Here is a 72,089-nt window from a genome sequence, read left to right as displayed (position 1 = left end):
CCATTTTTGCCAGCCTCTCGTGCGTCGTCTTGTACTGTATGTTTGGCATGTTTCCTTTCATATAAAACCTAAATTATAGTGGCTTTTAATGTCCCCAATGCATCCTGTCCATCACACAAGAAGCCATCGAGTAACTCTTGAAATCAGGGACATGGGTTATTAGGAATGGTGCGAGCCTTGAAGATTAACACATTTGAAAATGATGCATCAGGTGTGGGAAAGTGCAAGTCATGCTTGTCCTGAGCTTCTCAGAGAATTTGCTAAACATGGCATGAATGTCCTCATTTGTATTACCCACCATAAGAAATCCCAGCTGTATCATCTTGAAGGTCCCTCTTGCCATGAAAAGCAATAAAAATGCAAACAAGTAGCGAATTTTATTCTCTAATCCACAATTGTGAAGTTGTAGTTATAAGTTTTTAGGCAATTGTTTGAACTCCATTTGACCATCCGATGCTATCATCTTATCCACACACATGTTTTTATTGATATTACCTTGGTGATGATCCAGTTCCTTTCATGAATTTAGTGGATTTAGAAGTGTATTTCTTGATCTCAGCATACCATCCTCTGCCAGATCACCCTTCTCATGTCTCTCCAACCTCTCTAAGTTTTGCAAACACATGGACAATGATGCAATAGTGAATTTTGGGTCATGAGGCCATAATCCCAAACTGAAGTGACCATATTGCCTTTCCATGAGTTAGTGAAACTAGCAATTGAGGGCATTTGTCTGTCTCTTTCAATCGTACCCTCAATATTGGTATTGCTATCTTTTGTTGATCCATCTTGTCATGTATGATACAAAAGTTTTTTTTGGATTCAATTGCGATGCCAAGCACCATGAATAATAGAGGCTTCTATAGCTCTGTTGTCGTAACATGTGGCATCGATGTCGCCTCAAGAGTTTATCGCATTCTTGTTTACATTTTTTTGCCCCCAATTGTTCTTTGAGATTCTCCGAACAAGTGCTACACTTGGAGAGCTCACTCATCTTTGAAAGACTTACATCCTTGAACTCTATGGTCCATATTTGATTGAATGTGTACATAGACATATCCTTATAACCTAGTTGTCCCAAGGTGCTATTAACTTCGTTGAAGATGTCTACTTGCTTATTTCTTGACCCATCTTCTCCTATTTGTCTTTTGTGGGGCATTTTGTATGCATTCTTCTCCAGAAAGTATATCATAATTGCTCTTCCTATCTAAGTGTGATCCCAAGATTTCCTTAAGACTCCCTTGTTTCCATGGATGGCTTTATGCACACCCTACTCAAAATGCCCTCTGTACCTATAAAATGAGTCTTTGGGATGCCATATATCTTATACCATGGCATTGCCTTCCCATTAACCACAAAATTATATCTTCATGTACCCACACTATCAACACAATTTGTTGAGTCAAAAATGTCATACACATAGTTAGTGCGTGCTTCAGAGTTCAAGCTCCAAAAGTAGTTGTGCACTTATCTTTTATTGCTTCCCGACTAGTGAGTTTGGCAACATTTTTTAGCACAACATTCAGTTGTACCTACTTTTAAAATATTATCCATACATAACCTTAATGTAGAAGCCTTTTGAGTGACAACCCTAGCCTTCCGTTTCACCATACATTACATTCTCTTTTTAATGTAGATTGAATTCTTGCTTGGAATGAAATCCTCTCTAGAATCCTCTATTCCATCAACTCTATCAGGTTCATACATGTTATCACTCATGTGTTTGTCATCTTGCAATGGTCTTCCATCCTCAAATGAGAGTCTCTTGATAGGCCACCTCACCAAATTAACACAATTTAGATCATCATGTAGAGTTGACGATGCATCGGCATTGTATGTCCTATCCACCACTACTTCCACATCAAGGTCTCCTAGTAGTTCAACATCAATAGCCTCATATGGGTAAGCCAGAAGGATGACCCCAGTGCCAAGGTGCTATGTTTTTCCCTCTGACCATTGTACCACTTTCCTTTCTCTCCACAAATCATGTACACCAATACATTCATGAGACATTCATAATCCTCAAGCATCTCCTCACAATGTTGAATTAGTATCCCACCACCATTACATAGGTTAGATCCACCATTTTTAAGGTCCAAAGCATTGTGTTGTCTTCCATCCTATTTTTGTACCACCTTCATTATATTTTTGCGAGTCTGCTTGACAAAACTACCAACAACAACATCACAATCTTTGCATGCATCATCAGTTGGGAATGGTAAAAGTGCACTACTATTGAGACATTCCTCCACTCACACCGATAGGCACCCAACATCGAGAATTTTCCCATGGCATGTGTCAAATGGATTTATTGCATGTACCTTTCCTATAGCCACAACTTCTTGGTTAAGCATCAAGTTGACCAAATCTTTGCACTGGATTTCTTCACCCATGACTCCTAAAATATAAATGATAGCTCATAGTTAGTAAATTAATTTTGAAATAACAAACTCTACCACATGGTACTATCTCTCCCACTCCCCCATACCAATCTCTCTCTCTCTCTCTCTCTCTCTCTCTCTCTCTCTCTCTCTCTCTCTCTCTCTCTCTCTCTCTCTCTATGGTATATACACACTCACAAAGCTTAGGAAAGTTTTGATGCTGAAGTTGTTATGATGATTAGAAGGTGTCAACATGTTCATAAAGCATTATAGAAGTTTTGACCTTATGAGAGATAATCTTCATGAGTTTGTTTCCCTTGAAAGTTTTGGACACAAGGTCTAAACTTTCACACATTTGGTTCAAGATGTCATCCATATAAGTGTTTCTTTCTAAACAAGCTATGGAAAAGTTTTGACCTTGTGGCAAAATCTTTTCGAGTGATCACATATGTATGTGTGTGTGTGTGTGTGTGTGTGTGTGTGTGTGTGGGAATCTTTTGACCTTATGGCCAAATCTTATGAACAAGATGAGGAAAAGCTTTGACCTTCTGGCAAAATCGTCATGGGTCAAAATTTTGTTTGTGAGATACTCTTCATGAGCTTTTCCCCCTAGAGGCCACAGGGTCAAAAATTGATTTGGAAATGTTTTGACCTTGGGGCAAAATCTAATAAGCCAAGTCTCTATGGAGAATGTGGAAAACTTATAGGTGCTGCTTGCAAATGTTTTGACCTTGTGACCAAATCTTTTCAAGTGTCTACATATGTGTATATATGTGCCTATGAGTGTATGCGGGAAAGTTTTGACCTTATGGCCAAATCTAATGAACAAGATGAGGAAAAGCTCTATGGCCTTCTAGAAAAATCTTCATGGGTCAAGATTTTGCTTGTGAGATACTCTTCATGAGCTTGTTTCCCCTGGAAGTTTTGGCCACAAGGTCTAAGCTTTCAAACATCTGGTCCAAGATGTCATCCCTCTAGGGATGGTTTGGAAAGCATCAAAAAGCTGCATTCTTATGACTAAATCTTATTCTAGAGTGGTGGTTTTAAAAATATTTGGAACTGTTTTGATTTTGTAGCAAAATCTAATAAGCTAAATCTCTATGGAGAATGAGGAAAACGTTTAGGTGCTACTTGGAAAAGTTTTGACCTTACCGGCCAAATATTTTCAAGTGTCTACATATGTATATATATGTGCCTGTGAGCGTATGCGGGAAAGTTTTATCCTTACGGCCGAACCTTATGAAAAAGATGAGAAAAATCTTTGACCTTCTAGCAAAATCATCATGGGTCGAGATTTTGTGGGGTTAAAGGCCACTATACCTTAACCCCGGTTATGTACAATACTCAAACACATATATGTATGGATGAAATAGAAGATTAGGGTGTTTTGCACCCACCAAAAGCTTGTGTGACTCCTCTCTTCTGCCTCTCCCTCTCTCTCACCTTCTTCCATTCGACTTCTGTTGTTGAGATCTCTCAACTGGCATCAGAGTGCAGGTATTGAGCTCGGGTGTGAGCCTAGAGCCCAAACTCTGCTACTAAAGCTCTGTGGGAGGAACGAAAATCTCCATTGGGTGACTATACCTACATCCTAATGTGCAGAGACCTTGTAGAAACATTTGGAAAGTTCTCTAAGTGGTTTTTTGGCAAGCTAGTAGGTGGTTTCGGAGGTAAAAGAGAGTCTATTTTAGACTTGAGGGTATTATGATGAAGATATCTTTCTCTAGAAGTAGAATCTCACCCTGAGATCAAAAATAAAGTTGTAGAAGACTTTGAGTACTTCATTTTTTGTTTTCACATCTCTGTCATCCGAGTTTTCAGTGAAAAGTTACATCTCTTGTAAAAAGTGACAAAATTCAAGTTCTTGCGCGGATTTCGTGTGTTGGATCTCCATATCTAGGCCACCATTTGGAGTTCAGACACTCCCACTAGATTCAGAGCAGTCCAAAACTTCTATCTATGAAGCTGCTTCCGATTCCGTGAGGTTCTGGAACTGTGGTGAAGCTCTGTCTACTCCAACATCTTCATTCTATCATTTTCTGTGTGAGTGGAAACTCAACATCCAGGCCTCCATTGCTCATGGCCCGTCCATTTTACAAGTTTAAATCTTAATATCTTCTACAATCAATTCCATAGCTAGGCAATCTACCTCCTTCCAAGCATTTTCTACTAACATCATCCTCACTCGTGATTCTATGTCTTGGCCCTTCTACTAGTATAAAGGTTTTGTCTATTTCCTCATCTATGCCCATGGTGTATGGATAGCTCAAGAGACAAGAGAGAGTATAGATGTAAGAAATTCCCCATACATTTTATATTTAAATCCTTACCATCATCAAGTGTAGCCATTTTTTGTGAAGTTCAAGGAATATATTGCGTATGGATAACTTGCTTGATTCGCAACTTATGTATTAATATTGAATGGAATTCGATAAACTTGGTGTCTAAATTAATCTACACATTTTGAGCTTGAATGTGAGATTAAAACATTGGCATACATATCTTGGAATATTAATTTTAAAACATCAAATAATTATTCTACATATACATGGAAGCAAGTGTTCATTTAAAATTGCAATAGTCAACCTTCCCACAAACCAAAGGAGGCAATTCATTGAGAGCATTTGCTATGGTTTAGGGACTATATAATATTGCACTATAATTGTGTGCATACATTTGACGATACATAACAATTGTTTCTTATATGGTTGAAAAGAAAAAATTTATTGAACAATGCACTGTACACTTATCGAGCTACTGCATGGTGGTCTTAAAACATTTGACCCTTGGTGATATTTGCAGCCATTTTGCAATGGTTACTTTTACACTCAGTTCCTTGGAATAAGGCCCATAAGCATGTCAAAGGTGGCTCCATTTCTTAATCCATAGAACTAGCAAGCCATATTTTTCCTTTTGCCTTTTTAGCCATTTTGGGCCTCTTTGGGTCCACATGTTTAGAGGGCATAAGGCAATTCAATTTGGTGTTGTGTAAAGCCAGAGGTAAAGCATGGCAACCATGTTTTTCAAATATTTGGCATCTCAAAATGCATTGAAAATTTCACTTCTCCAACTGTGATCAATTCCAAATAAAGTATAGCACCATGTCCCATCCTTCTCCCATTTATCATGTGTTAGTTGTGACTTGTCCCTTTCAAGCTCCTTTCTTATTTTCAAAAGATATTTTTCACACCATATCTTGTCTTTGTATCTTGTCGTCGTCCCATCTATTTACTCTGTCTTTCATTCAAGTTTGTTCCCAATGCTCCCCAGTTGTTCTTTAGTTCTCTTTGAACATGCACTATGATTTGGATTTGCTGCAACCCACGAAGTTTTAGGCGAGTCCTTGTTTCGCTTCACAACATAGCTAGTCAAAGATAAATTAGGTTTTGTTTATTGTTTGTCTTTCTTTTGTTAAATAAGATACTAATGCGCAATGGAGTTTGTCATGGGCTATAAGAGAATAGAAAAGTTGATTAATTTGGTCAAGGTATAAGGAGGAGGTTGAAGGGAAGACAATACTACAATGAGACTACAATATTTAAAAAGAAATGGAAGACACTTTTGGAACATATTGAAAGGGATATAAAAACTCATCCTCGCGGGATCCTCATAGACCAACGAATCTTGGATTCATGCATTTGAGTAGATCCATCAAAATGAAGAACCTGGGCTTGGTGACTCACATGGGCTACCCTCAACATTAAAGGCATGTTGGTTGTATATTAGGGGCGTGGTTTGTTATTCTATTTGGCTGGTTAGGAACCAGTTAGTATTACGAAATACCAGAAAGTCGGCGTATGCTAAGGGTCTCATATTGGCTTGTATTAAATCCTCTCTAGTGGGCATCTCTAAGGTCCTTGAGACCACGCAGTCCTTAGAAGCCCAATGTTTGGCGGAACTAAAACGTGCCCTGACGTAGTCAATTGGGTGTGATTTGTCATCCTGGCGTAGGCCTAGGGCTGCCCTTCTTTGTTGGCTATGTTTTTATAATGGGTTGTTGGGGTTGCCCCCTCCTTTAGTAATATAAGCCCTTATGTTTCTTTTATATATATTTATTTATTTATTAAAAGTATACATGAATATGCATTGTTTTTAGGTGCATGCTTATTTTAAAGAGGACAAATACAAACGCCATATTTGTTGGATCCCTTCAAAGATAATTCCAAAACATTAAGTTTGATTGTTTATTTCCATTCTTGAAATGTGTTCTTTAGTGAAAGACCGAGGTGTCCTTAGAGAAAGATAATCTTGTACTATATTCACTAATTTGAACATGCTGGTAGCTATGTGCGTTGAGTTGACAATGCAGCAGAGTATATCAAACTATCGGCTTATGTAGTATAGGCAAAATAGGCTTATGTATTACACAGTCTGCAGTGCATACATGTCGACGGTAACGTCGGCCACGCCCACCGCATTCTTCTTGTTCTTCCAGCGATACTCGAGGTGCTCTCCATATTTGAACGACTCATAGGCTGCCTGTTTCCCCGCGCCTGTCGTGAACTTGGCGTATGGAGCAATCGTTGCTTCTAGCACTGGCGTGCTGCTGAACGATATGGAGTGCCGAGTCCTCCCCTTCTTGTTCATCACACGGTGGTTTACCGCTTTGTACTCGCCGTTGCTCCACACCTGCGCTTGCCCATGACGCCGTTTTAGCGACGATTAATCATTCAGAAAATCGTACTTCCGTCGTCTTACCATACATGAACATGGTCTAATGATCAGCCTGAATTACGTTGATTGTGAGGTCGCAAGCTTGACCAACAACACCATTTTAAATGAAATCGATCGAAAGGCACACCTGTAACACATCGCCAAGTAGCACTACAAAGGCTCCCTTAATTGGGGTAACCGGATACCACACGCCGTCTTTTTCAATCTGCAAGCCACCCACATCATCCTGTACTAGGATAGTGTTAATGCTAAAGTCTGTGTGCGGTGCGAATCCAACAATTTCATCTTCTTCCGACTCCATCGGCGGTGCAGGGTAGCGGAAGAACGAGTACATGCTCATTCTGTTGGGAAAGAAGTTATCCAGGCTGTCTTTCTGAACACCCAAGCTCTCGGATATCAGACCGAAAACGAGTTTCCCCACAGATTCGGTTTTGGAAGCATGTTCTTTGACGAGAGGCCTGTCGAAAACAAGGTGAAATGGGAGATCAATCCTCTCTCTCTCTCTCTCTCTCTCTCTCTCTCTCTCTCTCTCACACACACACACACACACACTTTTTATTTAGTGAAAGTCACACACACACACAGGCACAGTGAATCCAAGTGCTCAGCTCAACAAAGAAGTGGCCTTTCTACACAAAGGATATTACCGCAGAGTTTCTGGTTTCTCTGGCCAGACATTGAACTCATTGCCTTCTTCGCGAGTGCTATCCCCCTTCCAGGTGAAAAACAACCTCTCCTTGTGCTCCCTTTCACCCCTGGCGAAGAACTCGCTATCGTAGCCAATGGGGGCGGGCGCCTTCACCCCGGGCGCGAGCCGCGACCTCATCTTCTCCTCGTGGGGAAGCATGAAGAAGTCGTTGGAGATATTGAAGGTCTTGTCGGTGAGGTCCAAGGAGAGGCCATGGTTAACAATCTGAAAACACTGCCAGTCGCGAGCAGCGTCGCGAACAAGGGAGACGATGTAGGAGCGAGATTTCTCGGATCCATTTTGGAGGGGGGAGAGGTCGATGACGGGAACGGTTGGGGCGAGAGATCCCATGGCGGATTGGGTGGACGGAAGCTTGGGATTGATGAGCTAACGTGAGCAATGGCAAGCTCTTCCAAAGTCACATAAAATACAAAAGAACGAATGCATGCAAACAAGAGGGCGTCTTACGAGCCTAAACATTTGAGATGCTGCTTCCAGATAATTCCATTAGATCTTAGATGCTTGGATACCCTTTGCATCGGACAAAATTCTAAAGAAAGTCGTGGGAAAAGGGTTTTAACTCATCTCCATGTTAAATATCATAACTTTTTGTGTCACTTCAATCAATGGTTAAGGTCATGGAAGATACATCTCCCAAATGCCTTCGAGATCAAAGTAAAGATAAAAAGCCAACTAGAGCAAGGTCAAAACAAAATGGGAAAACACAAGAAATGCAAACTCCAAAGCATTGAGAGCAGTCTACTGTGCGAAAGACCGTGCAGAGCAGTTTGTTGTGTGACAGAGCAGACTGACATGGCAAACTCACGTGTAATTGCACCTATTGCATCAACACATGGCAAATGTAACTCGTCGCTGCTGAAATTACCACTCTAAGTACCAACAGTTCACCACGCCACCTCCTTCAAGCTCTTAACAATCGGGAAAAGGCCTAAGTCAATCCTTTTTAGTTGAAAAGCTGTTAAAAAAGGTGGCTCATGGCCTACTGATCGCTCGTCGCCTTCTTAGGGCTTCCCTACTGAGAAAGGGCTCCCCAGGCTCTTTCCCTCTAACCTTTCAATCCTCAAATCGTAAAGTTCCCACAAAACCATTGTCCTCAAGTTCATTTTGAGAGAGAAAATAGGGAAACACTAGATGTGGACATTTAGCTCTATATATCAAGATAGAAGATAGCATTGCTTCTAGGATTTGTACGATTGTTCTATTCACTTGAATGCACTTGAATTAAATATAGATGCTTGGATACATTTCGATGGTTTTGTGAACTCAAGTAGGCAACAGTATCACAACAACACAACACAACCATAGACGTGCTCGATAGATGCACAAAATAGCGAGCGCATCTATAAGCGCTGATAAACTTAATGAAAATATGGGCACATCTACTAGTGCGGTTATTGACACATCTATCAACACAGTTATACATGTGTTTATCAACACGGTTATACATGCGTTTAATAGCGCATCTACATTGTAAAATAGATGCGTTTATAAACGCGCAGCAGAGTTTAAAATTGTATTGCAGGATGCTAAATGTGATCACTACTTCCCAAACATTGCCCATGATTACCAAAGCACCTAATTTAATAAAAATATTAATTCTATGAATGTGTCACACACGATACTATGCTTTTTGCCAAACACACAAATACAAAAATCAAATGAGGTGAGGAGAATGAGACAATATATAAAATAGTTTTGCCAATATGATAGAAATTTGGATGATACAATGACGGGCTACGGCTCGATCTCATCCTCAATAAGATCAATCCTTGCCAAACGATCTACTTTAATATCCAAACCAATGTGAAAATCTATAAATACATTTAGCCCACTACTACTTGTGCTATTGTGCTCATTGAAATTAGCATCACCAATGGCAGGCTTGTCCTCATGGGTAATGGCCTGAATATCTGTATCTCCTATCTCATGATCCTTCTTCTCTCGTATGATGATCATCATCACCTCCATGGCCATGATCATCCTCCATATGCTCCATATTAGTAAATGTACTATACATCACTTTGGAACGTGGTGTAATAGGTATGATGTGCCACCACCTATTATTATCCACCATTGGTTGATAGAAAACCTCTTCAAACACAAATACAAACATGTTATTTTCCTTGCATTTAAGGTATCAAATATAAAGAAGTGAGTATTTTTATATATCTGTACAGTACATGTTCACATTGTTGTTGCGGTAATACTAGTGTGTCCTTCTTGCTTTGCCATAACTTTGTGGAGTCAATAGTTACAAAGCCACTTGTATGGCATTTGATTGTTGCATTAGGGCATCTCTCCACCACACCGTAAACCACTTGACATCCAAAACATACACAAAGAAGTGCCAAAATTCAAGCTTAATAATATCTTGGATTATGCCACAATAACCATCCATGGCTCTATTGGCTCCGTCAAAGCTAGCAACGACACTGCAATCTTGTTTGTGTCTCTTATCATCAATCTATTGTGTCCAAAAATGCTTGCCCTCACACCATATAGCATTGAACATAGTACACTACACCAAGACAAAATCAATCGAATAAGCAATTTAAATTACTGAAAGCTCATAACTTATGCATAACATTCTATATACTGACCTTTTTCATGCATCCTCTAGCATACTCCCATTCTTCCATTGTGATATGCATCCCCTCGTCTCTCTCTGCTCTCTCCATTTCGTCAAGTAGCCAATTGACATGAATATCCTTTGGAAGTGCTCCTAGATGTTTAGGGTATGGCACTGAGATCCATGGTGTGTATGGAAGAGGGCCCTAATTTCTCCTTGTCTTCTTGCCTTTGCATCCTCAGATCTTGTCACCCATCTTTTCATCACATCACTATTAAGCATGCAATAGAGGTTTAGATTATTAAGCAACTCCATGTCCATTACTTTGCTCCATCCTTTCCCTTAGAGGTCATCCTTAGGTCTTTTCATCTCTCCATAGTCGTGGAGAGAGCTATCCACATCAATAAGAAACTCAGAAATATATACAAGTGACTCTCGTACCAACCAACCCTCGGTCATGCTACCTTCGATCTTTGCATTTTGCCTCACAAAACCCTTCAAGATCTTCATGAAGCGCTCGAGGAAGAACAACCATCGTGCATGTACCATGCTGCATATAGCAATCTCATCCACCAAATGCACTGTGAGAAAACCTTGCATCACGCATTGATATGCTTCACATTTTGTATAGTGTGAAGTACCTCATAAGCTCATCCATCTTGTAAATACAATGTTTCACGTCCTTCGATGTACTATGAGAAATGCTAGTAGGTACTATGAACTGAACACATGAGTGATGGTTGATTAGTTACTTCTATACTCACAAATTTGGAAGCAAAAAGAGAGTATGCCAAGTCATACTTACTTGGAGCATCTTGTGCCAATCATGAGATTTCAAGCCGTATAATTGCTCTGCACCTCTTTTCTTGCTCTTTGTGAAGGCCCCCTTCAAACTTCTCATGCATCCAGTGGGAGTACAAATTGTAGAGTGATAGCTCACTTCACCACTACCATCTCTTTCTTTGATAACATCCATGGTGCAAGGGGTAAAAAGACATGCCCATTTGGCCTCTCTTATGGCCAAGCAGCATTTTCTATTGCATCCAATGGCTCGACTCTTACAGAGCCATTTTTGGAGAGGCTCCCCTATAGTTGATAAAACTTATAGCATCATATTTTATTGAGAAACAACATAAAGATCTTAGATTATTAAGTGTAAGAGTGAATAAAATCTTGGGCCAAATTCAAATGATAAGTCTTCTATCACAAACCATATCCAATAGTGTACTCAAAACTTTTGGACTTCAATAAAGTCCAATTTCATAATTGGACTACATAAAAGTCCAAATTTTTGAATATCATAGTCACATCGTTTTTTTCCTATCTTAGAAAAAAATAATTTTTAAACAAGCCAAAATAGTTAAGGCAAATATTTAATATACCCACTTAACATATAGAGAAATCATTGTACCATGAACAAATATTGTAGTAGTGCTTGAAACTAGAAATGACATGTGAGAATAAGTAAGCCGAATACTTTACACAACCACTTGCATCGAGTACTCTTGATCATTGGACACATGAGAAGATAAGTGTTCCCATGGTTATACAAAATCATTAAGCCATATACTTTACACACCCACTTGCATTATTTCGATCCTTGGACACATGAGAAGATAAGTGTTCTCGTAAAGAATTGGTGTACATATACATCATCTTGGTATTAGTATTCAATGGCATCATTAAAAATGAGTTAAAATATTTAAAATATATATTTAATGGTGGTGTACAATTAACCACATTGGGTAACAAAGGCATCATTTTGACATCATGACATTGTCAAGGATCTCATAAGGATCATTAGAATGTATAGGTGATTATGCCTTGGAGCCAAAAAGGCCCAAGTGATTTGTAAAAAGAGAGAATAGAGAGTGGAAGTGAGAGTATAGGGTTGGTGGCCCTCCTTTGAAAAGGTGAGATGTATATAAGACCAAAAGTTGACTTTAGTCTTCACAAGTTTGGAATAAAAGCTCTCTTTTCCCTCAATGAGTTATTTTGAGTGTTCTCTTTTTTCCATTGGAGTGCTCTTGAGATTGTCACTCCCTCTTTCTCTCTTCCCCCCTCAGCGTCCTCCTTCCCATCCCCTTTTTGCTCTCTCTCTCTCTCCCCACCTTCCCATCCCCTTTCTTCTTCATGGAAACACATTGCAATGGTCCGAAAGCTATTAGAGTGACATTAGTGATCGATAAGCTCTTTCATTGCTCCCAAATAGGAGTCGCGTGGAGTAGAGCCCATCGGCATATCGACAACATCCCATGACACATGAGTCACCATCAAGACCACAGCTTTGGCGTCATTACTAGGGATATCAAGGTAACTTGAAATTCCCCCAAAAAAATCATTTCACAACATTTGTCTTTATTTTTTATTGCACAAACACCTCAGCAATCACCTTACCTCTCTTCTACTCTAATTTAACAACATAAAATACTAAAAAACAACTCCCATCTCACTCCCATTCTCCTCAAATGTGTTTCTTGTTATTGTTTTTTGTTTGCAATAGGTAGAATAGTTAATATAGGGTGGCCTCTTGAAGCTCGCAAACCTACACAAAAACTTAAAATCATCAAACTCCCATCGACAGACTATGTGGGATAGGCATGTTACATTAACCTTAATGTGACACCACATTGTAATAATGCTAATGCAAGGCCACAACGTAGTGCAATGTACCATTATCTCACCTGACCCTGATAAATCTCACCAACTACCAATTGACATTTAATGCTATTGCTAATAGTCACCTACCCATGTTGCAATAAAAAGTCAACTCACATTGCAATAACCTTAACACAACTTCAATGCGTTAGCTAATGCAATGCTTGGTGTAATATTCATAATGCAATTTCAAGAAGTTACCGTAATGCTACACCTGTATCGATATCCATAACATAGCATTCTACTGGTAGCCTGTCACATTAATGCATTGCTTTATAATGCAATGTTGTTGCATTGTCCATAATGCAATGTTGTTGCATTATCCATAATGTAGCGCCTTATGTAGGCTACTAGTAGAGGCTACACAAAATCATTTGGCTTGTTCAGCTATCTAACTTACATACGTAAGGTTCATTGGGATCCTTGGGATAGAACCCAAACCCAAAGATAGCACTTCCAACAATGTCCAATCAAGTTATCTACCTAGTTTTGCAAATTCTGTACATTCTGGAGTCTCAATCCTTATTGCCTATTCTGTGCACATATCCGAAGAAATAAAAACTATGGAAATAGAAGAAACCAACTCAGCCTAGCATTTCGCCACCAAAAGTTGGCTTCATAGTATTTCTGACATCATTAAATATTCTACTTCTATATGATTTGTTCATCTCTGTGCTTGGAAGCATCATCTGGATTGTTAAAAGAAGCCATGGAAAGAGATTCTAATCTTCCATCTTGATGTGCGGCATGATGAACATAGAGTCATAAAAGAAGATTCAATCCTTCTTCAACTATGATCATGTGTGACCTTCATACTAAAGACTACCAATTTCAGCATGAAGGACATGCAACACCCCAATTATGCATGTTGCAAGCTCCCACTCCTTGTAATTGTATGGATACAAATATGTCAAAAACATGCAAGGATTGTCAATGTCTCTAGCTAAATGCAAATTTATTGAAGCGTGACCCTAATACAATGTGACGTACTTATGTTTGGACCTACGATAATAATAGGCCCTAGGCTACTTCAAAATGTGGAATTTGTCCATTACTCTATAGCTTAGCTGGAAAGTTAGTTGGTGGATTTTGGAGTGAGCCACAACATCTCACATAAGGTGTGGGAATAATTATCAAAGGTACTTCTGAAACTCAGTCTAGCCAAGAAAACAAAGGAAGAGGGTGGCCATCAAGGCTATGACAACCTTGCTAATGTAAAGGAGTTGAGCCTTGCATTGGAAGCTGTAGAGCCTCAACTGGTGTAAATCGCCAACGACCTCACTTGACCAAAGGAGGATGCTTTGATTATGCTCGTTCTAGAATAAGGATTGTTTTTCCTGGAAGTACATAAACATGTTCAAGGTGTGCCTCTTGAAGTCGCACAACACACCATCCCTATGATGGATGTCATGTCTGGGTTCCAAGGTCGGGGTCCACTTACCTGCCACCATCCAAACAAGCTAAGTGTTAGAACATCATAGTTACATTTGGGCAGATAGGTACTGTCTATATTCCCCAGCTTATTATCACTTTACCTAGGAATATAGACAACCATATGGATTCTTAGATAATTAAAAAAAAATTAAGTCACGTGGAGTAATGAGTGAATGAGTGCATGGATTGAGAAGGGATTAGAGGACATATGGGAGGATTAGTGGTCCTGGTGTATGGAGTGGTTAAAAAGAGAGTGTAAAGGGGAGATTTCATGGGGAGTACATAAAAGAATAATTTATAGTTGGGAAAGTGTGTGTATGTGTATGTGTGTGTGTAAAGAAATAAGTGTCTATGTGTGACATACATTTACTAATCAAAATTATTTTTTGTGTGAGAAAATTTTCGACTAGAGCATGGGGCCATTCAAAATTCAAAATCTCACCAAGGAACACATCTAGCACGGCCCCAAAATGGCCTCGAAAAAAGTTTCGCGATTGGCTACACCCAAGCAAATGTTGACCCTTCTACCTTGCAAATCCAATGGAGAGGTGGCCAACTCATCTGGCACCATCACAACAAGACAAAAGTTAGAATCATTCATCCATGTTGTAGAAGCCAGGCTTCAAAGCTAGCACACAATTGTTATCCATGTTGCACCATCTAGATAAACAAAATTCAAACCTTGGCATGTTTAATTAAAGGGCAGAGTATAGGAAGACCCAAAACGAAGCAGATGGTAATCAGTTTTACAAAGGACTCCTTTCTGAAGTAGTGATGGAAATTTGTGGACAGCCATATTGCAAGCTCCATATTTTCCAATACATAAGGAATCACATTCTAGCTTGAACTAAGAAGTTGTAGACCTTTGGAGAAGCTACAGCTTTGTTGAAGAAGTTAGTCTCAAAATTTGAGTGCAAAATTGTTGAAATTGCAAATTATAGAGACTAAAAATATAGGAATGACCATCTCTTGCCTGACATTGAGATCACAACTAGGGCCAAACCAAAAAGATTGCATAAGCTCCAAGCTATCTTAGAACGCAAAATCAAAGTCACGAAGAGATAAGAGTTACGAAGAGATAAGAAGTATGAAGAGATAAGAGTTATTCCGCAAGCTGGTCAAGTTTGATTCCCTCATTCATCTTCTAACATTGTTGAAAAGCCATGGTCTTACGAGAGCGTCGTATTTGTTTTTCTTCCCAAGATAAGGGATCTTTGGGGTGGAGCATGGGTGGTAGTAGTTGACAGTAAAATCAACTCCTCTACCATCAAACTATAAAAGGGTCCAAATCCAACTATATTTACCATGACTGAAAGTCTCAAACTATAATGTCCTAGACTCATACATGCAGAAGCAAAGGTTTCTTAGTGAAAAGTATCTAAAAGATTCTCCCTTTTGTGACCAATCCTGTCAACAGGGCATATATCTCAACCAACCCCCTCAAGCATCTGGAAAGAAAGATAGTACTCCCAAAAATAATTTCCAAAATAAATGGATGTCTTCATAGATTTCCAAGAGTCCAAAGTGTCTATTAGAGTCGTCTAAGACCAGTGATAGCCCCAACATAGGATTATCCTATTAGAAGTATATAAGAGACAATGTCAAGGGCTACTCCATCGTATGAAATCCGTAATGAGAGGAGTCGGATCCATGGACTTGGACTTGTTTCTTGGTTAGCTTACCTTAATAATGGCCCATAACATTTGCAAAGAGATCCTCCACCAAAAAGATAAAGGTTTTGAATGAAGGGAAAATGGCACGATCTAATGCAAAAACTAAGAAAAGGCTCTACATAGGAAATCTCAATCATGTAATTAGAGACTCATGGCCGTATAGAACGAGACTGCCACTTTGCAGCACCAAAACAAGTTGAGACCTCTCAAGGCAAGAGAGAAATGTATGGGAATATTGATTGAGTCACATGCACATCATAAAAATGACAGTGTCCTATAGTACTTATTCTACTTCAGTCCCAACATTGGCAATGTCCCAACAAGCACAAGGGCTCTTCCAAAAGTATTACCATGGACTCAAATCCTCAGGTTTAGCAAGGATGATGGAAGCATGGTGTAGATCTTTTACATCATAATGACTAGAGTCTGGAAGTTGTTCAAAAATAAATTAAGAGCTCTTGGAGTTTCAAGCAAATGGTAAAAACTTGCAACGGTTTGTTGTGGCTCTTCAAGCAGCTTCCCTGGCCCAAAAATGACAACCATTTAGAGTAGTTTTGGGGCAAAATGGGGCCACAGGTCCTGGGAAGAAACAAAGTTGACTAGAATAACAAACAAGCATAATTTTGGCATAGTAATCTACTGTAACTTTGGCCTTTGGAGGGCAAAATGAATATCATCTCTATATAGTCATGATGTGGAGTAGACAGAGGAATTTATAAGATTGCAACTTGTATAACTATCTTCCAAAGTAATATGTACAACTATGAAAACATTCCAAGATATAAGTTCAAGAGCATATCATGGGAATCCAATCTGGATAGAAGAGGCAACTTGGAAAAGGAATCATATGAAGTTAGATGTTTGAATGTATGTTTGTGTACTCTTTAATGAGAATTCACTGGCAAAAGTAATTTACAAAATCTCATAGAAATTCCCAAAAGGAATGTATAAAAACCCCAGAAGCTAGCAATGATTCATCATCATCTATGAATAGATCAGATAAATTGTTACGCAGATTATCAATTTTAAGATCAAGAAGGAAAGGCCATGAGCGTGACTATAGAGAACAACACTTTTGAGTCTGTGCACTCAATATATGTTATCGACCTGTTTCATTCATACTGGTGCTTCAAATTCTTCAATAAACACAAAACACTCAGTTTGTTTGATCGAGATTCACTCTCTTGCAATAATGTAATTAGACTGTCTGCTCAGAACTCTTGAAAGGGGACTCTTACCTGGTTGGGGTTCGAGAACCATGAACATTCCTACCATTTGCAAAGAGTCCTAGATCCTGCCTTGTGTGAGCTTGAGAGCTCAATAGGGATATCCTTAGTTGTTTGTAATTTGTGCTTCAAATGGTATGCTCCCAACAATAGTTGCTCAAGGGATCCCGATGCATTAACTAGTGAAAAATACGTCCAAAAAATATCGTGGAGTGTCAACAGGACAAATTTTAATGGAGTGAAAACCAACTCCAAGAACAAAACGATGAAAGATACCAACATCCACAAGAAATAATGAATTCATATGTATTCCAAGATGGTAGGGGAGAGAAACGATTCTTGTTTTGTGACATCTTCTATAGCAGGTCAAATCTCTTTAAAGAGGTAAGTTCGGGCACCGATTTTGGAGCTTGTCACAGCTTGAACAACACAAATCATAATGTATACTCTTCACAAATGTGCAAGACCAAACCTTGATGTCATGAGAAGAAGGAAAGAAGGTATCAAAGAGTTCATTTTTTATTAGCAGTAGGGTACCGTACTTCAATTGGAAACAAGATGAGGCCATCTCTTTCATGAATGACAATCTTGATAGTAGCAAATTATTGGGCAATTGATAAAAATTATGATGACCAGCATTTTGGGAAAAATCATGCCATATGCAAAGGAGACAGAAAGGAGTGTGCCCTATGCAAAGAACAACTCGTGAACAACTTTTGCACACAATAATATGCCAGACGGGCAAGGTATTCCAACCTCGGTAGGCTCCCACTCTACTTCATTGATTTGTTGTTGGCTTCTTAAATCTGTGAAAGTCTCAAAGTGTGCAAAGAAACTCTTGAGCAATGCAGCCTTCTACTTCAATATGCCCTTGGCTCATAGTATGCTTTTGGATCCAAAGTTAGGGAACTTTGTGGACCTCATGCTGTGTGTAATCTATCTCGATACTTGAAGTGAAATACTATCTTCTCCCCATAGGTTGCTCTCTTCTCCCAAAAGTGAGTGAAGTACAAGGCAGAGGCGAGAAGGGCACAAAATTCCCCAAGAAAGCATATCATAGGCACACCCTATAAAACCAGTATCCCCAAGGATAGGGGGTTTTTGGGGGGTTGTAGGCACACCTCGCAGAAAGTAAGGGAGAGAGAGAGAGAGAGAGAGAGAGAGAGAGAGAGAGAGAGAGTATCTGCATGTTGCTTATAGAGTGTGCCTATGTATCATTGTGTGCTTACATGGAACTAATGACATGGCATGCAAAGGTGGCCTATTGATGTGGCACCTAGTGATGTGGCCACTGATGATGTGGCTGTGGCATGTGTCCTACTAGTAAGCTAAGATGATGAGTTGGTAAGCTAAATAGGTAGATAATAATATGGCATATCTTGAGATGGCAATGTTGATGTGGGAATACCAAGTGTCATGGTACTATGGCAAGCAACTAGCTATTCATGAAGTGGCAATTTGGATAAGGTTGCCTTGTGGCAAAATGTAAACCTTAGCCTACCTAGGACCCTCACTAACCCTTGTTGTGATCGCATTGTATATCGCTAACTTGCTTCTTGTGTTTGCCTATTATAAGTCGTCATTGTTGTCTGCCACTCCGTCAGGTAATTATGTGTTGATGAGGTGCCTTTTTCATAAAGCATTATACAACAAACACAATGAAAAGAATCAGGAAGTAGAACTAGAAAGAAAGAATATCAATTAGAATATCTCAATCAAAATGAAGATTCTAGTGGAAGGAGTCCTTGCTTATGCAAACAGTCAATGGTAATGGCAAAGAACGTAGACATGATGATAGTGGTGCTAATGATGGAGAAGATAGGGGTGGTGATGGGGGCAGTCATGTTGTGGACATTGGGGTAGATAGTTAATGCAAGAGCCCAACAGGTGATACTAAGGCCCCAATTCTTATTGAGTCATTAATTGCTTTGGAGCTTTTGCCACATTTAAGTATTTCAATGCAAGAGTTCATGACCTCAAGGATGGAGCTAGAATAGCAAACTGAGAAGTGTGGTATAACACTAGTAATGAGTAATGTTTTTTTAAAAGGCTAATGGTAGAAAATTTGGCTATCAAAAAATTATAGAGGGAATATTCCTAAGAATTTTGACTAAGATTCCTATCCTTGGGACATATGCTGTTGCCTAAAAGTGATCGATAGCAAAATATCCTTAGAAAAGGCTAACATTTGGCTCTAGGTCTTGCTTGAAACGGGGGAAGGATCAAACCTCTCGCTATAGATTCCATGGGGGGACCTCATTGGTAATGAGAAACGTAGGGCTAGATCTTCTATTGCCATACTATCGAATTTGTCTTCTCTATTATTGTAAGTAGCCATTTAGAGCACTTTGCTAGAAGCACTAATAAAACACTCTAAATAATCTCTTTCCTAACCCATCCTAATGTCTCTCACCTAATTATGCCATTAATCTCAACATATTATTCCATACACATAACTAAAGGCCTTAATCTCAACATATTATTCCACACATATAGCTTAACCTAAGGAGGAAGGTAATTGAAATGACTTTATTTTTCAATTATTTAGAAATTCAATTGATATTTTAGGTGAAAGGTGGAGTTAAGCTGATTAAATAGATATGAAAAGGAGGTACTTGAACTTAAGACATCCATTTCCCACTCATGAAGTCTTAACACTAGGCTACATGAAGACTCTATAAATGAAGTAGAGTATAAGGGTTTTAAATTCTCATCCTCCTAAAATAAGAGAAGAGGGTCCCCTTCACAACAATCACTCTTAATCATCCACATTAATCGCTCTTCCCCTTTCCTTTCCACCCAATACCTTTTTGAATTCTTTTCAATTGGGGTGACCTATAGACCCTAAGGGCAATTGGGTTGCTATGAAAATGTAGGTATATGCTCTTGCAATTACTATTGATAGGAGAACACTATTGGCATGTTATCCTTGGGATTCTCAAGACATTATATTAGTAGGGAATTTTCATATGGTTGAAAGTAAACCCATAGATGGAATCGATTAGCTACCATCATTTGTTGTGCTTAGCTAGGTCTATGGGAGTTGGTCAAACTCTTTAATGAATTGGTACAGGGCTTCACTTCCAACTAGCAAATTAGTAGAGAGGCTTGGTTGAATCACGTTTACAAACCACTTTTTGAAGGTTGTTACTAGGTTACTTGCAAAGTGTATATTATCTCAAATCATAAACCTATTGTCTTTGACTTGAAAATTGGGATGGGCAAGAAACCACGAGATTCATGGTTCCAAGCCAACCCCTTTTCTTCTTTTACTCAAATTAATGAAAGAGAGCATCACCCAGATTTGGATTGATTCTTGGGATAATGACTATAATGCCTTCAATAAACGAGAGATCGCTATGAGAGGCCCTAAAATTTTTCTAATGGACGTTGGCAAAAAGTTATCTTAGGAGGCTAAATGAGATTTTAAAAAGCCATCACTGAGCTTGAAGAAGAGGTCATCACTGAGCGTGAAGAAGAGGCCCAGATGGGGACTTATTGAGATAAGAAAGATGCCAAGAGATCAAGAATGGTTTAGGCCGTGCAAGACTTTAAAGTACACGAGGCCAAGAGATGGTTTATGCCATGCAAGGCAAGAAGTACATGAGAAAAAGATGGGTAAGATGGATGGTTTTTTTGCGTTAGTTTTGTTGAAACTTGTATAAGACTTGTGAAATTTTGTATGCTCTTATAAAATAAAAAGTTAATGCATTCACCAAGATTTGAAATTATAAATTTTTGAAATGGTTAGTTTGGCCTTCAATATTATAAAATGATAATGAAATCCATGAAAATTTGCCAAAATTTATTATACAAAATATTTTTGAAAAAGACTCGCAAGTATACTAAATATAGAGACTGACTAAGGAATGCTTTCACCTAATTAGAAAAAAGATTAAATTTGAAGAAGATCCATTGTTAACCAAGGATGATGGAGCTCGGGGGGGTCACTCATCATATGTAACCCTATCACGTGAGTTCAACAAAAGGATATTTTTTATTTCTAAAATTTACAAAAATAAATATACATAAGGTACTATTTAAAATAGTTTTGGAAAAAATTTACAGATTTGTATAGAAAAGGGGTAAATTTTATTAATGAAAAATTTATAGATAAGGGATTTTAAAAATAGGCCTTAAACGCACGTGATATAGAGGGTTTATACATAGTGACCCCCCTGAGTGATGGAGTCAAAGTACATATCAATTTTCTTTCGATGTTGCCATCAATTTTTTGTCCAGTAGTCCGGGGCTTGCTCCGTGAACATCGATTTCTCCATACATCAGACATCAATTTTCTTTCTAGTTGTTCGGGCCTTGCTCTGCGGTATCTTGCAGTAGGGCCAAGTGGCAAGAACCTCTTCTTCTCTCTTCCCCCATGGTCTGATGAACCCACCCTTTGATTTGACCCAAAAAACAAGGTGAATGATATATCTTTCATTCATAAGGCCTGACTGAGTGTACAATGCCCAAAAAGGAAAAGGAAGGAGATTAAGAGTGTGCAAAGAGGAGTAAATGCAAATGGCCCAAAAGTCATAAAGGGGACCCCAAATCATCAATGCTCTACAAGTGTACCAACCACAAATTAGCAAGTAAGGGAGCATAAATAATAACAATGATTTTAATTTTCCCGTCTCAAAACCAAAACCTTCACTAAGGTAGGGTTCAAACTAGGTTGACGGACACGGGTGCTCTGAAGAGAATGCAAGACATTGTCCGCCGGTGTGGTAGTTTACACCACCCGTTAGACAATATTTTATAAATATTGCATGCAATGTTGATTGGCTTAATGGAAAAGTTTTCATGTATGGGCCCCTTAGTGTGGGTTCTATTCCCCACTGACAGCCTACCACGCTAGTTTTTTTCCTTGCGCACAAGATGGGTGACCTTTACCCCACGGACAACCTCTTCTACTTTAAACGTCCAGGCCGGTGATTGAGATTGGTCCACGGGTGATGGCGCCCCTGCATTTCGCATTGCTTGTGGAGCATGTCCGCGGCGTAGTGTGCTAAGGCCTACCCATGGGAGGCCAAAAATTGAGTGGCGGGGAAAACGCATGTTGTGAGAGTTTTCCCTCCCTCTTTGAATTTTCTGTTTGACGTATTGCTCCTCTTTGGAATGGTCAGACTTAAAAAGAATTCAGATCCAATGGTCATACCATCAATTTCAGTAGCCTTTGATTTTTGATGAATTTGTTCATTCGGGACGCGTAGCAATCTTGTTTCATTGGATTTCTTGATGAATTCATGACTTTTGGGAAGCAGCCGAGCTTTGATGATTCTGTTGGATCGTTAGAGCTTTCGTGATTCTGTTGGATCGATTGATTTGAGGTTGACGGATTCTTGTTGCGAAGTCTGAGTTTTCGAGGCGTTTGGAGCGACGAAATTGATTTTGCGTTCTTGGAATTTCTTTGCACGGAGAGCAGCGTTGGCGAGGCGCAGCCAGGAATCTTCGAGCTCGCCTTGTGCGTATATTGGTATTGATTTGAGGTTAACTGATGCTTGCAAAGTCTGAGTTTTCGAGGCATTGGAGCCTAGTGAGCACGAAAATTGATCTGCGTTCTAGCCAGGAATCTCGAGCTTTGCCTTGTGCGATTTCATGGTTTTGCGAGCCAGATTAGATTGAGAGCAAACGATTTTGGTAAATGAATGGCGGAATATTCGTAGCTTGGTGCTCCGTACAGAAGCGATTCAATTTCTGATTCATAAGCTCTCCTCCTCTTTGGCTTCAATCCATTCACGCATCAGCTTGTCTTCTCAGCTGTTCTTCTCTGGTCCTGCGGATCGATCTTGATTGCTTTCAAGGTCTCCTGCAAATTTCCGACACAGAACAGCCATGGATCACCCTCTCGACTTCTCCTTCCACAAGGCAAGCCCTCCGAATTCGCCTTGGCAGATCTGTTCTTCTAGTTTTTGCTTGTAGGCTTTTGTGTAATACGTTTCCTTGCAGTGCAGGGTAATCCATTGGCTGTTAACGACGAAGAGGAATCCCCCAAACCCATGCCTAAACCGCCAGTGCTTCCCCTTACAACAGATGCCTCGGCGGAGCAATCATATGATCAGAATGTTTGCGAAGACACACAGAATAGGTTTAGCTCTTCCCCATCGACTTCTACCATGGCGGTCGAAATTCTGGAGACATTAAGCATTTCACCTGCAGTACGTGTGTCGACTGAGCAGGATCCTCCGTGGGATTCGTCCACTCCACCTGCAGCTGAGGATCACGCTGTGTCGCCTGCTTCATTTGCATTCGGTGCATCTAATGCTCGCGATGCAGTTCCCCCCGTTCCGAAGTTTTTTGAGAAACCAGTTTCTCCTCCTAAAGCAAGGCCTAGAGCCAAGGTGCCGTTGGAGAGGGGTTTCACCCAGATGGATTGGCTGAAATTGACACGTACGGAACCAGATCTGGCAGGTAATGTAGCTGCCTTCATGTCGAACTCATGTTTCTCTTGGTAGATGTTGTATCTTTTACTGGTCCAGATTTACTAGAGAGGCCATCCACACTTTCTGTGCTCTGTTTCATTTGGTTTGTCAGGATTGTAGATGAAAGGTCGTGAGAACATGCTTTGAACCCGAAAGTTGCCGTCAGATTGTAAATCTGTGTCGTGTTTACGTGTCTATTTTGTCAAACGCGTCCCAGCCAGTTTACGTCTGAAGTAAAACTATCAGACTCATGATTATACTATGCGACTTCATGACTGAAATGTTAGATAAAGCTAGTCGTGCTATTTTTTGACCTACAAGGTGCCTAATTATTGTCTCAAAGCTTTTAAGCAGACAGCAGCGACAGGTCTCCTGTCCCCAATCTTTTAGAGCAAACCTTATAGAGGTTTATATTTTCAGGTCTGCGACATGAGGCCCAAAATCTAAGTTAGATGCTTGCAAGGACGGAGGCAGTGCAGTCAGTATACAGAATTTCCCTCTCCTCCCAACCTTCTCGACACTTTAAATGAAAATCAAAAGAGTACAAAACAGTTACTGAAGATGAACTCTAATCTAGACTTAGTCTTTAGGACGAAAAGTATTTTTTGACACGGTCTCAGTCGGAAACTCTTTATTCACTCTGTACCTAGCAGACTCCTTGAAACTCAGATGGCAACTTATGCTTGGTACTGATGAGAGCATCGCTTTGCTTACTACGTTTGTTTAATTTTTCTTTTTTTCTTTCACTTTACTCTTAGTTTTGTTTAATGTTTCTTACAAACTCCTTTCCTCCCTCGTCTTTTTGTTTTCTCTTCCCTTTGTTCTTATCTTGTTTTATAAGAAATTTAATTTGTAAGATGGTAGTCTTATGAAGCTATATACATTTTTGTCTTGCATGACCGAATATGAGGTATAATGAACCTCTTGACAAAAAGAGAAATTACTGAAAGAGCTTGTGCATCTCTAAAGTCCCATCTTTTCTGCTCTGCTGTGGGAGCTCCTGGAGCGGCTACTTCAATCACCTGTGCTGTATTTGTACCTCTACCCCTGCCTCCAGCTGTAGGAGTGACAGGTATGGGCGTTGTATCTAGTCTTTCTTCATCTCCATTGACATAATCCCAAAGATTTCTGCCAACTGGGATATTGCGAACCATGAAACTCCACAAGGAGTAGTTGGTGCCATCCAACTTATCCTCTTGTGTGAGAACCTCGAACACCTCATTTGAGTTGTTCTGTGTCATTTTTGCCAGATAAACTCAGAAATACAGCTAACTGAACAAGTAAAATCCCTTCGTGGGATGTAAGATGCACAAATAAAATCTGCCAAACTAGTGCACCTACTCTTGTTTAGTGGGTTGAAACACAAAACAGAAGACTCTGCTTTGTTTAGTGGGTTGAAACACAAAACAGAAGACTCTGCTTGTGAGGCAATACAATTCTTGCCACAAGGGCACAAAAGATCAATCCAAAGTGGAACATATAGTGTTGCGAGGCCAAGAACTGGGGGCCCAACCCTATCTATATCACTAAGGACCCCTGTGATCAGGTTCCTAAACTTGCCAATTGGGCTATTCTCAAGAGCTTTTAGTGTTTCGATCATCCCACTCATAATAGTTGTTATGGTCTATGTTTTCACCTTGCCACTTTGCTCCTCACTGGGAGCCACTGCTGTGCAACCTTCCAGCCAAAAAACATTTGGCTTAGAGCACATTTTGGTGCGTTGCCACAACATCCTGAAGCTCTTATTCAAGACATCCTCAGGTCATGTGTGTACCTAGACCTTTTTAAGCCTCTACAATTTATCTTTGTCACTGTTGGGCGCCACTGGCAATTCTCCCAATAATGTAATGAAGGTGTCATGTGCACGGATCGGTATCTGACGTGTACTAGTTACACAGAACTAGCTCAGGTTAGCCTGGGGAGGCTTAGAGCTAGGTAGGCTTGATTCTCGGGTTGAGTGGCAAGGGTACGAACTATTTATAGGTCTTCGCTATTTTTGGCGCTGGGGCCCGAGTCTATAAAAGAGGCCCAGGGGGTTCAGTTCTCAGTGTGCAGTTGGGAGCAAGTCTCGTTCCCAGGTGCTAGGTCTGATCCTGGATTGTGTCGCGGACGCGCGCCTGCATCTTAGCGTAGCCCAAGGCCCAGTGGCAGATCCAGGGCTTCACAGCGCCACCTGGTGGTATGGGACACCAGGCTGGTTGGGATCTGATTGGGAGTTCGTGCCAGTAGCTCAGCTCGTGGCTCGGAGGGGACATCTTCTGATTCGGGATCACATCCCGTAGATGTCACGGTTGGGTGGTGAGCAGCCTGCTCAGTTCTGATGTTGTGTGTGGTTATTTTGCAGATCAGGGGTTTCAGGAGTGCTGGGATGTGTCAATTGGTATCAGAGCCAACTCCTGAGGTAGGAACTTCTGATGTGAGAAATTTGACGGATTTCTCTTCTAGGTATGCCCTAAAATTCGAGATTTCCTGCTGCGTTTTTGCTGTCTACTTGGGGTAGAAGGGGTGAAGAAATATCTGGGAAAGGAAGAAGAAGAGGAGTGAAATAGAATCGAAAATTCTGAAGGCTACAGAGAGAAGTCTGAGGGAGGAGAAGGAGAGCAGAAAGGAAGGAGAGTAGGGCAGGAAATTGACAGCTAGGGAGTAGAGGATGCGGGGTGTAGGAAGGGGCGCAGTAGGCGAGGCAGAAGTGGCGGGACAGCCTGTGCAGTAGGCTGTCCACAGCCAGTGCAATAGGCTGTCCACAGCCTGCGCAACAGGCTGCGAACAGCCCGCGCCTAGGGCTGCGTGCAGCCTGCGCAGGAGGAAAGGCAGGAGGAAGGTGCTTTTTTGCGAAAAAAGCACCCCTCCAAAGTTGGAGGGGCTCAGGTGCTTTTTTCGCAAAAGCACCCCTCCAAAGCTGGAGGGGCTCAGCCTTCTTTGGAAGCCTAGCTTCCAAATCGGGCAGCCCTGCACCCTATATAGATGGGGGGCTGGGTGCTAGACAACCCACCAGCAGCCCAAGTTTCGAGAAGCCACCTCGAGATCTGTGCCAGCCCGCCTCGCCCTTCAGCAGCGCCCTGTTTCGACTAGCTCCTCTGCTGCAGCCCTTGCCTGCGTCAGCCCAGCGCAGCTCCCAAGGCTCCCGTACCAGCCCGTACAGCTGCAGCGACAGCCGTACAGCCTGTACGGACTGTACCGTCTGCTTCTGTACCTGCTGCTGCTCCGTACAGCAGCTGCGCCTGCACCTGCAGCCACCATACGGACTGCGTCAGCAGCCGTACAGGCCACGTCAGCAGTCCGTACAGCCTCTATCGTTGACTGCGCATCCGGTTGCAGATTTGGGGAGGCACCGGGACTCGTGGTCTTCCAGATTCCAGCATCCTTTCTGTCAGATTTATCTGGGACGGTTTTCTTCTACTCCATCTCCCTCCGTGCTCCGTTTCAGTTATTTATTTCTCTCCGTTTGTAATCGAATCAGTATTCAGCCATGTCTGATGCTCCGAATCCCGAGTTCACTATGGGGGAGCAGGAATTAGACTACACTCCAGTGGGAGAGGATGATCAGGGTCTCTATGACGACCTGATCACTAAGAAAGCCTTCAGTGAGTTCACGACTGCTCTGGATGGTAAATTTGAGCAGGTCAACGCTAATCAATCGGGGTTGACACAGCAACTCCAAGGGATACAAGCTACTTTGACTCTTCTGGCTAGCACGGTTCAGGCACTCACGCATGTGGATGCCATGGCCTCCGTGCTAGGCCCGAATATCACTCCGGATCCCTTTCCAGGTGACCAGAAATCAAGAACAAAGGAGGTGGTTGACACTTGGTTGCACAAGTGGCAAGTTCACTTCCAATTTCACCCCTATCCAGATGAGAAAAAGATTCAGCTAGCAGCAGGGTTTATGTCAGGTAAAGCCTTGCTTTGGTGGAAAGAACTTCAGCCTAAGCCTGACACTTGGGCAGAATTTGAGGGTATCTTCAGGAAGGAGTTCCTGAAGAAGGAAGATGATTATGATATCGTCGGCAAGCTCAAAGCCCTCGATATGTCAAAATTGAACTTAACTTTTGAAGTCTATCTTCAGAGATTTAGGGATCTGCAAACCAGGGCCACAAAAATGGATCCTGTAACCTTGTTAGGTTTTTTCGTGGATGGTTTGCCAGACTCCTATAAGTTACAGATTAAGAATAACAAGTGCACAACATTGCAGGAGGCCATGACATATGCGCGCATATATGATGATACCATGGCCGGAACCAAGGCAACCACAGTTACCGAGACCAGCGGAAAGAACAAACGCAAGTTCTTTCAGCATGCGACTGGTATTGGGGAGACGAAGTCTACGGACAACGCCTCCAGGAAAAGCTTAACTCCTGCGAAGAATGGTAAGGCCCGTTTCCTTCGCACTCTCAGGCTCAAGAAAGAGGGCCGGTGTTTTTATTGCGAGGAGCGGGGCCACACGAAGAATGAGTGTCCTAAGCGGAAGAACCAGAAATTGGTGCTAGGACCGAAGCTCCAGGCAGGTCCCCGTACCGCAGCCAAGGGAGCCAACCAGGTTACGATGACAGGTATTTCAGTAAATGTCATTACCTGCCCTCTTTCTTGCAATTGTACCTTTAATACTTCGTTGTTTGGTTCCCATGATCTTTTCCGAGTTTATGGAGAAGTTAGGGACCAACGGGTTCACATTCTCTTTGATCCGGGCAGCTCTCACAATTTTGTTAATTACAAATTTGTGCAGAAGATGGGGCTGTCCACAGTACCTAGCGACCACACCTACGAGGTGCAGCTTCCAGCCGGGAAGCAGTTTTGGGATCGCAAGGTTGAAGCGCTTCCCATCCGGATTCAAGCCTACACGGGAGCTCTCACATGTTACGTTATGCATCTAGAGCATGTAGACTTGCTGATCGGGATAGAGTGGTTTAAAACCCACAATATCCAGATCGGATGGACGGAGCATACGCTTTCTTTTGAAGACAAAGGCACCCAATTTTGTATTCAGTGTGATAAGATTATCCCTTCTCAGGGGCCTATTGTATCTGCGATGCAGCTTCGGAATATATTGAACACTTCTCATTATGATGTCTATCAGTCTGTTTTGATTCCACTTTCTTCATTTATTGTTTCGGTAATTAACAAAAATGAATTAAGTGTGTTTGAACACCGAGAATTGAGAACGTTGTTAGATAATTTTAAAGACGTATTTCCAGCTCAACTGCCGGAAGGGTTACCTCCAGAAAGGGCAGTAGATCATCGCATAGACTTAGTCCCAGGGGCTCAACCTAGCAGTGTACCACCGTATAGGATGAGCCAGGTAGAGGAGGATGAGTTAGCTATCCAACTTCAGGATTACCTGAATATGGGCTATATCCGCCCAAGTAAATATCCTTGGGGTGCACCTGTCCTCTTAAGAAAGAAGAAGGATTCTTCCTGGAGGATGTGTATAGATTATAAACGACTTAATAAAGTTACAATTAAGAACCGCTATCCTTTACCTCGTTCTGATGATTTGATAGACCGTTTGGCCGGAGCGAAGTATTTCACTAAGATTGATTTGCGTACGGGTTATCACCAAATCCGTATCTATGCTAAACACATAGATAGGACCGCATTCCGGACTAGGTATGGTCATTACGAGTTCCTCATATTACCTTTTGGTTTGACCAATGCTCCTGCTACTTTTCAGCAGATGATGAACGATTTGTTCAGAGACTATCTGGGCACATTTGTTGTAGTGTTCTTAGATGATATCTTGGTATATAGTAAAACGCTTGAGGATCATATAGGACACCTTCGGGTTGTCTTACTTGTTCTAAGATAGCATAAGCTTTATGCCAAGATGAGTAAATGTGACTTCTTTATGAAGGAGATCATTTACTTAGGACACAAGATTTCTTCTGAAGGTATTAGCATTGATCTGGATCGTATCCAGAAGGTTTTAGATTGGCCTATACCTCAGACTGTCAAACAACTTCGCTCTTTCCTAGGATTTACGGTATTTCTTTGGAAGTCAGTCCGTGATTACTCACAAATCACGGTACCCTTGACCAACATATTGAAAGGTCGTGGACGCAGGTCTACTCAGCCGATCCCTTGGAATGATGCAATGAACAAAGCTTTTGAAACCTTGAAGTTATCTATCAAGGAAGCACCCGTTCTTGCCTTACCCGATCCTACCCGGCCTTATCTTTTAGAGGCCGATGCGAGTGATTATGCGATTGGGGCAGCTCTATTCCAAGAGGGCAGACCTGTAGCTTTTGAGAGTAAGAAGCTAGACGACACTCAGTATCGTTGGCCCACACTGGAGAAGGAACTTTATGCGGTAGTGTATGCTCTCAAGGTTTGGAGACACTACTTGTATGGTTCAAAGTTCCTTGTATTGACTGATCACCAGTCAATCAAGTATGTGTGTGATGGATCAGAATTGAGAGGAAGGAAAGCTAGATGGGCAGAGCTAATGCAGGATTTTGATTTCGAAATACGTTATCGTAAGGGTTCGTTGAATAGTGTGGCGGATGCCTTAAGTCGAGTTAAGTTTGTAAATGCTTTGTCATTTACGGAAATATCCTCAGACCTATTTCAATCCTTGAGAGGGCTATACGCAACTGATAGTCATTTCAGTTCTTATTGGCAGAGAGTCCAGGATGGGAGCTCCATGATTGACCATGGTTTGGTTCCAAAATTATCCCCCAGATACTGTGGCCCATTCAAGGTCATTAAAAGAATTGGACCAGTTGCATATCGACTAGAATTGCCTCCTGATGTTAAAGTACATCCAGTCTTTCATGTCAGTAGACTGAAAGAAGTATTGGGTGCAGATGATCAAATTGTTTCTCCTCATGAGATTATAGAAGTTACAGATTTAACTTTTATTCCTCACGAACCTGAATCTATTCTTGAATTCCGTGAAAGACAGATTCGAAATCGTACTATCACGGAATACAAGATTAAGTGGAAAGATCGTGTTGAGGAGGATGCAACATGGGAGACATTACAAAACCTCCAAAGAACATTTCCCGATTTCTTAGCGAACTCAGGAGTGAGTTCTTAGAGGAGGGGGAGTATGTCATGTGCACGGATCGGTATCTGACGTGTACTAGTTACACAGAACTAGCTCAGGTTAGCCTGGGGAGGCTTAGAGCTAGGCAGGCTTGATTCTCGGGTTGAGTGGCAAGGGTACGAACTATTTATAGGTCTTCGCTATTTTTGGTGCTGGGGCCCGAGTCTATAAAAGAGGCCCAGGGGGTTCAGTTCTCAGTGTGCAGTTGGGAGCAAGTCTCGTTCCCAGGTGCTAGGTCTGATCCTGGATTGTGTCGCGGACGCGCGTCTGCATCTTAGCGTAGCCCAAGGCCCAGTGGCAGATCCAGGGCTTCACAGCGCCACCTGGTGGTATGGGACACCAGGCTGGTTGGGATCTGATTGGGAGTTCGTGCCAGTAGCTCAGCTCGTGGCTCGGAGGGGACATCTTCTGATTCGGGATCACATCCCGTAGATGTCACGGTTGGGTGGTGAGCAGCCTGCTCAGTTCTGATGTTGTGTGTGGTTATTTTGCAGATCAGGGGTTTCAGGAGTGCTGGGATGTGTCAGAAGGTGACGGGATGGATATAGAGAAAAGGGCAGAATAGTGGAAAGGAGTAAAAGAGCAAGGGAAGATAGTAGAAGGAAGGGATGAGTAGGGGCAATGAAACAACCCCTAAGCTAGGGATCCATGGTGTCCTCTATCTCCGTGCTAACCTGGAAGCATAGACCAATATCAGAATATAAACACAGGGACTCTTGTGATAGTGGCTAGTGCATCACCACCCAACCGTAGATCCTAAGGATCATCCCCAAGCGAGAGGTCAAGCAACCTCCAATCATAGTCCATCCCAGGTAAGGCTACGCGGCCCATACCACGCAACCCCATTTGTGCACAGATGTCGTTAGGGAGACACAGGCCTGACAGGCTCTCAACCTAGCTGGGTATTCTCAGCAGACCCTACTCCCAAGAATGCCCCAAGTGAGCAATGGCTCTCTCTTATATAGATGTAGGGTGTCTTATGTTTCTCAAGCCTAATCCTTCCCTTAGTGTACCAAAGGTGCCACATGTCCTAATTGTCCCAAGGTTAAGACATGACCATAGGTTAGCCTGACCTCCATAACACTAACCTAGTTATGTCTACGCGTGGAGATAACATTCTCGCCCTTTAAACAGAGGAGGACTGAGACATAAATCATGTCTAAGACAATCAACACTTTCCCAAGTGATATCCTCATCCAAACTATCTTTTCACCTAACCTTAAGCTGTGGAACAACTGTTCCTTATCTGTCATTTCCTATAATCCAAAAGGCATTTTGGATCATGGGGTATGTAAGTGGATAGATCTTCCAACCTTACGAGTTCATTCTCAGAGACAAGGTTATCTTCAGCACCCAAAGCCTCTTAAATATGCTAACATGAAAGATAGGATGTACTTGAACGCTGTCAGGTAATTGCAACTTGTAAACTGTATCATTGGTCTTTTTATGATAAAAATGGGCGACAATAGTGATGAGGTATCTTGTACACAAGGACCTGAGAATCTTTTGGGATTCTCAAGTAAACCTGCTGACCTTCTGAGAAAACTCGAGGTGTCTGCTTCTGATTAGCATAAAACTGCGCTCTATCCTGAGAACTTCTTACGCTTTCCCTTGCCAACTGCAACATATCTTGCTGCTATTGCAACCAATCAGCAGCAGAACTCACCTTGACATTCTGTACCCAAGAGGCTCTAGGCTGATATCCGTACATCAACATGAATGGACTCTTTCGGGTTGCTGAATGCTTAGCACTATTGTAAGCAAATTCCAGCAAACGAAGGGATTCTTTCCAATGAGACTGCCTTAGAGAGACATAAGCTCGCAGCATGTCTTCCAAAGTCTGATTAACCCGCTCAGTCTATCCATCCGATTCTGCATGATCAGCAAACTCATTCTGAGCTGAGTATCCAATTTCTTGAATACAGTCCGCCAAAAATGCCCAGTAAACTTAGCATATCTTTCACTGAATATTTCAGCCGGTAAGCCATAAAGACTAAACAGCTTCTCAACGAACACGTGAGCAAGCTGGGTAATTGCTTGCCAATTGCAACATATCTTGCTGCTATTGCAACCAATCAGCAGAGCTCACCTTGACATTCTGTACCCAAGAGGCTCTAGGCCGATATCCGTACATTAACATGAATGGACTCTTTCAGGTTGCTGAATGCTTAGCACTATTGTAAGAAAATTCCAGCAAACGAAGGAAGTCTTTCCAATGAGACTGCCTTAGAGAGACATAAGCTTGCAGCATGTCTTCCAAAGTCTGATTAACCTGCTCAGTCTATCCATCCGATTCTACATGATCAGCAAACTCATGCTGAGCTGAGTATCCAACTTCTTGAATACAATCTGCCAAAATGCCCAGTAAACTTAGCGTCTCTTTCACTGAATATTTCAGCTGGTAAGCCATAAAGACTAAACAGCTTCTCAATGAACACGTGAGCAAGCTGGGTGGCTGTAATACGGCTGAATCTAGCCAATTTGGTGAGTCAGTCAACGATTACCCAAATTCCATCATGCCCATGAGAGGTTCATGGTACACCTACCACAAAACCCATGAGAATGCTTTGCCATTTATTCTCAGGTTAGAAAACACGTGAATAACAACATACAGCTCTTTTTCATGCGTTGACTTTCTGGTTAGCTTTTTACTCTCAAAGGCTACTGGTCTACCAACCTGAAACAAAGTTGCTCTGACAGCATAGTTACTAGCATCCTTTCAACCATGAATGGTTTACTAGGTGTTGGCTCATAGAGAAAGCAATGAGGCACAATGAACAAATCTTTATTCAAGAGTGGTTACATATATAGGCAACTGCCTCCATGTTGGTAGATCCCAGATCCACAATCATCTCCATGATTATCTCAATCAGTCACCTCCTATGATCACTTACACATCACACCAACCTGACATACCTAATTGCCAAGTCACTAGAACCTTCTAGCACACCTACACTCACACACTGCTTGCATAGGACTCCAAGCCCATAGATACACACACACACACACACACACATCAATTTGCCTCTTCATTCCCCCCCACAAATTGATGACCTCATTCGTCAGCAGTAATACATGGGATGCTCCATGGCTTGCCGACCATCATGTGGCAACACACATGGCCCCAACCTGTGACTCACTCTTAGGATTCTTGGTTTACAACTGGGAGATAGACAATGACTATGTATGAAAAGCCCAATGAGTCCAACAAGGAAAGAATCTCAAAAGACTAACAATCATTTAAGGAGGGACTATCCATGGCAGAGAACCATTATTGATCTCACACACACACAACTTAGAAAACATATGGATCCTCACCCTTGTCAGAATTGACTTGGGTGTTGTAAGCAGTGAGAGCTTTAACATTCTTTGTTCTTCTTCTTTAGTTCAACAAGATTGGTTGAGCATCTCTTCTTTGCATAACATTTCTTTTCAAAGTGTCCAGGTTTGCCACAAAAGTTACACTTCATTTTGCTCTTTCCCTTGAAGTTGCTTTTAGCCAAATATGCCCTTTCTTTGTTATCACTTCTTTGTTTGATCTTTCTTTCCTCTTCCAAGATGGATGCTTCAATTTCCACTAGATTTATCTCTGGTATATTGGTGAGTGTGGTTACAATAGTGCCATATTCTTCAGTGAGACTTCTAAGTAAGATGGCAATTACAATATCTTCATCAAGATCAAACTTGATGCCAGATAACTATATAAAAATGCTCTTCATTGAATTTAGATGTGAAGAGATGGATTCTTCTATCCAAATTTAAATCCAAGAACTCGATAAGCAAGCTAAACTTAGAGCATCTCCCCTGTGCTCCAAAAACATGCTCAAGATGAGTCCATGCAGCATGAGCAGTCTCACATCCATCAATGTGATAGATAAAAGAATCACTTAAACCAAGAGCAATTATAGCTAGTGCTTTTTCATCTTTGGGAAGCCATGAAGCTTCTTCTTCCCTAGTTGTAGGTTTAGTTTCTTTTCTATTAGCCACCTTCTATATTCCCTTTTTCATGAGAATAAACTTCAGTTTTGTTTGCCAAGTGTGGAACCCCTCTCCTTCAAACCTATTTTGAGTTTGGAGGCCATTTTGGGAAGGTCTTACCAATTTAGTGATAGTGTCTAATCCCTTTACAAAAGATCAATCTTTTTGAATAAAGAAATCACCTTCACCATTTAGATGCAAATTGCAAGATAAGAAAATCCTAGTTGTTTGGCATATGCATAACCAGTTGGCTTCTCCCACAACCTCTTAACTAGGGTCTTCTTTACCTTGTACTTTGTCCTTGTAGTTTTCTTGACATTTGAAGAAGTGTGAGAATTTGGCATATTGTCAAGAAATCAACTGAACTTCAAAGTACATTCTTTGAACTGAAAAGGTAAACTCTGATCTCTGAATTGTACTTTCACTTCTCAAGCATTTAGTGTAGCATCAAAAATTTTAAAAATACACTAGAAATGCTTGTAGAGAACATAGGAACTTTAGAGGCTTGATACCTCACTTCAAATAGCAACGAGCTTGGGGCTTTTGTTGCGCAATTAGAGATACATAAGTAAGGAACACTCAGTACAGATCTGAGGCGAAATGGCACATTACTTCTCCCGAGGTAGCAGCATCTTCTCCACTTGAGGAAGCTTTGTCTCCTCTTGAATCGATTGGGTTTTTGTTGATTACCCCCTTGTTATTGGACCAAATCACTCCATATCTCTAATGTGGGTAGCTCTAGTCGTAGAGAAAGCATGGCTCAGAGGAATTACGAGGTAAGAGACTATGGTGACTAGCATTGGAAAAGTGGCGCGGAGGAGACAGAGAAGCGGTGCATGTAGATGGTGACGAAATCCGTCAATCCCTTTGGTCAGATAGGTCGCCTAGGCATAAGGAAGGTCTGGCTGAGAGCGTTTTTCAATCCATTGCGTGGATGAGGAGAACTGAGCTTTCCAAGGTCACGATGGAAGAAGGAGAAATGGGAAGCATTTGGGAAGAAGATGGAATCTTCAAGGAATTTTGTGGATTCTCATTCTAGGCACTAGGATTTTCAACAAGCTTTGATACCACATGTTGGTTCCATGTTGGTATCATAGAGAAAGCAATGAGGCACAATGAACAAATCTTTATTCAAGAGTGGTTACATATATAGGCGACTACTTCCATGTTGGTAGATCTCAGATCCACAATCATCTCCATGATTATCTCAATCAGTCACCTCCTATGATCACTCACACATCACACCAACTTGACATACCTAACTACCAAGTCACTAGAACCTTCTAGTACACCTACACTCACACACTCCTTGCATAGGACTCCAAGTCCATAGGCATACACACACACATCAATTTGCCCCTTCACTAGGATCATCTAGATTTAGATGCTCGTTTGGGAGAGATTAAAATGAAATCGTTTAGACTTCACAAGCAATTATAGCTTGAATGAGGAGATATTGGACTACTTTTTGATTAGTCTTCTCCTTAAGTGCTAGCCTTTGTCATCGACAGAAACTCAGTACGAAGACTTTGTATAAATGGATGCTCAAGTATGTGTGAGTGTGTGGATTTATTTGTATGTGTTAGAGCATATTTTTATATGATGGTCTACACCCATCGTTGGGCGTTGATGACGTTGATAAGGAAAAAAATGGAAAGACAACCAGGAATTATGTACTTCACCACGTCAGATAGCTGAGACTTCATAGGGATCAGTTGCAATGTGGGCTCGTACATGATGAGCTTATGAACCAGATTCCAGAGTATGTGTCTTTGTAATAGGCACTGAGACAAACCCAACCCCCATAAAACTGACTGAACATAGATCACACAGACTGAGAGAGAACCAAAGGACTACACAACCCGAGACAACTAGACGTTAGAACTGAACTTTCCTCAACAACTCAGAGAACAGTCAGCCTCAGAATACTACGAACCCACAGCCCACATGAAGGTTATCTTTGGGACTTTTCAGACATCAACCCACAATCAAGATCCCACAGCCAAGACTCGTAAGCCTCCATCAAGAGCAACAGCTCGTAACTCTTGACGTGATCATAACTACTTCACAGCATCTCCTTCTTAAACACTAAGCTCTAGCATTCCATACATCTCCCCAAAACTGCAGTCAGTGACCAAAGAGTGAGAGGGATTGGCTAGCGGATTGCATCGATCATCTCTGCTCTTACACAACTACGTCCAGCGTTTGTATCTTTCTCTTGCTCGTAGAGTACTCCATACTCATAGCTTCTGTCGCCACAGTCCTCCAGACAGCACAAATGATGCCACAGCAATGCCTCAAGCTTTTACTAAGCAACAGCTCACAACCAGCAAAGCCCACATGGAAGACATCTCAAGCAACAGCCTCAGCCTCTTCTATTTCCTGTATTCTATGCTTTCCGTCACTCAAGATATTCTGCCCAGAACCTCCATGATAGCTATATTTCTCACAGCCAAGTAACCCACGACTCCAGTAAGTAAAAACAGCCCATTGGAAAACAACGCCAACTCACAGCTTCTCTTTTTCATGGTGTATGCTCTCCCTCTGTCATCCAAAATCCTCTAGCGTGCAGTAGCCACGCCCAGCCAAATTCCAAAGCTCTCAGTCGCCCTTCAAAGTACTCTGGCCTGCGTAGTTGAGACACCCTCCACAGTCACGTGGGCCCATGCCCAATTGCCTTGTCGCCTGCCATAGCTGCTCCTCAACCAACCCGTTGGGTATCGCCTCCTAGCAATTCCTTACCACCCCGAGCTCACATCTTCCTTGCCTCCTTGTGCAAACCTTGACCTCCTTCCTAGCTTCCGGCGTAGGCCTTCCCCGCTCCACAATAGCAGCAGCAGACTCAGAGCTCCCCCCTATTGTCAGAGGGCCTCCAACCCCTGTAGTCATGCCACCCCTACTCTCCAAGCTCCTTCTGAGCTCCGCTCGTCTCTACAGCTCGCCCTCCTTCTCCATCAGTGTGTTGCGATTCTCCACTAGGCCACCTTCAAGCTTACGGTTCTCCTCGTCTCCACTACGAGCCTCTCCTGCTCACCATCTCCTGTCTCCACTCGCTCCTTCTGTTCTACCATAAGCGGCGTGCTTCCCTTGTCGGAGCTTCCAGACCCCTCCAGATACACGTGAAGTCCTCCTCTCTTCTTGCAAGCCGCCATCCCAGATACCTGCCAGCTCGCCAACGAGAAGTTTCCCTTCATCCATCACGTAGCCACCTTTGCATGAGCAGGATGCCTTCCCAATCAGTCCAGCCACGTCATCACGTAGAATTTACCACTCTTCCATTTAAAAAATGCAAATATCCCCCAAAGGCAAATTAAAAGCACATTTTGGACCTTTAGTCACACAATTCCCACACACATTAGACACCCTTGCTCTGGAAGTCTGGTACAACCACATTGCATTTCATCATTTCCCATGAAGTCCTTGCAAAACATACTTTATTATCTAAAAAAAGTATACATCAGTCCATCATGCTTGTGAAAGAAAAATCTACAAATGCCAAAAGCCCACACCTACCCTAGATGTGTACAACTATGTGCCTACCCACAGCCAATACAGTGCTCAAAAACTTGATACAGATTTTGTCCTATCCTATATAGCCCGTTTTCAAATCTCCGCAGAGCCGATCGTTGAGATCACCCATTCGAGGTAATGGATATTTGTTCTTAATCGTTAATCGATTAAGGCCATATCCGAGTCTTTCTTCTTCACTAGTAGCACTGGTGCACCCCATGGTAACTTGCTAGGTCTCACTTGATCCAGCCGGATGTATTCTTGAAGTTGCTGCGCAATTTCATCCTCCTCGGCCAAACTTGTTCTATGGGGCTGTTTGAACACACTTTGCACGCCAACAAGATCGATCCGATAGTCAATAGCCCTCACAGGATGTAGACCCATTGGCAGTTCCTTTGGAAACAAGTCTGAGTAAATAGACATAATCTCACGTTTTAGTTGTGCCTCATGTGATTCCTCACTTGAGCTCTGACTAATTACATCTGCTACCTCAGTAGCCAGGGCGTAAGATTCAGCGGACTGATTTATGTCATAAATATACTTCGCAGTGGTTATTCCAATTGCACATTGCTCACCCAATGTTGATGCATCAATGTGGGCAGCCAAATCCATGGCTTAAGTATGACTAAAACAATGTGCTGCAATTTTATCCTATTTGCTGTTTTTGGGGACAGCAAACTTATCATCAACATTATCACAAGTGAGACATGCTTTATAGGTGTTTTGCAAAAAAGAAACTTAAATTATTATCAAACATACCAGAAAGCATCACAGTCTCCAAATTGCAATAACTGAAATGTTTCCAAAGCAGAACAAAATACTGGTGGTATCGGCTAGTGTATCACCACCCAACCATAGATGCCTTAGGATCACCCCGAGCTAAAGGTTAGGCAACCTTCGACCGTAGTCCTCTGCACATATGTCGTTAGGGAGACATAGGCCTAGATGGCCTCTCATCCTAGTTCGGCATTCTCAGGAGGTCCCACTCTTGAGCAATGGCTCTCACTTATGTAGATGTAGGGTGTCTTTGGTGTTTCAAGCCTAAGACTCTCCTTAGTGTACCAAAGGTACACATGTCCTAACTATCCCAAGGTTAGGACACATGACCATAGGTTAGCGTGACCTCCATAACACTAGCCTAGTTATGTCCATGCGTGGACATTGTTAGAAATGACCCAACAGAGGGTACGCACATCGGAAGATTGATAGAATTGCCTAGGAGCTCACATAGTGTGGTGTGGGGTGTGGAATCACAAACTTCTTAAACTTATGTGCATAGAATAGATGTGCAGACTCATCAATAGACAATGAATGAGCCAGCTAGAGAAACCACCAAAATAATATATTTGCGTCCAAAGCTATGGATACAATACAAAAGAGCTAGATCTAGAGTCCCACCATTGGTGTGGTCCTCTGATCTTATCACTAGGTACTCCTCCTATTTGCTGGCTATCTCTAGACTCGAGCCTACGTGCTCCACCTCGAGCGTATGTAGACTCTCCGTCCTTGATCCTTGCACCTTGCTGCCCAAGATGACAGCCAAGGTTCAGCCCTTGAGAGCTCAGTCTGCAGCACACCTTCCACTCTCCTTCACCTCCAGGATGAGGCCCAAGGAAGTATCTTCTGGCTGCTCGTGTTTGCTGCCCTTTTGCTGAGTTGCTGGATGATAAAATGAGGCCTCAGACCTAGCCAAAATAACCGACCAGGGGAGGGGCAAATAGCCGACTCAGTCAGCCCCTCCCTGGCTGACTTGGTCTTCAAAACTGCCCTCTTGGGGCCCTTACAACACCCCCTCTTACTGACACATTCAGGCCCAATGCTAACACGTTGATGATGATGCTCCAGTAACTCCCTGGTCGTAGTCCTCTGGAACATTTTGATGTTGAAATCTTTTCTTGGCTTTTCATCCAGTGGCTCCTACTCCACCAGGTCTGGTTCCGCTTCCACACACCATCCTAGTACACAGGTCCATTTTTGGTAGCACCTCCTAGCACCACCATCTTCAGTCATTTTCTGCCTTCGAACTTGAGCAATCCAGTTGTCACGATCTTCCATTTGTCCCCCTCATAATGAGTGAACAACTTGGAGTCTTCCAGGCATCATGCTCTGAGGGTCTGTTTCAACCCGTGCTTTTGTAGGGTCCGTAACAAATGAATATTTTCAGATAACTTGGACCATGAACTCTCACTGAGTTCTCAAGTAGGTACTCTTTTTGCTTCAGGTCACCTTGTCCATCAACTTCCAACAATCTGCGTCTGAGATTTGAAGAAGCATCCACATTCCCCTTCTGTCTTCAAAGAAGGCCAATTCCTTCCAATCTCGCATTACCTGAGACAAATGAAGAGTAGAGTCTCTCCACAGCATGCTATAAAGGCTCAAATGAAGAACATCAAGTACATACTAGATCGTCGTACTGCCTGTGTGCTTGCTTTGAAAGCAAGCCATGCACCTCATTGAGGCACATACTAAAAGCTTGTGTAATCTTGTACTGTCCCCTTCTGAAGTACAGCATCCATCTGAACATGAGACCCCATGGAATCCACCCTCGTGTCATTGTCAACAGCCATGCACCTGGAAGATACCAAGCACTCCATGCTGTCCGTCACCTTTACCAAGGTCTTTGACTCCTCGTCGACCCACATCTCAATGTCAGACATCTTCATTGTGATTTCTAGCTCAACATATCAATCTTCCATTTGCCCATTTCATCTTCCATTGAGGCATGCAATATACACATAGTCTCTTCATTATTTTCCTTCACCCTTTTCTGCATGCATTCAATCTCTGCATCCTGCGTTTTTGAAACATCTTTCACAGTGGTAAGCATGATTTGATGTGCTGGTTGCTGCCTTTCTGATCAGTAATCTTCTGAGTGTTCATCCATACAGGGCTGTACTCTCTCTCCTCCCCTCTAGTTAGGTGAATTATCAATTTGGCTGGAGCAGCCCCTGTTAGAAAAGCCACCTCCCCATCTGTACACCCCCATATGAGGAGAGCGTGGGGTAAGGTAGACTTAGGGTTTAGGTGGCTGCCACATGGGCAGCACCTAGGGCAGCAGATCCAAAGAGTACCTGGCAATAGAGAGCCACCATGGGAAGGAAGATCTGGCAGAGACATGTCCAGAGGCCGTCCATGGTTGGAAAGAGCCTGATTGCACAGGGTTTGGAGGCTGCAACAGGGCCGTGATGACATCAGCAGCAGTACGGGCTGGAGAAGGGCCTGGCAGAGGCACAATGAAGGTGGGACTGTTGGTGCAGGAAGGCGCCTGCATGGATGATATAGAGGAGCAACAGAAGGTCTGCAAAGGGCCCTGGCAGCAATGCAAGATAGGAGCAAGGGGGGGTTAGGGCTGGTTTGGCTGAGCCAACCAAGTCGGCCAGCAACCAACCAGGCCAGTTGGCCCATTTAGGGCTGGCTGGTCGGTCAGTTTGAAGGGGCCTTGGGCCCTATAAAAGGAGAGGCCTTTGTGAGAAAAACGGAGAGCAAGAGTGAGCAAAGAGTGAGCTGAATGTAGGTCACTCAAAAGGTGGCCTGAATGAAGTGAAGTACAAACAAGAGATGAGGGGTTTTGTCTAAGTGACAAAACCCTAGCTAATCACTAACCGTAGTTAGGGGTTAGACTGTGGTTAGGGGGAAAAACCTCTAAGAGGGAAAAGTGCCCCAAACCCACTTATTACATTACATTGGCCACTGCCGAGAATATAATAGTAATTCTATGACAACCTTATCTAATCACTAATCGTAGTTAGGGATTAGACTATGGTTAGGGAGAAAAACCTCTAAGAGGGAAAAGTGCCCCTAACCCAATTATTACATTACATTGGCCACTGCCTAGAATATAATAATAATTCTAACAGCCTTGGGCCTCATTTTGGTATTCAGCAGTGCAGCTTCCAGCAGAGCAGAAAGGAGCAGCAAAGCACCATCCTTGGGGCTTACATCTAGAAGTTGAAGGAGTGCTAGTGTTGCTGCAGACTTAGCTCAAGTGTGAGGCTGAGACTTGGCTGTGTACAAGGGCAGCAAGGAGCTGAGATCTGGACAGAGCGTCTACATACGCTCGAGGTGGAACTAGCGGGTTCAAGTCTAGTGATATCCGGCAAGTAGTAGAAGTACGTGGTAGTAAGATCAAAGGACCACGCTTTGGTGGGACTTTGGATCTATCTCTCTTTTGTATTGTGTCCATAGCTTTGGATGTAATTATATATTCTTTTGGTAGCTTCTATATGTGACTGGTTCATTGTCTATTGATGAGTCTGCACATCTATTTGATGCACATCAGTTTAAGAAGTTTGTGGTTCCACTCCCCTACACACACTTTGTGAGCTCCCAGGTTATTCTATCAATCTTCCATTGTGTGTACCCTTTGTTGGTCCATTTCTAACAACCCCTTTGACCTAATATCAGGTCACATAGGATCGTGAGGGGAGGCGGACTCCTCTCGCGATAGAGGCGCAAAGGGTGGGTGCTACTAGGGGGTTGCACAAGGTCGTGAAGGTCACGGTATCCTCCCGCAACAGAAGCGCAAAGGGTGGGGGCTGCAGACCAGTCCACACGGCTGGTTAGGCAGGTGCAGAGGCTGAGACAGCCTTGCTAGTGATGACAGAGCTCCCCAAGGGCAACAGAGCCTGTTGGTTGGGGGGGGGGGTGTTTATGACAAGCTAAGGTGGGGTTGGGAGGTGGGCAGAGGGGTGGGAGGGGCTGATGAGAGAGAGAAAGAAAGAAAGAAACATACATTAACGTCCGTGGGAGGCCTCGTGGGCCTATGGGACAAAGTGCAAAGTACACCAAAAGGAAAAAACTCATACAAGCCACAATGGGCTGAAGCAAAGGGTGCACTAAGACCCTTGCTGAGTACCATGCTGAAATAAAGAGCTCAATAGCTCAAGCGAAATCGAGTACAAATATGTCATGTGCTATCTGAAGTAGGCTGAGAGCTGGAGCTGGAACTCAGAATCCAAAACCCAGAACTGTTCTTGCTCGTCTATGAGCGGTGAAAATGTCTCAGATCTGCGTTTGTTGGGTGGTTTCATGCTGTGGTGGTGGAGGGGGACGTGGTCTCCTCGATCTCTGAACCCGTTGAGTTATGTTCAGAGTGACCCCTCGTCTTGGGTAGTCTCCTCTGAGGAAAGGTGTGATAGGTCGGACCTCAATAGAGTGTTGCCCTGGTCACTCTCCGTGTCGCGGGTAGCCTCTGCAGCCCCCTCTTGGTAATCCATATTGCCCGCATATTCGCTAGCTCCTCCTCCTCCATCCCACTGTGTCCGGGAGCTAACTCAAATGTATAGAAATTTGTGACATGCCGTTGTGTCTAGTCAACCTCTGTATCTTGTGGTTTGGTCGCCTTCTACTGCTCTTTGATCTGTCATAGTAGGGTCTCCTTGTGTCAGCACATTTCAAGTCGATAGATCCCAATGCAGATGTGGTCATGGAAGTGGATCAATCGTGATAGTGGGCCGAAGCCACTCCCATCCTGATAGAGACAGTGGTATCCCCTGCGGATCTCATAGTAGACTGGGCAGGCGCAAAGAAAGCGCTCCTATGTCTCAATCACTCCTAGTGTGCATAGCATACAGATCCGCTGCGCTCTGGGTATACATGTTGCTCTCCCTATCTCAATCCTCAACTGATGGGATGAAACCCGAATTTGTTCAATGGTGATCCTTAGTGCATGTGAGACTCCTCTATCCTAGAGATACTAGGGGTTTGATGATGAATCCCTTCTTCGAGAGGCTCATGAAGTAGTCACGGTAGAACTTGGTCTTGGTAGGGAGCTCGTAATCTCCCCTCCAAGTTTCCCCCTTAAGGTTCTTGGACCTTAATAAGAGTGCACTCTAATGTGTCTACTCCCAATGCACGACTCTTTTTATTTCATTGCTAAAATAAGTGCTGTAAGTCCAAATTTGGTGCCATATGAAGTAGTGGCTCCAATTCAGCGGGCCCTATCTACTCAAATAATTCATTGTCATAACAATCTCGGTTAGTGTCCATCATAAATACAAACATATGCCGCACCATCAAATTAGCGCATAATGTAATAATGTTCTAATGTCTATTAAGTAACAAAATAACAAATTTCCTTGTCATGGCACTCCCTCTTGCGTGGATGAGCAAAAGTCCTCTTGTTTAATATCTCTTGCCGCTCTCTCTTGCACATGTTTTCTCTCTCTACTTTTGTTGGAACAACATATGTTCCATGCCATTTATCATTGTATGGGTTACAAATTGTAGTCAAGGATAGCTATGGTAGAGTGTGATCATGTGAGTTAGTGTGTGACCACATTGTGTGTGTGTGTTGGTGGTGTGACTAGATTAGGTGGTAGAAGGTTCTAGTAGGTGTGATTGAGAGATTCTAGGATCTAATTGAGAGAATCAAGCAGCTAGGTGGCTTCTGATTGACGTCATCTATGAGATCACTTGGATGTATCTTGATGCCTATATATTGGGCCTTCTACGCTTGAATAAACAACTCTCTTTTCTATCATCTTGTGTCTCCATCATGCTCCAACATTTGGTATTAGAGCCTCTTCACCCTACTTGAGCCTCTAGACCTCCATTATGCCATGCCTTCATCTTCTTCTCCACTTCCCCCTTCTTCTCCAATTTTCCTCCTCTCTTCCCCAAATTTGTGAGTGCTAGTTCTCCCTCATCTTTCAGTCATTTCCCACCAAACTTGGGCAGTATTTTCCCCTCATGTAGGCGCACTTGTAGGCGCACTTTCACCGTAGAGGAATTAGAGACATCTCCCTTGTACTACCCGTGCTGCGACGATTATTGCATGGCGAAGTATTGATTCATTCGGCCTGCTCCGACACAATTTCACCAAACCCTTTTAGGTGCTGTTGGGAAATGGTATGAGCTCCTTGCTGCTCATATCTGGGCTCAAATAGTCAACTAGTTGAGGAGAAATCATCGAAAAACCAGTTGGGATTCAAGCAGTTTGTACTGGCGACCTGACGTGCAATTTTGCCCATCCTTGGCTGAGGATATTGTTACCAATTTACCAACATCCAAAATGGTGGATATTGAAGCTTCTCTTTTGGAAGAGGAGAGGAAGATCAAGCAAAGGAGCACCAACACCATTTACAAAGAAGAGGAAGCATATTTCATGAAGACCAAGAAGGACTTCACCAACAATAACTTCAAAGGCAGTATTGGATGCGGATTTTTTGGCAAGAACAATCATAACAAAGAGGATTCTTACTTGAGGAAAAAGACCAAAGACTTTGATAGTTGAAGACAATCTTGAAGAAGTTGAAGAAGAAGTAGATGCCTTACTTGAGGCTAACTTTGTTTTCTAACTTTGGTTTCTAGGCTACTATTGCATGGAGGACCTCTTGGCCCAACATTTGAAAGGCATGTGAAAGGCATCTTCCAATCAGATTTGTATCAAGCTGAAGGAGATTCAAATCCCTATCGTATCTCGATATGTATCCATAGTGTGAGCATCTGAGCATCTAGGATGTATCATTCTCTAGGCATTAGAACATCTGTTTGTAGGGGGGACTGTTGGGACAACATATGTTCCATGCCATCTATCACTGTATGGGTTACAAAGATAGCTATGGTAGAGTGTGATCATGTGAGTTAGTGTGTGACCACATTGTGTGTGTGGTTGGTGTGACTAGATTAGGTGGTAGAAGGTTCTAGTAGGTGTGATTGAGAGAATCAAGGAGCTAGGTGGCTTCCGGTTGACATCATCTATGAGATCACTTGGATGTATCTTGATGCCTATATATTAATCTTGAATAAACAACTCTCTTTTCCATCATCTTGTGTCTCCATCATGCTCCAACAACTTTGCATTTGGATCGCCTCTTTATAATCTGCAAATCTCTGTGGAAAATCTATAAAGAACACTTCTTCCATCTGTTTTAAGTCACTGGCTGGTTTTTAAACTTAAGCAAATACATACATCTTTTTTTTTCTGTGGGTCCTCTTCTCTTGATGGTAGACGATCCCATGTTCAAGTTCTAGTTTCTCTTGATGCTGAATGCAGAAATATCACCGAGGTGTCCCTTCAATTTGCTCACATGAAAGACATTCTTCATGCACCAGTTAAATGGTAATCTCAACTTGGGCCTTCTTGACATGTTCTTATATTTGCTCACTAACGTGTAACATATTCTCGGCAAACTGGTTAGCAGCCCTCCAAAAAAGGAAAAACATCTCTCCCGAATGTGTTATTGCATTGGATAAAGATTGGCCATAGATGATCCCACTAAAATATCTATCTCTGTATATATATTCTAGAGACCTTCCCAACAGGAATTTAGGTTCCTCCCTTTTATTCCCACAGCTTTTGTTCAAGAAGTCTGTGTCTGCATCTAATCCATTCTCTATTTGTAACAGCAATTTCTGAAATTCTTGTGCGTGTGTGTATGAGAGAGAGAGAGAGAGAGAGAGAGAGAGAGAGATGACCGTAAAAAAAATGAAGAGGACAACTTGGACTGGAACATGATGCCTCGTGCATCCCTTAAAGTTGGGAGTAACAAGAAAGATAGAATTGAGAAATTTACACAGGGTTGTCTGTTTCAGGTTTGAAAGGCCGCACCAGTAAAAGATTGATTCCAATGGCGGAAGTGAAGCAACATCAAAGTGAGGGTGATTCTTGGACTGTGCTCAAAGGAATAGTATACAACATTTCTCCTTACCTCAGATTTCATCCTGGCGGTAATTTTGCAAAATACTGCTGATTCTTTATTGCAAATACTGCAGAGTTGGTTCTGTATATGCATGTTGGGGGAGCCAGCACTGCATCTTGTCAGTTTTTCCCACTTCAAAATCATGTTTATCAAAACCAATTGTCTCCCCCTTGCATCCTAATAACTTACTTTGCTGATATGGTGTTGTAGTCAGAGCTGCTGAGCTCCCCGTCCTGCCTCTCCCTGCTGCCCTCCGTCCTACACCCCTCTCCCCTCCCTCGCAGCCCTTCCCTTCCCCTCCCTCCTCTCCCTGCCAGCCCCTCCTCCCAGGCTGCTTCCCCCTTCTCCCGCTTCTGTCCCCCCTCGCTTCCTCTCCCTCTACCCTCCCTCCCTACCCCCGCTACCTCTCCCGCCCTACCCCACTCCCTCTCTCCCTACCCCGCTAGCTCCCCCTCCCCTTTCCGCTGCCTCTCGCTCCCTACCTTGCTCCCTCTCTCCCTACCCCGCGAGCTCCCCCTCCCTTCCCTGCTACCTCTCCCTCCCTACCCGACTCCTTTCCTCTCTCCCTTGCTGCTCACCCCGCCTCTCCCTACCCCCCCGCTGCCCTTCCCTCCTTACCCCTTGCTCCCCCTACCCCGCTCCCCCTACCTGCCTCTACCTCCTATCCTGCTCCCCCTACCCGCCTCTACCTCCTACACTGCTTCCCTCTCCCCTCCTCTCCCTACCCCCCTGCTGCCCTCTCCCCTCCTCTCCCTACCACCCCGCTGCCCCTCCTTCCTCTCCCCCTTCTCCCTCTACTCCTTGCTCCTCCTACCCCGCATCCCTTTCCCTCCCCCGCCCCTTCCTTCGGCCCCTGCCTTTGCTTCACCACCTCCCTCCCTCGCTGTCCCCCCTCTTCATCCCCTGATGGAACAAGAGAGAGATTTTCTCTCTCTGGTAGCAGGTTGTCGGACGGACAGAGCATCCTCATGTTCGTGTCGGCCCTTCCACCTTGATTGACGAATGGGTTCCCATTCAGCCAATCCTCGATTGCTTCCACCGGCCGCAAAAACTATCACCTCACTCTTTGCTCGCATCCACGGTTCCCACCCCTCTAGGCTATAGGCTAGGGATTGGATGCTTTCGGCTTTACCTGGAGACCTCGTAGGGCACCTCACCGATGTTCGTTTGCTCGGACAAGGGTTCTTCCAGGTGGTATTTGATTCTCCAAAGGTAGCAGGTTCAGTACTCAGGGCTAGTCCTTTGGCATTGAGCTCAAGGAGGATCTTTTTGACACCCTTTACTTTGGGTTTCGATCCAGTAGAGGAAGATAGTAGGGTTACCTCACTTTTCATCAGGTTCCCTCGGCCTTCCTCAGTTCTACCATCGACTCTTACCGTCCATAGGAGCTACTTTTGGGTTGGTCACAGAGATCCCCTCTCTCCTTGGCATGCTCTCTTCAGCGGTAGAGACTGTCAGATCGGATGTGATACCACGGGTCAGGGTCATTGTCTCTAACCCTGATATTGCAGATGATCACATTATGCTTCAGCAATCAGATGGTTTCTTTTTTCAACAGAGAGCTGAGATTGTTGGGAGACAGGATCAGTGCAGGACCCTTGGACACTTCGTTGGGGATTGCCTAAGGAAGAAGAAAAGACCCAAACGGTTTATTCTGCCTTCTCGTCCTACTTCTACAAGCGCTACCAGAGCTCCCTCTTCTTGCCCAAGACTTTTGGGACCAACTCCTAGACGTGGATCCTCTTCTTCAGCGCGCACAATATAAGCGGTACCTCGTTGGATGCCTGTGAGGGTTGTTGACACTCCGTCACCTCGGACCATTCTCAGTTATAGGCAGGTGATATAACTACAGGTGTAGATGTGGTTGCCCTAGTCCCCTCACCTGCTCATCAGGAGGGGTAACCCATTTCTTCAAATCCTATCACTGATGTGCCTGATCAGGCCCCCTTCCCTCTGTTAGTCACACTTCACCTCTTGATAGATGTAAGGGGTTTTTTCTCCTTCTCCCTCAGGTGCAGGGATTCTTCGCACTCCTATGCTATTTCCCACCTACAAGAACTCTTTTGCATTAATGGCAAATTTGGTAGAGTTTGAGACAGAGGAGTTGGTACTCTCTATCTTGGGGGAGTTAGTTATTGGGATTCCGTTGGACAGGGTTTCCATCTCTGTTGGAGTGGGCTTTCTTTCAACAATTGATTTCTCTCCACTTGACAAGAGGACTCTTTCATAGGAGAGGATTTTCTCCAATACCAGGTCGGGTAGGACCTTTCACCTGGCCTCCTCCCGTCGATGAGGATTGTTAGTTGGAACGTTCAGGGCCTCGGTGGTATACCTCATTGTCGCCGTAGGTAGCTGATTCGTAACCAACTCCATCCAGGTATTTCAAGTGGTCCCATTGATATCCTTATGCTCCAAGAGCATAAGTTGGATGGTAGAGATTGTGCCAAGTCAGGTAAGCTTCTTTTTTGCCATACTTTTTGGTCACCTACCTTGGGCACCAGGGGAGGTATTTGCATTTCTATCTCTTTGTCGATGCTCCCCTTGGTCATTGGACACGGAGTCATAGTCCCCTCTAGAGCACAGTGGGTTATTTTGATGATTGGCGGGCATAAGGTTGGCCTCCTTAACCTTTATGCACCCAACTTGAGAGAGAATTGTGTCCTCCTTTGGAAGGAGTTGCTCTCTTGGTCACATATTGCAGATTCTTGGATTATTGGGGGCAATTTCAACATCGTTGAAATGCCTTCAGACAAAAGAGGGATGATGCTTTTCACACTCAGCCATAGTCTCTTCTGTTTTCTTGGTTGAACAAGAGAGTAAGGATGCCTATCCATGCACGGATTGACAGATTTTGTGGATGATTGAGCACTAGATAGAGGTGGGACAGTTTGCATCAGTGGAAGGGTTTCCACTTCAGATCATTTTCCGGTTGTTTTGGTGTTTTCAGAGCCTCCGGTGAGAGGCCGCTCTGCCAGTATCAGGATTCCAGATGCCCTCCACGCAGAGGAGGGCCTCACAGAGGCAGTGCTACGGATTTGGGATTCTCACCTCCAAGGTGGGCAGCTGTCCCTGTCAGATGTGGCTGCAGCCCTCACTAATATTAGCAGCTTTTATCATTCTGTTGCTAGTATTAGGAGAGATGAGATTCGCAGGAGAGAGATTGCCATTCGAGAGCAGCTGGTAGCTCTTCAAAGAGAAGAGCAGAAACGGCCTGCAGATGCTTGGATTCAAGAGCGCCTTGTTGCAACAAGGGCTCATCAGCAGATACTTTTAGATCAGAGAGCAGAGTATGCCTTTCACGCCAGAGAGTCTTTCTGGACGCAGATCGTAGGTAGAGTCAACAAGCAATTCTTCTCTACTCTCAGCCCTAGACATAGTAGAGAGTGTTTTGTAGCTTGTTGACTCAGACGGGATACTTCAGACACATCCAGTTGCCGTCATGTAGATTGCTTCAAATTACTATGCCTCCCTTCTGACTGCAGATCTTGATTCACAGGCCATAGATGATGCTAGACAGGTTATTTGGCTGCATATTCCTATGTTGGTGGATAGAGGTATGAGGATGCACGCTTCACCAACATAGAGTTCAGGACCGCTCTTACTGTCCTTCATAAGGGTAGCTGTCCAAGGTCAGATGGGCTTACACCTTTTTATTTTATTTTTTGGGATCAGATTGGGGATTACATCACCTTAGCCCTGCAGGGCGTTTGGGACTCGGGTGAGATGTCGGACTCACTCTCGGAGGGTCTCATTCATCTTGTCCCAAAAGGAGGTTGCAGAAATTTAGTGTTTCAGTGGAGACCGATCACCTTACTGGGCACTTTGTATAAGATCTTGGCAAAAGCCATCAGCTTGCGATTGCAGCCCATTCTACCAGATCTTATACATGACATACAGACACGCTTTTTCCATGGCATAAGCATTTTTGATAATATATTCTCATTTTGGGAGGCTTTTGAGTGGGCTATGCATGAAGGCCATAGATTGGCAATTCTACTTCTGGATTTCAAAAAAGCATATGACAGGGTAGATTGGGGTTTTCTAGGGTGAACCCTTCTTCGCTTTGGATTTTCAGATTTGTGGATTAGAGGGGTTTATGCTCTTTACAGGTCAGCCCATAGCCAGGTACTCATTGGTGGAGTCAGGGGAGACAGGTTTCAGATATCCAGATCAGTCCGACAGGGATGCCCTCTAGTCCCCTTTCTATTCTTATTTGTGGTTGAAGCTATGAGCCTCTATATCAGAGCTCAAGCTGATATTTTTGGGCTGAGACTTCCGTTGAGACAGGAAGAGGAGTTGCTAGACAGTGAGCTGGCAGATGACAGCTATTTTTTTGGATGCCATTCCACAGACAATCACCTCTTTTAGGACGACCTTGGATTTATTTTGCATCGCAGCAGGGGCTCTCATTAACGCAAACAAATTCAATGGTTTTTGGATTAGTGATGAGGACACTCCAGATTGGGGTGCTGATATTGGATTTACTTGGATTCAGAGGGGTGTCTCCGTCAGGTATATTGGATGCCAAGTTGGGGTGGGCATTTCTCTAGCACATCAGTTCGCTCCCGTGTTGGAGGGCATCAGGAGGAAACTCCTATTTTGGAGTTCGGCCAGACTTGACCTTGCATCCAGAGTGGTGGTTGTAAACCAGGTATTGTTGGCTACATCCTGGTTTGTTTACTCTTGTTGGTGCCAATCTACAAGCAGTATCACTCAGCTCAAGAGACCTATCAGGAATTTTTTGTGGAGTGGATTAGACGGTACTTCACATGTGATAGCCAAGGTGGCTTGGGAGAGTCTTTTTCTACCCACTGAGGAAGGGGGCCTCAATATTATTGATCCAGACTTGCAGTGTAGAGCCTTGCTTTGCAAGATGGTGGTCAGAGGTTTGATGCTTGGTCAAGAGCCTTGGAAGGATTTTTTCTTGCGCAGTATACAGACATGCGCACCTTCTCAAGGAGGAGATTGGATGGACAGCGCTAGATGGATCTTTACGTCAGCCTGTCTCAGATCTCCTACTTCGCCTCTCGTGGTTGCCATTCTGAAGACTTGGGACAGCTTCAAAAGTACTCTTCGAAGAGTTCCATCCTCCTCTCCTGAAGAAACTGACAGACAATCCATCATGTGGAATGATTGGATACTAGATGAGCATGGCAGATCACTGGGCATGTCACATTATATGCAGTGGTCTAGATGGGAGTTAAAACTTGCATCCACGGTTGGTGCTTGGAAAGCTTTCAGGATGCTTCCAGAGGATTAGAGAGCCATGATGCAGCATATAGATGTAGCCATACCAGTGGAGTGGATGGATATAGTCCATTTGCCTATTTCCGAGTCCACGTGTTAGGGGCTTTTTCGAGGATAGGTATCCCTCTGCAGGTTATAGCCTTGCGAGATGCACATGAGGATACCCTTGTCTTTTAGGTTCATGCAGGAGGCAGACTTCGCAGATCTTCAGAGGACATTCTTTTGGAGGCTCCTTTTCAGCTTGTCTGGATTGCAAGATACCTGGAGATGAGTAGAGACTCACAGTGGTATCTTGATCCAGACCCCGTTCTTCTGGCTATTGGATCTTGGAGGCTTTGGTTGTATGGAGGTTCCCTATTAGATCCTTGCAGTGGGATCCAAGGGAATGGGTGTGGATAGTTACATGGTCAGAAATGCTAGGAGATTCCAGCTCAGTTGTAGGGGCTGGAGAGCTCCTCAGTTGTAGGGGTTGGAGAAATGCCAGGAGATTCCAGCTCAGTTGTTGGAGGCCGTCTAGAGCTCCTCATTGGGATACTTTTCAGATTTCTGCAGAGCTGCAGACAAACTTTTGGAGGAAGCTTTGGAAATCTCTCAGGAATAGGAAAACCACGTTATTCATCTGGCTTACTATTCATGGAGGGATTGCAGTGAACTTGTGGAGATCCAGGTTCGGGGCTGACCCTACATGTCCTTCATGCCACTCAGCAGTCGAGTCAGTGCAGCACTGCCTTTGGGAGTGCACTCAGGCGAGGACGGTTTGGAAGGGTGTTGCTAGGATACTTTGCACTTTTCATAGAGCACCCTTCTTCATGACTTGGGGATCAAATGCTTGGTTGTCACTCACTGGTCCACAGGCTATCTTTGAGGGACATGACATGGACACAACTTTCTTTGTTCGACGACATATTGTGGAGTCATGCTCCCTCCGGGATGTTCCATTTACTCCATTCAGAGCTCCCAACGCTTTTATAGACACATCTTGGGAGATTTTGGCTAGTATCACAGCATGGCATATTTGGAGAGCCAGATGTACAGAGGCTTTGGAGGACTCCCGGGTTTACCCTTCTCAGACACTATGGCCAGTATCAGGGTAGATACTATACACACTTTGATGGCCATTTGGGCGAACATACAGGAAACCTCCAGGACTGCTATTGCTAGGAGGGTTGCTTTTCTCAGAGCTGTTTTTTCTCATGCTTGACATGATGTACTCTCGCACTTGAGCTTGCTCTGTGGTTTTTATTCATACTTAATGAAGTACTTTTCTTGAAAAAAAATAATAATCATGTTTATCAGACAGGTTTACTGTCTCTTGTATAGATGGATTTGGATCTTAGCATATTAGCAAGGTTGTATTGCTATGTGTGGGTTTGAGCCGAACCCGTGTGCTGATGATGCGATGAGGCATGTCATTTTGCGTGATAGTTTGAAACTTTGTGATTGGGCGAGCTCATCATCATGAGCGTGGACATGAAGTACTTGTTTAATCCTTGAATAGGCTTATGCTGAGCGTCTGGGTGCATTGCTGACTTGTGACTATTTTTGTAAGACTTCAGGTACAGACATGCTGATGAAAGGAGCTGGGAAGGACTGTACTGCTCTTTTCAGTATCCTTGAACGGATGCTTCTTTTTGTTTTTTTCTTTTGGTTTGCTAGTCTTCCCTCCTAGTTTGATTTTCTCGTACAGTGATTTATTGAGGGGAGAAGGGGTGGGGTTGTCAAGCCTGTCTCTGCATTTTAAAGTTTGCTTTTGTGATATGCGCACAAATTGCAATTATTCCATGCATAGTTTATGTAATGCGAGTGTGGGATTTGATGTTATAGCTTGCCTTTAGCAATCTGGTAGACAAATATCACAGCTGGCGGGGTGGGGGTGGGGCCAAGCCTGTCTCTGCATTTTCAAGCTCGCTCACAAAAGTACAATGATGCCATATATAGTTTATGTGATGCCAGTGTAGGATTTGATATCATAAACTACCTTTAACGATCTGGTAGACAAATATCACAGCTGGGTGAATGCAGAATTTCTACTCGAAAAATGTTTGGTAGGCTATTTGGATGTGGAAAAGACGAATGAGCTCATACAGCATATGACTTCTTAACAGTCTCTTTTGTGAACTGCGGCATGGAAGCTTGATGTAGAATTAAATGACAAATTGCATCGAGCAATAACATTGGATTGGCATCAGACTCATCAATCTCATACAGCAAGCTATAGTATTAAGTACATGTATTTTTTGTGAGAGATTATTCTTGATGCAAAATGCTTCTGGGAAAGCTGATGACAAGTGCTTTTCCTCAAAAGACATTGTAATATTTTGACAACAAAAGCTGTTGATGTCGTTGACATCACCCTATTTGGACTCTACTGTGGAAGGATTTTGGGGTTCATTTAGGAGGGAGAGTTAATATCAATTTGCACTCTGGAAATGAGTGACGTTTCTTTTAATACAATCTTTGTGGGATGCTTAGTCACGGAATTGCATTGGCATGTGATTATTGAGTTGTTCCTTAATTCAGATAACTAGCAATCCTCAATATGATTCTAAAAGTTGTAAACATGTGGTATGCGCAAAGCCTGACGTGCGGAGCCCGAAAGCCCGATGGAAGCAAACATTTAGTCAATTAATTTTAGACAATAAGACCCAAATGTTCTCTTCATTTCGGAGAAAGGGGAAATATCAAATTATAAAAGAGGAGAAAATCTGGACAGGGAGAAAATCAAACCAAAAAGTTTGAAGGACTGATTTCTGCATGCCTATATATAGAAAGGGATGCACCAAGCTGGATCTGTAGAATAGTATTATCTTCAGTTAATTGTTTGTAGGGGTTCAAGAACGTTCTTCCTAGTTCTGCAGTTATCTGTATTCTGTAAATTGCTGATATTAATGCTGGAGATAGATGGAGACCAAACCCTTCTATGGTGCGTGTGGCATCAAGCTCTCCTAAGCTTGCCTTGCCGCTGGTCCTCTCTTTCTTCCCTCTTTCTTCCCCTTCATGTGTTGTAGCTGATGGCGCTCTGTGTTGACATGATTGCCTGACATATTGCCCCTCGTATAGCACAAATTTTTATCGAAACACCAGGAGCACTGGCACATCACTAGCATGCCTCCCAACCATAACAACGAGAACAAATTCCAAATATAAACATCGAACATTCCCTGTGAATTTGTACATGCACTTGCAAATCGAACACTTGTGAAAAAGAACACTGATCGAGGTCATCAATCAATGGCCCTCCACCCATCGACGGTTGCACAATCCGCATCTAGCAAGCAGATGCTCAGTCGTTTATGTCACTTAGCATCGTTGAGAATCTACTTCAAAGTTCGCTGGGAGTGACATAAACGGCTTTGAACGAGTCCTGGATGTCTGAGTCTGCAACCACATTAACATTGTTCGGCCCAAGGTTTATAACCTCAGCTTGACGGTCGCCAATTTTTGCGAACGAAGTTCCCGCGATGCTAGGTCGTATATGTCACTTCCAGCGAAGTTTAATATCGCTGCTTCGCACTGCACTTCGTTAAGGACAAGGGGTCAGCTTCACAGACTAGTTGCTGACGCGCGGTCGTTGCCATGAGCATGAAGCAGGCAGTACGTCATCTCGCGCTTCATTGTGTCGAGCTTGATCCTGGAATATCATGGTCGTGCTGCACGTCAGGTAAGGTGCCATTCAAGGAAAGAAACAAGAAAGAACAATAATCCAATTAAGCTAGCAAAACGGGAATGCACAGATCAGCGGAAGTCGATGTATTTGGGAAGAAGCAGCACGTTAGAAAACTTCTTGTATGCAAAAACCTGGCATGTAGAGGAAATATGGACCACCATCCCGCATCGTAACGAAAGGTATGCATAACTGAAGCGAATCAGCTGGAATTCGGGCTATATTGGAGAGTGGTCTCTCTTTATAGGGGATACGATACGTACGTTTGCTGGATCGCAAATTATTTTCTTTTGTTGAATTCTTCTCAATATATCATATATCCGTCGACAATCCTGGACGTACATGATGCTTCTTTTCAATATATCCGTTCACAATGGTGGACGTAACGATGCTCATATGTAATGTATCCTTTTGTCGAATTCCTGAGGTAGATCCCTTGCTTCTTCTCAATATATCCGTTGACAATGCTGGACGTAACGATGCTCATATGTATTGTATCCTTTTGTCGAATTCCTGAGGTAGATCCCTTGCGATTCTTCTGTTGTGAAAAACTAAAATTTATCCGGGAATTGCTCGGGATTAAATAATTCTGTTAGCTGTTTGATTCACGACGAGGTTGAAGGAGGCTGCTCACGTGTGCGCACATTTAAGCTGCAGTGCCTTCACAAAATTGTAACGATCGGACCCTGACAAAGGTATAGATACCTTTGGCTACGATATCTTTGGGAGCTCATGTATATAAATCACTTCACGCAATTTCAATGATCGTTGTGTGTCCGAGGAAGAGCACCTAGCTGTCAACGAGTGGACTCTTCTTCCCCACATCTTCTATTTCAGTCCCAGCCCTTGAATGACAAAGGATATCTTATAAGGCTCATGCTTTTGACATCCCCGTGCTTCTCCATCAACAAGCGTACACGATCAAATGTAATGTAAGCACGAATGCAAAGATGCAATGTATTTATAATGAAGAGCGAGCACAACAGAGCAACATATGCAGGCCCAAGAGCAATCAATGAGGATCTCAACGTGAAGAAGCAGGGACTCAAATCGTCATGAGGGAAGAGTAAGATGCAATCGAGAGTGTGAATTAAAGTAATTTAGAAAACTGAGAGTAAGACCATCATAGCGCTCATCCTAGAGTGAGGCAAACACACAACATTGTCATGAGAAAAATTCAAGGTAAGGGAAGATCTCTTTCCTTAATCTCAATTCAACGTAAGGTAAGATCTCGATCATTCTAAGGGAGACAAGCAAAAGTAGGAAGGATCTCAATCGTAATGAAAAATTTCTCAACGTAAGAGCAACATCAACTCAGCGGAGGAGCAAGAGAACAACACAACATACCAGTCATGGAAAACGTAGAGAAAAAAGAATCATCGTAGAAGAAGAAGAAGCAAGAGCTGAGGATAAAAAGGAGAGATTAGCGCATTCATGTTGGGGGGAACAATCCGAAACTAGGAGGGTGATGTAACGGTAAAGCTTTAATATATCAAGAATAGTTTAACAAGGAGGCTTTGGCGATGTAGATGGCAAGTAGTGTATGGCGAGGATATTAGTAGCAACAAGAGTGATGGGTGAGATGCAAAGTCTAATAGTTTCTACCTTAATGGTTGCGGCAATCAAATTTTGGAGAATTCTTCCCAACTCATAAGTACAAATTTCAAAGAAGTTGAAGGGCAACGACAACACAACATAACACATGTGGCGTGGCGGAGAAGGCAACAATGGGGGCAATCGGATCGAGCAAGAGAAGACAATGGTTATGAAGCATGTTGCTCCAATGTGATGAGTTCAATGATTTTGTGTTGGACAACTAGGAAGAGTTCGTAATCAAGTTGCAAGTTGGGATCTCATCCTAGGGGTTGTTACTTTCTCTGATTGCAAGCAATGATGCACAGCTTTTCTACATGGTGACATTGCAACAATGTTAAAGTTCGGCATTCCTACAATCCAAAAATGTCAAGAATTATCTATCTTAGGCGTTAACACCCTTGATCAAAGTTGACGTTGATTTGTGAGCTGCGTGCCAATGGTGTTCATCAATTTGCGGTTCTAATCTTGTTTTTGGCCTGCCACTTTTAAAGTGGGGCTTATGTCATGAAGGGGAAAAAGGGGGGAAATAATGATGGCTATTTTGGATGCTTTTCCCTCGGAAGAGCCTAATTTGGATGTTTTTCCTATGATGCATGACATAATGATCCAAGGGAAAATGAGACATGCTATAAAGGAAATGTCACATCAATAGTTCTCAAGAGTGTGGAAAATAGCACCTTGAGGTTTAGAGCATGGATATTTCCCATGGTCCCACTGTATTTCCCACCTATTTCCCATGGTGCATTTGCACACAGCATAACAGAATTAGCTAATTCTTACGCATTTCCCTTCCATGACATAAGGCCCTAAGAAACGGTGGCTGAGCTTGTCAAAGCGAAATTGGAAGCACTTTATTTTTATTTTTGAATTTCCACGTGTTCTCTCGTTCTCTCTCTCTCAACTTGAAGCTAAATTTCTATTTATGCCCCTATCATTTTCTCCCCTTTTCTCTCTCTCTCTCTCTTCTTCTTCTTCTTCTTCTGCTTCTGCTTCTTCTTCTTCTCACCTTTCAATTTGCCCCGGAAGGCCTCTTGAATGTATTCAACTTGTTTCTTGTAGTATTTTTAATATTGGTGATTCATCAAGTCACAACTTTCACTGAAATCTGTGTTGCCATTGAAAAGTCAACATTGCCATTGAAACCTCTACTTAATTTTCCAGCTTTCTTCTCTACCTTATTTACCCATGGGAGGCACTTGAAAGTTTTATGCTCATTTTCAGAATCTTAAAAAAAAGAGAGATTGACAGATCTTAATGATAAGAGCCATTTGGATGTTATAAACTTGCAAAAGGATATTGTGGCTTTCTTGGTGAAATGGTGTTGCTAGAAAATTATAGTAGACGTTGGGAAGAACTCAAATCTTTGATTTGGTTTTTTCATCTGTCCGATAGCAAGTTCAATACTAACTTCTATCATGTACACTATTGTCAATCCATTTGGGATCATGAATATGTCAATGTGGACTTCCTAATCTAGAATCAAAGTTTTGATGATTTAGATTATACAAATGAAAGAATGAGACCTGAGGAATGTGCATTTATGCATGAAGCTTTGAGATGACTAAGTGAATACATGGATAACAAGACAAGGATATTGAAGAGAGACAAAGACGAGATTTCAACGCTAAGTGGAAGAGCAATTGGAGCAGATGGAAGCTAGGTGGATATCTTAGGTTAAGAAGATAAAGTACAGAGAGAAGAGACTAAGTGATAGGTTCAGGGAAATAGTACAAGAAGAACTGAGCTGCAAAAGAAGGTTTCCACCTTGGTTTCAAGAAAAATGCATTCATGGAATAGAGTTGCAACTTTATTCGCAAGTTATACTTTCGAGCGGTCGTTTTAGATCTTTTTGTAATAGTCATCATGCATGGAGGTGGGTCGTGGAAGAGAGTAGAGTTTGTAATGTGAATGGGCCGCTCTTATAGGAAGAAGGAAAGGGAAAAGAGAGGGAGAAAGAGTCAAAGAAAAAGAGAGGGAGAGAGAGTGCGTGTATTTGTGATGGGGGGTAGGAATTTTTTAATACAAATTCTTTGCCTCTCGATCAACATCATATGGCTGCTCATCCAGCTGAATCATTGAGTAAATGGAGCATAGAGCTAGGACAAGTGGTGCCTATAGTGGAAGGGTCTTGCAATTTGAGATTTTATTTCTTGAAATTAAAGACGATTTAAGATATCGCCTTGACCTTGAGACCGAGTGGAGCATGTCTCTAACCCGTCGTAGACGGGTCATCCTATGCGTTAAATGAAAAGTTGTCCTCTCCTTAGGCACATGGATAACTAGGAGCCTTTATGATCCCAAGGTTGTATCAACCAAAGATGAATCGTTTTATATGAGCTCCCACCCAATCCACAAAGCCTATAAGTAGGAAGCTTGTTCACTTGCAGAAGAAACAATAATTCTTAGTCATCATAGTGCTTTAGTTTTGTTTCATTTAGTCAGCTTTTATGTCCTTCAATCTCTCAAAATTTTTTAGATCTTACTTGCCTAGGTTCGTTAGTCTTACATAAAATCTAGCTTTTGGAAGGACTTCCTTTCCATCCACGCAATCCAACAACGATTACTTGAGCACTCATCACTTGCAAACATATATTGTGCAAACCAAACAATTGATAACATGCAATTGTGTCCATCCATAGAGGTTGCATGAACTATTCACTATGATTTTGAGTAGAACGATACTGTCAACAATCATCATGAATCTTTAGTGCTCTTCCACGCTACGATAATTTGTACCTTCCCTCGAAGCTTCCAAGAGATGGTACTCGCCTAAGTATGGAACCTCCTTGTTGCCCAAAGAGGAGAAGTTCAAGTATTCCCTCGGATTGCCTCACTTATCTGCCTTCTCCATTTCTCTCGCTATCATCATATACATCATCTCCATCATGAGCCTTTACTAATGCAAAAATTCATGTACCATCCCACTCTCTGGCAACCTCCAGCCACGTTAGAAACACTATATACACCACAAAGCTCCCCCCCCTTGGTCTTGCTCACAATCTCTAGTGTCCACTTCTCGGCACAAAATGCACTGCTCCTGCATTTTTATTTGTGCTGTGCAATGTTGAGATCCCTAGAAAATAAGTGTCCTCAATTGTTTCTTTCTATAGTTCTCATCCTATAAGGCATAGTTTCTATCCTTGGCTTTTTAATCTCACATTAGATTTACATTCCCATGGCCTAGATAGATATTATAATCTTTTAGACCTTTTCTTCTCTAGATTTATGGTGAAATGTCATCTCTTAGATGAATTAATCATCCTACATTGACTCATGGCTCTACTACACACACATGCATAAATATTTTTATGAACATATATGTGTGCGTGCATATATATATATATATATATATGTATATGTATGTATGTATGTATGTATGTATGTATGTGTGTGTGTATGTATGTATGTATGTGTGTGTGTGTGTGTGTATGCATGCATGCATGCATGTATGTATGTATGTATATGTATATATGTGTGTGTGTGTGTGTGTGCGTGTGTGTGTGTATGTGTACATTTACTATAATAATATTTTTGGATATATATTATTTTGAAGCTAATATACGATTTTATACAACATATGGTTATAAAAGATCTATTTTAAAGCTAGCAGTAAAATATTTTCTATTAAATGTTATAGATTTAACGATTACATTTTTGCTTTGGTATTCGTAGACTTTGATTCCGTGTCTAATTTGTCTTATACTCAGAGATTCCTTCATCAATAAAAATGTAGGAATCAACCAATAACAAAAAGAAGGAGATGGATTCACTAGTGAATAAACAAATAACAAAAAGGAGCATAAGAACAAAAGAAGCAAAGATTATTAATAAAACCCCTAAACCCAAAAAAATTGTTCCATCACCATACCTTGAATTACTACATTTACATGGGAAGGATTGTTTGATTTTCCTTGCAAATAACTCAATATAGAGCAACATAGAGGTCATTCATATTTTAGAGATTAACTTTTTGTTGCGTGACCAATTTACTTTTTTGACTAAATCAAATTAGAAAATCCTTAGTATTTTGTTTTTTCATCTCATACTTTTCCATGAAAAAATACCCCTTTGTGATCTAATCATGAGTTTAAAGTTTATCACAAATTTTGTGAACACACTATATTACATATAGGATGTTGCATGAGAATCTTTTAGTCAATCACGAGCCTTACTTTAAAAGGATTGCAATAACATATTCATTCATTGAACGTAATGCTTTGTGACACAAATTATATGAATAAATGAGAATTTTGAGTTCTCATAGACAAATAATATAATATCAATTCAATTTTGTGATTATGATTTTTATATCCATTATTATACCTTTGTACAATATTTGGTCCAATTTCAATTGAATATTTTATACTTTTTAATTGGTATCTAAAATTTTGAATCCAAACACTACCTAGCCAATACCTAGAAGAAGAGCATACAAGCAATACAATTTGCATCTAGATTGATAAATTGGATATAAAAGCCAAAAAAAATAAACGTGATTGATAAGAATAAAGAAGAGCTAAAACAAAAATTGATGAGAGAGGGGCACACTCTTTCAGTTATAGATAATCGAAGAGAAAGTGTGCCAGCTCTCCCCATATGCTATGTTTGGAATTTATTTACTTTGTTTTTTCTTACAACATTATATTTTCACTATTTTCTTTAAACTTTTCAATTTTAAACTTGTACAAATATTATTTCAACAGATGAAGAGATTAGATTTAGTTGAGAATACTATGTATTTTATTAGTGATGATCATAGAAAGACTCTTCATTTTTGTAGCCATTCTTTTAGCTGTGACTATCGATATCAAAAAGAAAAAGGAGATATAAAGAAATTAAGTAGACAAGAATTACCATGTAAGTATAAAAATACATATAACACTATATTCATTAATGTTGGGCTGATGCACTCTCCAAATTCATTTTTTAACATACACTTGGAGTACTTCAAGATAAAGTAAACAAATTAAAACAAAACAGTAAGATAATTTTGTAAGTTTTTTGAAGTGCAACAAATGAAAATTGTAGAATTTAACGTAACATCTTATAGAGACTTTCATATCCTCTAAGAATACCATGACATTACATATGATATTTCATCAAAGTCGGAGTTAGATTAAAAGCATTGCATATATATGTATGTATGTATGTAGGTATGTATTGTTAAGGCCCATGCATGACATTAATTTACCATTAGAGTCCTCTAAACTCTCCAATATATCATAGCTGTGTCAATAAACACCTTTTGAGAGTTTTAAAAGTCTAAAATCTCCAAGTCTTAATAATGGTGCTAATTACATTTTAAGACGTGGTGGTCGCAATTGAAGTAATATTGGTTGATATTTTGGCATGGGTGTGGTTTGTTTATAGTAGGTCATTGGTAGATATGGTATCATAGGGGCAATGTACATCCATGCATGGCACGATCATGCCCGTGGTTCATTGATGGAAGGCCATTGGCACATACGATGGCACGGTTGGTGGGCTGCAATTGCACATGTGGCATAGACATGCCCCTGAGCATTTTAGTTCATCCATGTTGAAGTGGGATTCATGCTGTGGATGTTGAGGGAGGGGGGAGGGGAAGAGAGGGAAAGGGGGGGGGGGAGAGAGAGAGGGGAAGGAAGGAGACGTGGAAGGGAGAGGAAGGAAAGGGGAAGGAAAGGAAGGGGGAAGGGAAGAGGAGGGGGAGAGAGAGGGGAAGGAAGGGAAGGGAAGGGAAGGGAAGGAGAAGGGAAGGAAGGGGGAAGGGAAGGGAATGGAAGGGGAGGGGAGGGTAAGGAAGGGTAAATGGGAGGGGAGGGGAGGGTGAGGAAGGGGGAAGGAAGAGGAGAGAAAGGGGAGGGAAGGGAGAAGGCAAGGAGGCGAGAGAGAGAGAGAGAGAGAGAGAGAGAGAGAGAGAGAGAGAGAGAGAGAGAGAGAGAGAGAAAGAAAGTTTATTAAAGTCTTTGGGAGAGTGTGAAGGTCTATGAGACTAAAGATAACTGATACAATGAGCATAACAGTGGCGGTCTCAAAACGGCCAGCCAACCGTTTCTATAAAAAAGAGGTTATGACGGACGGTGTGTCTAGTCTTGATTTAAAAAAATATGTATCTACCTCCAGATGATACAAAAAAGAAGGGGGGGCACCAAAAATGGGGCAGAGGGGGGAGATACAATATATATGTACAGGTGGTGATTGTCAGAGACCAATCATAGAGGGGCCATCAAATGGGAGGCCGAAAAAAACCCTACGATAGATGATTGGCCTCTGATGTCACGCGGCCTAGTCGAGCTCGGTCATCGGGGGCGGCGGGTGGCCCTGTGGATGAGGGCAATGGTAACCCCGGTGGGGCGGGTAGAGAGTAGAGATGAGATGTCATGGACTTGGATGTGTGAGTCTGTCCGCTGGCACAACTGTCATGGCTCTGGCTCTCGCTCACATCTGCGTCATCGACTAGACTGAGGAGAGGTATCCTGTGACTAGAAGAAATCAGTGATGGGCCACTGGGTGTCCTCACACTATGTGTGCTGCACGTGTCGCATGCTCGGAGAGAGGTATCTCGGTGGCGAGTCATCTCATGTAAGAAAGCGACTAGGCATCATTGATCCGGGAACTACAGCATGCGTGGGAGGGGGCCGAATCCGTCGCGGAAGAGGTAGTGGTACCGGCCTCGAATGGCATAATAGATAGGACATCTGAAAGCAAAGTGCTCCTCCGACTCGATCTCCTGCAAGTCACAAAGTGGGCAAAGGTGGCCCTCTCGTGGGATACCCTCTGTGCATCCACTCTCGATCCATAATCGGTGTGACGAAACCCTAAACTAACCGAGGGAGATCTGGAGCGCATGTGGTAGATGAAGCTGTGTGTAACCCGGAGGTGTGATGAAGCCCTCCTGTGAGATCTGGAGGCAGTGTCAGCGGTAGAAGTCGAGCTTCACAGGAAGCTTGGGGTGAAGAAACCATGTCCGCCAAGTGTGGAGTTGGAGCAGATCCGCTCGAATGAGCCGGTTGACCTCCTGGTCAGTGGGGAAGAGGGGAGATGGTGGAGCGTCGAGGCTATACTGAAAAGGAGGCAACTGGTCTAAGTCGAGGCCCAGTCGGGTGAACCAACTGGAAAGATGACTATACCAACATCGCTAGTCCCCATCAACGGATAAGGCCATAGAGGAGGATAGGGCTAGCCAAGGTAGGCGGAGGCGACTGTCGGAGGAGGAGCTGAAATCCCTGACTCTATGTAGGTAAGTGAGAGAGAGAGACAGACAGAGAGAGAGGGGGGGTGCACTCCCCCCTTCTCTCTCCTCTTGGTGCGGCTGCGGCTGTTGCAAATTTTTGGTTTTTTCTATAGTGGCTGTGGCCGTGGCCATGACCGTGCGATTGTGGTGCAATTATGAGGGGAAGGGGGAGGGGGATAGGAGAGGGGAGAGGGAAAGAGGAGGGGAGAGGGAAAGAGGAAGGCAAAGGTAAGGAGGAGGGGGAAGGGAGGAGAGAAGAGGAGACGAGAGGGAGAAGAGAGAGGGAGAGGAAGGGGCAAGGGAAGGGAGAGGGAGGGACAAGTGAAGGGAGAGGGAGGGGAGGAGAGCCTCAAGTCAATATATAGACCACAAAACCCTAAAAGAATTCAAATTTCCTACTATTCTTCATCCCCTAGAATTCAAACTTCCCACTCTCCCTCCTCCCCCTCCTTTCCCTTCGCTTCCCTACAATTTAAAATTCTTACTCCCCTCCTCTCCCCTCCCCTCTCTCCCCTCCCCTCCCCTCCCTCTCTCCCTCTCCCCTCTATCCCTCTCCCCTCCCATCTCTCCCCTGCCCTCCCTCCCCTCCCTTCCCCTTCCCTCCCTTCCCTTCCCTTCCCTTCCCTCCCTTCCCTCCCCTCCTCCCCTTTCCCGCCCCTCTTCCCTCCCTTCCATTCCCTTTCTCTCCCCCCCCACCATTACCTCCCTTCCCTCTCCCCCTCCCCTCCCCTAGATTTCCCTTCCTCCCCCTTTCCTTCCGTTGTTGAGGATGGTGTAAATTGCACCATACCTCTGGGCATTGGGGACAAACCCTAACACTAACCCTAACCCTAATGGGTTTGCATGTATATATTCATGTTCATGTTTAATACAACTTAGTATACATGTAGCTATACAATCCTCTGTCTCTCCCTCCCTCACTTCCGCTATCATGGTACCAAAGCACCAAGTGCTGCCAAGCCCTTGCATTTCATCAAGGCACCAAGCCCTCCACCATCTCCAAGAGTGAGATTCATAAGGTTCATCCTTGTGAGAGAGTCTTTTGTTGAGAGAGAGAGTTCAGCCCTTGTTTTGTCAAGGCATAAGCCCTCCTTTTGAGGCATCTTCATCATTTCTTCAGCTCTTCTTGTAGAGATTCTTCTCCTCTTCGATTTGGTTTAGAAAGCTCGTAATTTTGAGCTATCGAGAGAGAGAAGTATTCATATGATGGTATAAGGAATGTCGGTAATAGTAGGTGTCAGTGCTTGCAAGGGTAGACATGGTCAATAGGGGGACAGTGGAGAAACAAGTGATGAGTGAAAAAAAGAATTCTATATGGCAACCAAGGGAGCCAATGAGAATTGGGAAATAATGATGGCAAAATAGCATTAAGTGGAGAGATTAAGCTCTAGATGGCAAACAAGGGAGCAAATGAGGGAGCCGATGCGAAGTGGAGAAATAGCGTCTGGGGTCTCAAAAGGGCCTCATAAGGAATGGGTTAAGAAATGGATTAGGCCTAATGCAAGCCCTCTTGTGGGGTCAAAGGGAGTCTTAACCCCCCTTAGCTAGGTGGGTTAAGCCAAGTTGATCCCACCTCTTACACCTAGGAGGGGGCCACCTCTTACACCTCTTACACCAAGGAGGGGGCACTTTTCTCAAAGTCAAAATTTTGAATTTTGAATTTGACTTCGCTCTCTCTCCCTCCTCCCCCCATCCTCCAAAGTCAAACTTTTGAATTTTGAAATTTGAATTTGAATTCCCTCCTCTATCCCTCATCCTCCTCCTTGTCTCCCTCCTCCCTCTATAAGAAAATAATACAACGTCTGTGCTCAACAGATAACATGATCTCGTACGCAAGAGAGAAAACAGATAGTATGGAGAATAAAAAATTTGATTACTGTAGAACTGATACAATAGATGGTGCTGCCTCCTAGCCATATGCTCCTACGAGAGAAGCTTCGATGGCATGCCAGAAACAATAAAAGACAAAGGCTGGATGTTAAGGAATCAAGGTTGCTGTAGCCAGTGATGAAATGGGCTTCACGTGCTTGCTCTTATATAGCCACCAGTCATAGTCGGTTGGGCTCAATTGGGTGACCGACCCAGTCCACCCAAAACAATCGACTGGGGATCGGTCCCAAAATAGGCCACCGACCACATGATAGAACCGGTGTGCAAAATAGATCAACCGACCTATGGTTACTGTTCAGCCCACAGCCATCTGGGATCATCTGGGTTTCCAAATGGGCCCCGCAACCCGAGAGTGGGCTGCCCCAGGAAATGCTCCATCTACCCTCAATGCAGTCAGTCATGGGATGCCTTCCCACACTTGCATGTAGCCTAGTTGACAGTGTGCCAACTCCGTCCAGCCATCAGGCCACACATGGCCCCCATCTGGTGTCCAAACCAGGACCTACCGGATAACTGAGCTACTGAAATGCCTTCTCCTCATATGGGGGGCTTACAAGTAGAGTTAGCTGGTTACATGAGAGTGGAGCATTAAATTTGAGTAAATAATTATAAGCAACTAATCAACCACCTCCTTGTGGGTTCAGTTCATTCTACCTACTAGCATTTCTCGTAGTGCATCGAAGGACGTGAAGGATTGTATCTATAAGATGGGCGAGCTTGTGAGGTACTTTATATGATACAAAATATGCTCCATGCAAGGTGTTCATATTGCTAACATGGTGTACTTTTTCATTTCTAGGTATGTGAGCTCAAAGGAAATAGATCCCACCATGCTTGAGAATGCTCGAGTTATGTCAGTGGAGGTGGTTTGTTTAGTGGAGGAGAAATTTTCACGTTCTATTCTCACAAGCCAACTTCATCTTATAGTGCATTTGGTGGATGAGATTGCTATATGTGGTACTATACATGCACGATATTTGTTCTTCCTCGAGCAATACCCCCCCTCAATGTCCACCTGCAAGTGAACTTACTTTTTCGGTCCAATGCCAAGTTGATGAAGATGCCTCTCCAGCAAGTCTCTTCCAAGAGCCTTTGTGAAGATGTCCGCAGCATTCTCTGTAGTCAGACAGTACACCAAGTCGACCTCTCCATCCATGATGAGCTCGTGTACAAAGTGATATTGAATCTCAATGTGTTTTGTGCGAGTGTGGAATACAGGGTTCTTTGCAATTGCCATGCAACTCTGATTGTCACATGATAACTGCATAGTCTTATTCTGCACTACACCCATGTCCCCCAGAATCCTCCTCAACCACACTGCCTCGCAAGAAGCAAAGCATGCTAATTTGTACTCAGCCTCGGTAGAAGAAAGAGCAACTGTGGGTTGCTTCTTGTTGACCCATGACACAGCTCCAGATCCAAGTGAGAAACAATAACCTGCCACTGATCTCCTGCTGTCCATGTGTCCTACCCAATCCGAGTCACAGAATCCCTGGTATAGGTGATGCCATAATCAAGTGTGCCTTTGATGTATTTTAGCACCCGCATCCCTGTCCTCCAATGGTTCTCCTAGGGCTTATTGGAAAACCTGCTTAGTACACCAGTCGAAAAGCAGATGTCTGGCTGCATGTTGCACAAGTAAATCAAGCTGCCGACAAGCCTTCTGTACTTTGCTTCATCCACCAGTGGTGATGAATCCTCGTTTGAGAGCTTCACGTCAACCTCCATAGGGGTACCAACTGTTTTGCACTCAGCCATGCCAAATGCCTTCAGTATCTCTCCAACATACTTCAGCTGTGAAATGAAGATCTATTTTGGCTCTTGCCAAACTTCATTCCCCAAACAGAAATGCATCAGTCCGAGGTCTGTCATTTCAAACTCTCTTCCTAGCTAATACTTTGTCTGCGAGATCTTTTCTTCATGGTTCCCTATTATGACAAGGTCGTCCACATAAAGGACCATGATCATACACCTGCCTCCTCTAAAGATATACAAATTTGCATCTGATGGGCGCCTACTGAACCCATTTTGTAGAAAGTAGGCATCAATTCACTGGTACCATGCTCGTGCGGCCTGTTTCAGCCCGTAAAGTGCCTTCTTCAATTTATAGACTTTACCTTCTGAACCGAGGATCACAAAACCTAGTGATTGTTCCACGTATACCTCCTCCTTGAGATCCCCATTCAAAAAGGTGGATTTTACATCCATCTGAAACACGGGCCAACTTCCTTGGGCAGCTAAAGCCAAAACACTATGAATTGTGGTTAGTCGAGCTGTGGGAGCAAAAGTATCTTGATAATCAAAACCATGTACCTGTGCGAATCCTTTTGCCATGAGCCGAGCCTTGTACTTATCCAATGTGCCGTCGGACTTGTACTTGGTCTTGTACACCCACTTGGTTCTGATTACCTTGCATTTTGGTGGACGATCCACAAGGTCCCAAGTGTTGTTCTTCATTATGGAGCCATACTCTGACTACATAGCCTCCATCCACATATCATCACCCTGTGCCTCTTCAAGACACTTGAGTTCATCAGCATGGATCACCTTTGTCATTAAAGCGTAGTTGACCAAGTGTTCTTGCGCCCTTCTTTGCTCCTCTAATCTCTTGGACCGGCGGTGTTCGGATGGTTTCTCCACAATGGTTGGAGATTCTCTGCCATCCAAAAGCTGCTTTACCCACTTAGGAAATGGCCGTTGCAATTGTGGTTCTGTAGGCTCTTCTTCATCTTCTTTATCTTGAATCCTCCCAAGCACCATTGGGGGAGTTCGGTCTGCTGTTGGTGGTGTTACTAGATGGATATCCTGGTTCTGGTTGTCTGGGAAGGAAGCATCCTCCTCTAATTGATGCGGTTATTATGAGAAGACCACATCATGACTTACTATTACCTTCTTGGTAACAGGGTTATAGAGACGGTAACCCTTCGCCTCTTCACTGTAGCCCAAGAAAATACACTTCCGGCTTTTCGGTTCCCATTTGGTCCTGTTAGCATCAGGGACATGCACAAAATAGTCACATCCAAAAACTCTGAAATGTGCAGCTGAAGGTTTCTTACTAGAAAAGGCCTGGAGTGGAGTCATCCCATTCACAGCTTTCATGTAGCTACGATTCAGAATGTAAACTGCAGTGTTACATGCTTCAACCTAGAAAGTCTTTGGCAAATCTTTCCCTTTCATCATACTCCTGCCCATTTCATAGATGACACGCATCTTGCGTTCTGCTACTCCATTTTGCTGTGATGTATGTGGCGAGGGTTTTTGCCTCTTGATCTCGTGACTTTTGCAATAACTCTCAAACTCTCCACCTCTATTTAATCTCAATTTCTTTACCTTCTTCCCCGTTTCTTTCTTGACCATTACATGCCATTCCTTGAACTTACTAAAAGCCTCGTCTTTAGTCTTCGGGAAGTATATCCATATCCTTCTACTGTAGTCATGGATTAGCGTCATGAAGTAGTAGGAACTACCCAAAGCTTCTATCTCCATCTTTTTGTAGAGGTCCGTGTGAATGAGCTCTAGAGCAGCCTTTGCCCTGCTGGCCTCTTTGAGAAAGGGCTGCCGATGCTGCTTGCCCATCATGCAAGCTTCACATACATCGGGCAGATCTGAAATTTCTGGTAGGTCTGTAATCATTCCACTTTTATGCATCATCTTCAAAAAACTAAGGTTTAGATGACCAAACCTCTCATGCCATAGCTTAGTGTTCTTTATATCGGCTCAAGCACTGAAAGCTAAGAGTTCATAGATGTTGCACCGTGTACCTTTACCAATGACCTTTCCTCGAAGATCCAGGATCTGTGCACCATTTTTATCGAATTGAACTTTGAGGTCCCGATCCATGATCGCAAAAATAGACAAGTTCCTCTTGATATCTAGCACATAAAGAACATCGAACAACTGTTTTACATTTCCATCTGACTTGAGAGCAATCGTACCTTTTTCTTTTTTGGACATTTTGCATCATTGCCGACTGCTACCAGGATGTCATTCCCTACTGGTTGTAGAGAGGTATACCAATCCTTCCGACTGGTCATGTGGCATGATGCACCACTGTCAATGATCCAAGGTTCATCTGCAAGTACATGAATTGCCTCCGTGCAAATCTCCTCAATTGCTATGAGTAGCTCTACTAGTGCTGCCTGCGCGCTGTTGCTGGAGGATTACCAAAAAGCGAGCAGAGAAAAGCGAGCAACCCCAAATAAGCGAGCAAGATTAAATAGGTTTCAAGCGAGCGAGAACCTCATCTAGCATCTTATTCCTCTCAATATCATTGGAACAATTGATGTGATCATAAGCAAATTAAACATATTCCAACAATGAAGGCATGCCTGAAACTCACAATTAACTTCTCTTTCATCCCCATACTATCAATTTGAGTCGTTGTGGAGAGGTAGAGACACAACAATACATAAAATTTATGATAAAAAAAGCAAACACTACTCAGATTGAACATCCACACAGCAAGATAATGATAGATCACAAGGTAGAATATATGACTGAAAATATGTAAACATGATCATGTGCTACATATACATATCATGTCTTTTATGCTTGCAGAAGATCATCCATACATTCGATCCAAAAACATGGAAACAGAACTAACTATGTCAAAAGAAAAAAAACACATTTTCATCATAAGGATTAATTTTGCTTAGTGAAAATACCTATGTAATCTGGACAATACCATGCTCTAAAAAACTTAGGGAGCCAAAAAAGGATTTTAGCCCTCCATACTTCTATTATGACCAATGTCTGAATGATAGTTCTATCGGAACTAGAAATGAATGCATCTAACCACTATGTTGAGTGCTCATCCAGTATCTTGTAGACTATTATGTTAAACTCAATACGTGACCACAAACTCAAGCATAAGAGGAGCATGATTCAAGTGAAATAATTGGCAAAGACACTCTGTAACTAGTATCCTACTGCATCTAATAGAAAATATGCACCAGGCATTAACAAGCTTCTATTTCCACCCGTATAAGCAAACTCGTATCTTGTAGTATGAAAAACTTTAAGGAAAACATTGCACTTAATGCATCAATTAAGCCAGTGACTACTCATCATGCACAATCGAACAATCATCAAGGAAAGTCTAGTCAAGCAAGTTGAAGCAAAAAACCAAATATCTATTCGGATCTATGCCATGGTGTATCTGCCAACCATGAGTAGCAAAAGAACCTATGAAAAAAGCAAAATAGGGATTATGCCACTCTACCATGATCACTTCCATGCTACAAATAAGGGAATACATAGTCATTTTAGGGTACTTTTAGGGTTCATTCCCAACCACTAAAAAGAGAGCCAATGCTATCTATTTGTATTCATAAAATCTTTATGAACATTATCATGTTCAATATAAGGATAGGAGCCAGCTCAATGGGTAGTCTCAAACAAATATAAATACTATTCGAATTTTTACCTTATGCAAAAGCTTTTTTTTTAACACAAAGTAAAACTTGATTATACATATAGATGGGAATCAGTTCACCATTGTAAGTATGTATTTAGTAATTAAGTTGAAAATATTCCCTTAGAAAAATAGCTCAATCAAC

General features: G+C 42.8%; 2 protein-coding genes across 2 annotated transcripts; one reads left to right on the top strand and one right to left on the bottom strand.

Annotated features, from left to right (window-relative positions):
- Positions 1–6,743: 6,743 nt before the first annotated feature.
- LOC147889654 (1-aminocyclopropane-1-carboxylate oxidase-like) lies at positions 6,744–8,094 on the bottom strand. The gene is made up of 3 exons (XM_087391287.1): positions 7,703–8,094; positions 7,183–7,513; positions 6,744–7,010 (listed from the first exon to the last, which is right to left on the bottom strand). Exons 1-3 carry the CDS (start codon positions 8,092–8,094, stop codon positions 6,744–6,746), a joined length of 990 nt encoding a protein of 329 aa, XP_087247413.1.
- A 14,588-nt stretch (positions 8,095–22,682) lies between these two features.
- On the top strand, positions 22,683–54,625 carry RLF (reduced lateral root formation; the record flags this gene model as incomplete). The annotated part of the gene is made up of 6 exons (XM_087392075.1): positions 22,683–22,788; positions 23,085–23,192; positions 23,274–23,735; positions 46,812–46,946; positions 53,722–53,772; positions 54,161–54,625. Coding segments are annotated over 6 exons (969 nt in total), but the record flags the coding sequence as incomplete, so codon positions are not given.
- Positions 54,626–72,089: the final 17,464 nt, after the last annotated feature.

Source organism: Dipteris shenzhenensis, chromosome 20 (genome assembly GCF_047967505.1).
Source record: "Dipteris shenzhenensis isolate YYH24624 ecotype China chromosome 20, Dip_SZ_1.0, whole genome shotgun sequence".
NCBI lineage: Eukaryota > Viridiplantae > Streptophyta > Polypodiopsida > Gleicheniales > Dipteridaceae > Dipteris > Dipteris shenzhenensis.
Note: the sequence above shows the minus strand (reverse complement) of the source record. Positions and strands in the feature narration are given on the sequence as shown.

Excerpts from the sequence above, each read along its gene's own strand:
- LOC147889654 (XM_087391287.1), bottom strand. The coding sequence starts at position 8,094 with ATGGGATCTCTCGCCCCAACCGTTCCCGTCATCGACCTCTCCCCCCTC. Across the intron at positions 7,514-7,702 it reads GAGAAACCAGAAACTCTGCG|GCCTCTCGTCAAAGAACATG; the intron begins GTAATATCCTTT and ends TGTTTTCGACAG. Across the intron at positions 7,011-7,182 it reads TACTTGGCGATGTGTTACAG|GTGTGGAGCAACGGCGAGTA; the intron begins GTGTGCCTTTCG and ends GGGCAAGCGCAG.